This window comes from Nycticebus coucang, chromosome 8, assembly GCF_027406575.1.
Source record: "Nycticebus coucang isolate mNycCou1 chromosome 8, mNycCou1.pri, whole genome shotgun sequence".
Classification (NCBI taxonomy): Eukaryota; Metazoa; Chordata; class Mammalia; order Primates; family Lorisidae; genus Nycticebus; species Nycticebus coucang.
In genome coordinates this window covers 46462336-46534424 of record NC_069787.1, presented here as the reverse complement: position 1 = coordinate 46534424, position 72089 = coordinate 46462336, and the positions used below count along the sequence as shown (strand labels likewise).

At 37.0% G+C, this 72089-nt stretch overlaps 1 long non-coding RNA gene across 1 annotated transcript; it reads left to right on the top strand.

Moving 5' to 3' along the window:
* The first annotated feature begins 45800 nt into the window (after positions 1-45800).
* Positions 45801-68251, top strand: LOC128592706 (uncharacterized). Its single transcript, XR_008381980.1, has 3 exons — positions 45801-45933; positions 46549-46728; positions 68129-68251. It is a non-coding gene; the product is annotated as an uncharacterized LOC128592706 (long non-coding RNA).
* Positions 68252-72089: the final 3838 nt, after the last annotated feature.

The window sequence follows — 72089 nt, the reverse complement described above, 5'->3', positions numbered from 1 at the left end:
CTTGGCTACTCTGGTATGCACAGTACACTTCTCTGCCCCTTCCTTCCTAACTTCCCTCCAATATACGTTCTGAATGCCTAACTAGTATGTGTCAGGAATTGTTGTAAGTGCTGGGTACATACAATTAAAAGGGGAAAATAGCTTCTGCCTTATAGAACTTAAATTCTTATTTGAAAATACCCATCAAACATAATAAATACATATGTTATGCAGGGCAACAGTCTCCACCCTTTTTGGCACTAAGGGCTTGTTTCATAGAAGACAATTTTTTGACTAAGGGTGAGGTGGGCCCAGAGGGTGTGGGATAGGGTAGCAGGTGGAGCTCAGGGGCTGATGCGAGTGATGGAGGCAGAAGCTTCACTCACCAGCTGACTGCTCACCTCCTGCTGTGCAGATTGGTTACTAACACAATATGGACCAGAACATTTTTTGTTACTACAGACCCCTTTCATGGAAGATGATTTTCCTACAGTGGGTGGGATGGGGAGGCAGAGCTCAAGCAGCCCAGTTCCTAACAAGCCATGGACTGGTACTGGTCCACAGCCAGGGGGTTGGGAGCTACACCTGCGGGGTGCTAAGAAGTTACAGGCAGTATGGAATAAAAGTGGAATGAATAAGATGTGAGTGGATGTCAAGGCTGCTCAGCTTGGGCCTCACTGAGAAAGTGACATCTGAACAAAGACTTGGGGAGAGAGGGAGGAAGGCTCCAGGGCCTGCTTAAGCAGCAAGCAGAGTCATGCAGCTGCACACATGTATGCATGAATAATGTCAGACATCAATTAGAAAACTTACTTCACTCAGCCTCTTCTCCAAGGCGAACATTCCTCCCACTCCACCCTCCTCCGCCTTTTCTCCTGCTTGGTCAGTCTCCACAGCACACAAACCATTTGCTATACTATGTATTTCACTCATCTCCTTTTCTTTCTGTGTCATTGTAACACAGGTACAATGAAGGCAGGGCTTGCTCGCCATCCTGTTTGCACATATCTCCAGTACTGAAAAGATTGCCTCACACAGCCCCGAGCTTCAGTAAATACCGTGTGTAAGTGAATCACATACAAAACAGCTGACAGTTGCCTGTACTACTTGAACATCTCCTGTGAGGGGGAACTCACGGTTTCAAATGGCATGCCATTCCACTGAGGGGTTCTGCCTTTAAGGAAAAGACATTTGGTTTGTATGACCTCAAAGTGAGAAATGATATGACCAAGCCCATAGGAAAGGCAGCTGTCACTCTGTATCTGCACGTGCTGTCTACCTCACCAGGGAGCCGTCCCTTCCACCGTCGTATACATTCCTCATTGTCCACATATTGCTGTGCAGAAGCCTCAAGTAAGTCACTCAAGAAGCAAACTCCAAAGAGGTTAAGAGTCAGAGCATGAAGTCTCTAAGATCAAGATGTAGGGAGTATGTGCTGGCCCGATGACTGAAACTGAACGATGACTGACTGGGCAAACTGTCTAATTCCCCAGCGTAGAGATAAACCTTCACATCTCACCAGCTTAATAAAGTGAACATTTAACTTCTAATCACATAAGTGATAGCTCTGAAATATCTCTTTCTCATCTGCAAAATAATGGGGCTAATGATAAGATTTTGGGGGCCTCTTTCCAAGCATCCATTTCCCCCACTTCTTTTAGCAGCATGAATTTCCGTTAGCAGAGAAGCCACGTAATCTGGGTCTAGTGGGCCACCCCACCCAGCAAAGGAGTGGACTCTAAAGTAAATCAGTGCCTGTGGTCCCCTTGTGATGGGAGCCACAGAGAACCCTGAGAATAAAGCACATATGTGACCAGACCATGAGGTCCATCTGCCTGTCACCCAAGCCAATCAATGGAGAAGCAGATAAGAGATCAACAGTTTTACTTTTATTTACAGAAAAGCCAGCAATCCCAGAGAGGAACAGCGCTATCTCCCCAATGAACTGCTCTGCCTTCCTCTTTCCTCTGTTCCTTTTATTCTCACAGTAAAGGTAAATATTAGCAATGTTATTTCTCAGCATGGTATACAATAAACAGATTCCTCCTCCTTGGTTAGAAAGTTACACAGTTATCATCCTATCTTAAAGTGGCTATGTCTTCAAAGTATTTTACTCTAGACTAAATTTATAGTTAGTTAACTCTGCACTGGGAGCACAGAGTTTCCTGGGTCCTTGACAGGTACTGTGGAGTCCCGTTCTCCAACTTATCTATGACAGTACAACATGGAAGTGAAAAAACAATCTCTAGATGTCAGCACATAGGCCCATCCGCTCCTGTTAGGGCCTGACCGGCAGTGTCCTGCATGAAATGGCTGTTCAGGTGAACAGTGGCTGGTGACACATATTATGTAAACAAAAGAGTGGACAGATGAAAGGGACACTGTCTTTAATGACATTTTTTGGAATGGCTAGATCAAGACTCATCTGTATCTTGACATGTTGAATTATTAATATTCAGAGACCATCAATTCTTCTTGTGTTCTGAGCTGGGCAATGTTTTCTGTTGCTCGCAGAAGAAAGAATTGTGCTACATGTGATAGAACTGCTGTGGCTTCGTAAGTCTCCATCAGCTCTAAGATATGACCCTCCACTTACGTCTTCTGATTAAGGATTATTTAGAATTAAACACAAAATCAATGGAAAGTGGGCTGTCCTTAAAGAAATTTTTGAATGGCTAGACCAACCCTCATCTGAAGTTTAACACATATTTGGACTATTAATTTGCAGACCATCAACTCCTACTTTGCTTGAACTAGTCTAAGCAGTGTTTTCTGTTGCTTGCAGCAGACTGAATCCTGGTACAGAGGACAGGCCTAGTGTAACCTCTAAAGCCCCTTTCAGATCTAAATTTCTGAGCCTCACTTATGCCTTTTGATTAAGAATTATTCATAATTAAACCCAAAATAAATTTAGAAGGGTTGCCAAAGCCGGAACAAGAGTAGTCCAGAGATGTACAGACAAGGTGAGGGAACCTTGGCAAAAAGCCTCTTGGAAGGTGCATTCAGCCAGGGAAACTGATTTATGTTAGGTTCATGTCTGCAGTATTTTACAATTTTAATGGTCAGTAAATAAAAAGAAATTGTTTCTGTCAGCTTACCACCTCTCTTATCATGAATGGAAGAAGTCAAAGTGCCTGATCTTCTAGAAATTATATCAAAGTCAACCAGGACTCCCACTCTACCTTTTCCTTGGAGGAAAATGATTTTGCATTTTCAAAGCTCAAGGTAGCATCATGTTAAAATCTCATAATAGAACCAGTAATGCCCATGCCTTTAGTAAATTAAAATAAAAAGCACTTGAGCTCTATTTCACAATGACATTTGCATTTTACATACGAAAATACCAGTATGTCCTGGGTATGTGATTAGGTGGCATCACACAACTGGAGGGCAGTGGGCATGTTTCTCTATGTGTTTGGGTACTAACCACAAACAAGATGTATATATATAGAGAGATAGACTGGAGGTATTTCTTTTTCTTGTTTTAGTTGCAGACATTTTAAGTTTTAATTGAACCAATCTCTCTTCAAAGTTGATCAACAGCTAACTCCTTGTATTCAATTTATATTTTGTGACTTGAATAAAATTGAATTCTGGTTACAGAATGTTTTCTTTTAGTTCACAAAAAATTATCTGAGAACCCTGAAAAAAATAACACGTTTGGGACACTGTAATTCATAACCATTTTGTGTCGGGCTTCATAATACTTAATTCTGAAACCTGCTTTCAGTTTCTTCCTCTATTACGCACTGCTTGTATATCCAGAGACAAGTTATTTCTCTACTCTGTACCCCATTTCCCTTATTTGTAAAGCAGGAATGCTAACAATAGTAGCAAAAAGGGTTGTTTTGAGGACAAAATGTGTTAATGTGTGTACACACGCAAATCATAAATTGGAACAACTAGTGCTATTTTGGTTCCTAATACCACATTGCCATTTTAGTAGGTTTTTATAAAGTGACTTCAGTTAAATAAAATACAATCCTTGTGAGAAAAATGCTGAGTAGAGGCTGCCACAGTGGTATTTAGAAATGAAAAATTACCAAAAACATCAAGTACTATATTGTTTAAAAAAAAAACAGAAGGAATGAAGGGGAAATAGAATTCAAAGATCAAATATTAGAGAAAAACATGAAATCGGTGGAAGATATATATTCTGTGTCACAGGATGTATACTAAAAAGCAATTCAAATAAAGGCACATTACAAAGACACTTCAGAATACCTTGTGATCTTGAAAAAATCAGAGAAAAGTAGAGATGAATTTCAAAGGCAAGAAAATTAAATGCATCTCAGACTATATCACACTTCTGCCGCAGAAACCTTGTAAATCTGCAACATCCATTTGATGGTACCAGCCGTTTTCTTCAATGAAAATAAAGAGACAGATTTAGAAAAAAATTCACAGGTAAAATATTGGTATGTGGTGGCCTATTACATGGAAAGAGAAGAGATGAAAAGAATATGCAAACTTTTGAGCCAAGGTGCTTGGGAGTCTGTTCTCTAAGACAAAAGGAAGTGGTGTGGACATGGCAAGATTGTGAGTTTTTGTGGAAATCTATGACAAACCAAAAGTAGAAGTGTTTTACAATGAAGTAAAAATTGGAACTCGAATCTAAGTAGAGAAGACAAAACTTTAGTAAAGTGAAGTAGTTACCAAAACAGAGTTGATAAGTCAAGCTGTGAGGTGAGTGAAATCACCAAGAATACCAGCAGAAAAGAAGGGGAACAAGAAGAAAACCTGGGGGGATTTATAAACAAAACATTGGCTGTACAGAGGGAAGCTGCAGGTAAATCATGACAACAAGCAAGTTCAATGCCACGTAAGCCTGAAGATGGAAGAGATGAGAATATAAATCATGTAGACTGCAAGAAAGAGACAACTCAGTCTCAAATGGACTCAGGCATCAGGAATTTTGGAGCAATTATCGACAGGTCAGCTCTGTAGGTCACTACTTAGAGGACCGAAAGGTGCTACAGACTCGAGTCCCGCAGTGCTTCTTCTCTGCCTCCTGCGTCTACCGACTAAAACGGGACTCTGCCATAAAGCAAGTTGAGAACAAGGGAAGGTTTTAGGTGGAAAACAAGAATGTCTGCTAAATCGGTCAGTGGATTAATGATATGCAGCAGTCAAATAAGTAGAAAATGACAGGCGACCGCTGGGTTTGCTCTCCCGTCAGATGTTACTTAGGCCCGTTTTGGATTCCAGCCACTGTTACGTGTCTGGAATAAAGAGATGAGCAAGAACCTCTGCCGCCGAGAGGCCTATGGTTTAGAGAGAAAGGACTGCGGTAAAATTGGGGGACTAAAGATCAAATGCCAGAAGTACAACCTGCTTATTTTGTCAAGAGTATTAGACTGCAGCACATTTCCAAAAAATGAATTTCCTGAAAGATAATACAAAATTCTATTTGGGAACATTATCTTATGCATCAAACCAAACTTTGATGTATCTAACAGTCCAGTTCTAAAATATTTGGGAATGGGGCAGTGCCTGTGTCTCAAAGGGGTAGGGCGCCAGCCCCATATATCAGAGGTGGTGGGTTCAAACTCGGCCCCGGCCAAAAACTGCAAAAAAAAAAAAAAAATAAAATAAATAAATAAATATATATATATATATATATTTCGGGGAATGTATCTAGACACTTGTTATTTGGATGAAAGTAAAATTAGTGGGAAAGCCTCATTGATCGTATCACTTGCTAGGTATAGTATTTGACAATTACTAACAAGATTATTTCAATGCAACAAACGGCTTGTCTTAATGATATTGAGTCTAATCTATGTTAAGTTGGGGAGAGAAATACATTTTTGCAAGTGGATTTATAGATGAGAATAAAGAAAGGTTTTAGATAATTCGGCAACCCATTAAATTTCTCAGTCACTTTTACGTTTATGTTTGAATTTATAAGTATAGACCACTGTGACATTAAAATTAAAAAAAAAAAAGAAATCCAAATCTAACACTGTGACTGTTCTATGCTGTTTATGTTTTATTTAGTCTCATAAAATAAGTATTGTTTGGTCATTAGAATAGCACTTTGTTGACAAAAGTTACTTTTTAATATAGACTATTAATTTTAAACATTATACCAATTATCTCAAATCACAATACAGAAAATGGTCTATTTTCTTCTGAAAATTCTATCAACTTCCTTTACTTTAAGGCTTTTTAATACATTAGAATAGTTACCCAAATGTGTCCACATTTAAAGTGTGCCAAAGATAAAATATTAGGCAGATGACAAGTAATATGGAGCTCTTTCAGAAAAAGTAAATAGGAGAAATCCTGACCTCAACATCCACAAACTTTGTTTTCCTCTCTTGTTCTAATGAATTAAAATCTCTGTGAGTGGATATTTTATTCAGATACTTTTCTACTGGTCCATGTATAAGAAATTATACATTCTGTGGACTCAGAATCACAACCAACTTAACAAGGGGGAAAGAGAGCTGCAAGTCAGGTATAGGCAAATGGAAACAGTCATTTTCACCTGGTGAGTGAGATTGGTTCACGTTAGTAAGAAGAAAGTTCAAGTATGATTATCAGTTAGTTGTTTTAAATGGGTTCTGTGGTGGTAGCTGTCGTGTCATTGCCATTACCAAAATTCATGGCCAAATGGTTACTGGATTAAAGTGTATAAAATGAGTGAAGGTTAATCATAACTCAATAAAAAAAATTACAGTGTAATTTTAGAAATCCAGTGCCATCAATCCATTAATTCAGATAATACATATTCACATGAGACTTATTTGCAATTTAATTCTGCTTGATCCTATACAATGATACCCAACTATAAAGTGAGGTGGAAGAGCAATGCCGTGTACAAAATTCCTTCATCATTGCGTTTCTAGAAAGAACAGGTTATAGGTCATAGGAACTTGTGTGTCATCAGCAGTGTGGGAATAAAGTCCGTGGGCTTGCCTATTTCTCCAGTGTTGAGAGTCCACTGGATGGAAGGCACTGGACAAATAAAATAGTCAATACAAATGGACACTAACATAACAGAGAAAAACAGTCATCCAGGTAACTAACATATAAGGTAAATAATGATACTGTTTGTGATAGACAAGTGGTAGATTGAGTTATTGGCCCCCGAAATTCACCTGTTCCTGAATCCACAGCCTGCCATGTCATTAGGGCCATGTGACTTTGGGCTATTGACTTTGTGTCTGGTTATTACCTCCATTCATCAGAAGCATCTGGGCATAAATGGCAGCATGACTGTTCTGAGAATAGGCTTGAAAAGATCTGTTTTGTTTCTATGCACCCTTTGGTACCTCAAGCATCACCATGAGAAGTACATGCAATTAACTGACTTGTCCCAGAAGGAGCAGAGCCACAGCAGCCGACCTGTCTACTTGTACCAGGAAGAAGAGTGCCGTGAAGCCCAGACAACCTGTAGACATGTAGGCAATAATGAATTATTATTTCAATTAATTCAGTATTGAGGATATTTGTTATGAGCATTATTTTCACAAAATTTAACCAATAACAAGCACAAAAAATACACAGAAAAAAAAAGTTGTTTCCATCTAGGGAGGTGGTGGTAGATAGCTTTTCTTTGAATGATGGGCAGATAGAACTTAGCCATTTGAAAATATCAAAGACAGGTATTTTATGCTTAAAGAGAAGGGTGTGAAAAAATGTGTGGAAAATAGAAGCTCTATGTTTTGTGAACATAGGAAGAATTCTGGGAATAACAGTCTTCAGCATAATTCTCTGGCCAGGGATGTTGTGGTGGACTTCCTTGTTCAATTTTATGAAAGAGGCTGGATGAAGGAGAGAATTGAGAAGGAAATGGTGTAACTTGTCTCTCTCCTTCTTTCTACCATGTTGACCTGTTGTGGTGGTTTTCCCATTCAGAGATCATAGCTGGCTGGAAGGAAAGAAATTAATGGCGCTCCAACAGTTTAATATGATTAGATTTGTAATTTTTGTAATTTAAAAAACTGTGGATTTTTAATAGTGATAGTCTTTCATACATTAATATAGTATATAATACTAATACTAATTATACCATTAATATGTACAGCATAAAGATAGTGACAAAAATAAATTTATAAAGTATTTTGTACAAACTATGGAGTTGGATGTGATTCATAGTCTATTGCTTTGAGAATGAATCTTTTTCTACTGCTTTATAATACATATTGCTAAGAGCTTTCAGGATTCTCCCATCTATGTATAATCATGCTATTAAGGTAAATATGATGAAAATGGTTAACGTCACATTAGGGAAAATTAACACTAACTTTAAAAAAATAACTTTCAGGGGTGGCTCCTGTGGCTCAGTCGGTAAGGCGCCGGCCCCATATACTGAGGGTGGCAGGTTCAAACCCGGCCCCGGCCAAACTGCAACCAAAAAATAGCCGGGCGTTGTGGTGGGCGCCTGTAGTCCCAGCTACTTGGGAGGCTGAGGCAAGAGAATTGCTTAAGCTCGGGAGTTGGAGGTTGCTGTGAGCTGTGTGTGGCCACGGCACTCTACCGAGGGCCATAAAGTAAGACTCTGTCTCTACCAAAAAAAAAAAAAAAAGAAAAAAAAATAACTTTCAATTAACTAACATTGTATATGGTTTCATTTTCATTAGTTAATTTTATTGACAAAATGCATACACAAATTTAGTTGGCTTTAAGTTGCAGTGAATTTCACAATATCATTAATGCACCTTTTTATTTGTGTGATGTAACACATTTTATGAAAATGCTATTCAAACAAGGTCTTGGATCCTCCTAGGCAAAGACGATGCATTGAAAGTAAACTAGGCAGCTTACAAAATGATCTTTAACCTTTTGGGTTGCTAAAAGATTTGGGAAGGAAAAGTTTGCTTATCTGTAATTATGTTTCAAGAAAAATTGGTAGATAATTTCAAAAGTTATTTTGGCCACTATTGTCAATTTTCTACTTCTTTTCCTATGCTTCCTGTAAGTAGGCAGTGACTAGTTGATAGAACTGCATCCCGCTTCAGTCTCCCATAAGCCCAACCCTTGAGTAGGGAGGAAAAGTGGTTCTGGCTATGATCTCCAGAGTGTTCAGATTGCCTTCAACTTGTGATCAACATGGCAATGGCACATGGGTAGAAAAGACCGAGGGCCGGGTTTAAGCCTCAGATGTAAGAGGTATTTTGTTACTACACTGACTTAGCCCAATTTTACATTTTATATGTTTGTGTCCATGTCCTTTAGATAGTCTTACAAATGCTAAGGAAACAGCCTTTCCCTTAGTCATTCTGCTGTCTGACAGCAGGTGGTGAGCAGGGGGCAAGTGAGTGAAGCTTCCTCTTTGTTTACAGCCGCTCCCTATCACCCATCCCTCACTGCCTAAGCTCTGCCTCCTGTCACATCAGCAGTAGGAGTAGATTCCCACAGGAGCATGAAACGGGCTGTAAACTGCCCATGCAAAGGATCTAGGCTGCAGTGCTCCTTATGTGAACCGAATGCCTGATGATCTGAGTAGAGCTCAGACAGTGATGCCCATGCTGGGGAGTGGCTGCAAATACAGATTCTCATTAGCAGAGAGGTTTGGCTGCACAGACACCATGACATACTCCATACTAATACAAAATTAGATAAATGACTACATGCCCACATGAGAGAAAAAGAAAATTAATTTCAAGTGGGAGGAGAGTAGGAGGGAAAAGGGGAGATAGGCGGAGAGTGGGTATTGGTAAACTTTCTTCGAATAGGCACAATGTAAGGGTATATAGCACACCACCTGGGTGAAGGGCTCAACTATAACTTGAACTTTACCTAACAAATGCAAAAAATGTAACCTAATCATTTGTGCCCTCATATTAATCTGAAATAAACTTAAAAAAAGGCAGCAGAAATATTTTTTAAAATAAAAAAAATTAAGAAAAGAAATAAAAAAAAAGAAACTCTAGTAAATCAATTGCTTGCAGATGCATATCAAAACCCCCCTCCTACCCCCACAATCTCTGGAAATATCATCTTCCATGAAACTGGTCCCTGGTTCCAAAAATGTTGAGGACTTCTGCTCTACTGCACCAAGAAAACAACTGACTTTGCTATGGTCTGCTACTTGAATGCTGCCTTAAATAACATAAAAAGGAAGATCGTGTTATGTGTTCATTTCTGCATAACAAATTACTCTCAAAAGTAGTGACTTTAAAGCAATAATGTATGTTTTCCCACAGTTTGCATAGGTCAGGAATATAGGTGTGGTTCAGTGTGGGCCTTTCAACTTAGACTCTCTCACAAGGCTGCAGTCAGGGAGTCAGCCAGAGCTCTGGTTTTGTCTCAAGGTTCCAGCAGCAAACCAGGCATAATCCAGCTTTTTTCAGACTTAGATTGAAGACTTCAGGTGCTCACTGGCTTCTGCTTGTAGACTGCCCTAAGTTCCCTGCATCGTTTCCTCTAAAAAGCAGCTCAGACCATACTGGTGTGTTATATCAGAGCAAAATATAGATAACAGTAGGCAGGGTCACTGGGAACCATTAAAAGCTGTCTCCTGAAAGGATCACTGGGAACCATAAAGGCTGTCTCCTGCAGGGATCACTGGGAACCATAAAGGCTGTCTCCTGCAGGGATCACTGGGACCCATAAAGGCTGTCTCCTGCAGGGATCACTGGGAACCATAAAGCCTGTCCACTGCAGGAATCACTGGGAACCATAAAGGCTGTCCCCTGCAGGGATCACTGGGGAACCATAAAGGTTGTGTCCTACAGGGATCACTGGGACCCATAAAGGCTGTCCACTGCAGGGATCATTGGGAACCATAAAGGCTGTCTCCTGCAGGGATCACTGGCAACCATAAAGGCTGTCCACTGCAGGGATCACTGGGAACCATAAAGGCTGTCCCCTGCAGGGATCACTGGGAACCATAAAGGCTATCTCCTGCAGGGATCACTGGGAACCATAAAGGCTGTCTCCTGCAGGGATCACTGGGAACCATAAAGGCTGTCTCCTGCAGGGATCACTGGCAACCATAAAGGCTATCTCCTGCAGGGATCACTGGGAACCATAAAGGCTGTCCACTGCAGGGATCACTGGGAATCATAAAGGCTGTCCACCGCAGGGATCACGGGGACCCACTAAGGCTGTCCACTTCAGGGATCACTGGGAACTGTTAAAGGCTGTCGACTGCAGGGATCACTGAGAACCATAAAGGCTATCTCCTGCAGGGATCACTGGGAACCATAAAGGCTGTCCACTGCAGGGATCACGGGGACCCACTAAGGCTGTCCACTTCAGGGATCACTGGGAACTGTTAAAGGCTGTCTAATGCAGGGAAAAGTGAATTCTGGAGGATGAAGGCCCAGAGCATGAAGACTGGTTAAGGGGTCTGGGTGGAGAATTTAGGGAAATACTACAATCTAGGTACCAACATACTACAAACACATTCCCCTAAATAATTGTTTATATCTGCCCTTGGAAAATATTACTGTTATGATTTCCAATTCTGGAACAACCGTCCAATGTTTCAGAGCCCCTAGGAGTAATGCTGGAATATGGATCAAAGCACTTTGATGTGAGGGCCAACACTTCACCATTGCACTGTACTAGAAGGAGGGGAAGTAAGAAAAGTTGGAGAAAGCTGTACAAGTACCGACAGTAAATCATTCTGTTTACTAGATGTTACTATAAGTGTTATCGAACAGGAGAAATTTCTTATTTTTGACCTCCCTCTTCTTTAGCTTTCATGCTTCATGGCAACTTCAATTGGCATTCTTCATACTGGAGATCAGATTCCTATTGTTTTTCATTGAAAATATTACTCAGATAATTATCCATTTACAGGAAACTGTAAGGAATAATATAGGGAGATGCCACAGGTTATTTTAGTCTCCTGTTGCTGCTGATATACAAGACCACGTACTTGGTGGCTTAAATCATCAGAAATTTATTATCTGAAATTTCCAGAGAACATTGATCTAAGGTGGGTTTTGCTAGACTAAAATTAAAGGGATGGTGTGATTGCCTTCTTTCTGTGGACTTTAGGGGAAAATCCGTGTCCTTACTCTTTCTGGCTTTGAAGGCCGCCCACATTCCTGGGATTGTGGTCTCTGCCAGTCACTGGATCACTCCAGCCTCTACTTCATTCTCACATCCATTTCTCTTACTTTTCTACCTCCTTTCTTTCCCTTATAAAAACCTTGTGCTTACACTGGACACACCTGAATGATGCAGAATAATCTCCCCATTGAAAGATCCTTAACTTAATCACATCTGCCAACTCCCTTTTGCCATCCCAGGGAACATATTCACAGGTTCCAGGGATTAGAACATGGCACTTGGGGGGACCATTTTTCGGCTTGTCACACCTGGTCCCCCTCAATGATGATAACACTTTGCACGATTATAGTGCAATGTCTCAGTCTATTGAATTTGATGCAGTGCACCAATCTTTGATTTCTCCTACCAGGTGTACAGATGTGTCCTATCCACTCCCAAAGTCAGTACATTAAACACAATGCTACCTCACGTTGCTCATTTATAACCACACCACCCTCCTTCCTGATCTTTCCCTCATTTCTAACCCCTGAATCACTCACTTGTTATCTCTTCTAAACTTTTTTTCCATTTCAAAAATACTATATAGATAAAATCACATATGGTATAACCTTGCAACCTTTGGGTTTAACCTTTTTCATTAAGCATAATTCCTGAGAGAAGCATCCAAATAGTTATTTGTGTCAACACTTCTTTTCTTCTCACTGCTAAGCTTTGGTAACTAGCACATACCGCACACTTTTTAACCAGTCACACGGAGAAGGATATCTGAAGCTTTTACTCTGGGGTTATCATAAAGGAAACTGCTATGAATATCTGCGTCCAGGTTTCCTTGTAAATATACGTTTTCATTTTTCTAAGATAAATGCCAAGAGGAGAATTGTTACATTCTGAGGCTACATGTTTGGTGTACAAGAAACTGACAAACTGTCTTCTGTAACAGAATGGCTATACCATTCTGCATTCTCACCAACAATATGGGAGTGGCCCTGCTTCTCTGCATTCTTCGCAACGTTTTGTGTTGTCACTTTTTTTTTACTTTAGCCATTCTGATAGGTGAGATGGGTATGTAGTGATATCTCATTTGGTTTTAATTTGGATTTTTCTAAAGGCTAATAGCGTGGGCTGTATTTTTACATTCTTATTTGCTATCTGTATATCCTCTACAGTGAAAACTCTTTTGATGTTTTCATTTTTAACTGGATTGTTTATGGCTTTTGTCCTTGTGTTTTAATGTTGAGGCTTAGGGATTCTTTACCTGTTTTGGATACTAGTCTTTTAGGTATGTGTTTGCAAATATTTTCTCCCTATATTGTTAGTTTGTTTCTTCCTATATCCACATCTATATAAAGACTTTTATAGAGCAAAATATTTCAATTTTAATGAGGTCTGATTTACAAAAATTTCTTTTGATTCATTGTGCTTTTGTTGTCCAGACTAAAAACTCTTTGATTGGACCTAGATCCTAAAGATTTTCTCTTAGTGTTTCTTTTATAAACCTCTTAAAGGGTTTATATTTTGTGTTTTAAATGGAAGTGTCAATATATGACCCCTTCCATAGCATTTTATCATTTAACTCTTGCATAGAGTGTGACACTTGGGTGGGGCTTTATTATTCTGCCTATGGCTGTCCAATTACTTTGACTGCATTTGTATTAAAGTTTCTCTATTCTTCACTGATTTGCTTTGTACTGATGTCAAAAATCTGTTGGCCATATGGTTTGGGGCTATTTCTAAGTTCTCTCTTCTATTCCTTTGATCTATGCCTCAATCCCCCTCTCATACAGCACTGACTTTAATATTGTAAGCCTAAATATCGAGTAAAATAATCCCTCCCACTTTCAATTTTGTCAGAATGATTTTACTTATTCTAGAACCTATACTTTTTCATACACATTTTAGAAAAAGCCTATCCATGCTTACATTATAATAAAACTTGGGATTCAGATAGTTATTGCAACTAAATCTGTTTCCAAATTTGGGGAGAACTGACATCTTCACCATGTTGAGTCTTCCCAAGCATGAACACAATATGTCTCTCTGTTTGGATAAACACATTCCTTGAGTCTTTTTAATCAACATTTTGTAATAGTCAGCACACACACCCTGCACATTTTGTTTAATAGTGTACCTAAGAATTTTCTTATCTTTAGAGGGGTTGTAAATAGTACTATGTTTTTAATTTCAGTTTCCAATGTTTATTGCTAGTATATGGAAATGTGATGAATTTTTATGAGTTGACCATGTATCTTGAAATCTAGCTGAATTCATTTTTTAATTACAGAAGTTTTTCTATATTATTTTGATTTTTTTATTTCTCCCTTTCTCACCTGTGTGCATTACTACAGTAGCTAACACCTCCATACAACATGGAATAAAAGCGGTAAAGGTGAGTATCCTTGTCTACTCTTCAATCTCAAGGGAAAAGTGTTCAGTTTTCCCCAAACAAGAATGACGGTAGCTGTAGGTGTTTTATTGTTTCTCATTATTAAATTGAAATGTTCCCCCTGTATTGCTAATTTCCTGGGTATCTTTAATGTGAAAAAGTGTTTAATTTTCTTTATGCTTTTTTTCTGCATCAACCAATAGGATTATATAACTGTTCATTAACTTTTTATGTGGACTTTTCTCTTTCTTTTTTTGAAGAAGTATAATAAAATTTGTATCGTGATGAGAAGCTGTCAACTTAAACAGCAGCAAATGGAGAGAACAAGGACATTTCCTGTTATAATAAGTCTACATAACCTTCATAATATACTATGCAGTAGGCATTTTCAATATGTGACTGTCAGTCCAGAACTGCCAAATACTTTTTCATTTAACCTAATACAACTGCATACCTACTAAAAAGAAATGCATTAAGAAAGCATGAAAATTTTGTTTGTTGAAAAAGCAAAACCTGAAGGGAAGGAATATAGAAATTATGAAGTTATGCAGAACACTTAATGTAATTAAGTGTATGTTCATATCTTTATAGGAATATAAAACCCAATCATTTGCAGAATTGACTCAGATTGCTGAAATACTATATACACTTTAAACCTCTACATAAGCATTTTAGACCTACTTTTTGATCCACTATTCCCACTTCTAGGTATGTACTCAAAGGAAATGACTTCTATTTATACAAAATAAGTTATGTAAACTTTTCTGCAGTGGTAACTGCATACCAGTAAGACCAAAACAAACATAAATCAAGCAATGGAGCGTTCTCAAAGCTGTGGTGTTTGAAGACTACAAACTGCTAATTCTATTTAGAATGGGTTTTGTTATTGTTGTTGTTACATGAAATTCAACTTGACTCATAAATTGAGATATACAGAGATCAAATTAAATGGTTGCTCCACAGCCAAGGAATAAATAGACAACCTACCGAAAGAGGAAAAAATATGCACATGCTGTTCATCCGATACAGAGCAGATGACCAGAATCTACAAAGAACTCAAGCAAATAAGTAAGGAAGAAATCAAACAACTCCATCAAACAAAGGGCAAAAGACTTGAGCAGAAAGTTTTCAATCGAAGATAGTTTAATGGTCAAGAAAGACATGAAAAAAAGGCTCATTGTCTCTAATCATCAGGTAGTTGCAAATAAAAACCACAGGGAGATATCACCCAATTCTAGGGAGAATGGTTTATAATAAGCTTAATCAGAAATGAAAAGGGTAACATTGCAGAAATACAGACTGCAGAAATAAACACCATCCATGAATACTAGATCAATCACTATGCACATAATGTAGAAAACAGACATTTTCAGACATACAGTTGGATGATGGTTTGCCTTGCTAACATATTAATGTTGATATGTGGAATTTCTTTTCAAACATATTATTTTAAAAACTATAAGCATTTGTTGTTAAGTTCACAGAAACGAAATTATGTTCAAATTCTCAGGAATTTTGGACTAACCATAACATTGTCAGTTATATTTAAATTTAGATGGCAAGTTTGTTACCTCACTTTAGTGGGGCCTTCCCCTTCCCCTCAGTTCTGAGAGAATACAATATGTATAGAAAAACATTAACAATTTCAAAATTTTCATTAAAAAAATCATCCATGGGGCGGCGCCTGTGGCTCAAGGAGTAGGGCGCTGGTCCCATATGCCGGAGGTGGCGGGTTCAAACCCAGCCCCGGCCAAAAAAAAAAAAAAAAAAAAATCATCCATGAATACTAGATAAATCGCTATGCACATAATCTAGAGAACAGAGAGAAAATAGAAAAGTTCCTAGAAACACACAACCTCCAACACTGAACCAGAAAGAAAGAAAACTGAGCAGACCAAAAAAAAGAAAGAAAAGTGAGATTAAACCAGTAAGGAAAAATCTAGTCAAAAAAGAGAAGCCCTGCACAAGATATGTTCATAACTGAATTCTGTCAAACCTACAATGAATACCGGGCACATATAACGTAGACATTACTCCATAATATTGATAAAAAGGGAAACCTCCCCAACTCATTCTATGAAGCTAATGTTATAGTCATACAAAAGCCAGGGAAAGACACAATGATAACAAAAGAAAAATAGAAACCAATATCCCTTATGAATACAGGTGCAAAAACCCTCAAAAAAACAAAAACTAGCAGTCTGAATAAAACAGTATACTAAGGGTGGTGCCTGTGGCTCAACGGAGTAAGGAACCGGTCCCATATGCCGGAGGTGGAGGGTTCAAACCCAGCCCCAGCCAAAAAAAAAAAAAGTATACTAAAAAAAAAAAAAAATGAAGCGCCAAGATGACTTCATTCCATATGCAAGGATAGCAAACAAGGCATGACAAAAACCCTGAACAAACTAGGCATGGAAAGAAAATATCTCAGAATTATAAAAGTCATATTTGGAAAACACACAACTAACATATTCAACGGAGAAAAGTTGAAAGCATTGCCCATAAGAACTGGAGTAAGACAAGGATTCCCACTATCACCACTCTTTTTTGACATAGTGCTAGAAGTCCCAGGCAAGATAAAAAAGAGAAGAATATTAAGGGTATCCAAACTGGTAAAGTGGAGGTCAAACATCACTTTTTCCCAATGATATAATCTTGTACATAGAAACCCCAAAGGTTCTACCAAGAGTCTTCTGGAATTAATAAATAAATTAAGCAAAGTCTTAGGATAAGAAGCCAATATACATAAATTAATACCATTTCTATATAACAATGACAGTCAAGCCAGGAGTCAAATCAAAGACTAAGTAACATTCATAAAAACAAAAACAAAATAAAATAAGTAGGGATATACTTACACACAAGAGAGTAAAATTTCTCTAACATGGAAAACTATAAAACTCGGAACAAAAAAGTTGAGAGGATATAAACAAATTCTGACTTAGTAGAAACAATAATGTTAAAATATCAATACTACCTAAAGTGATTAATAAATGCAATGCAATCTCCATCAATTTGCCAAAGTCATAATTCACAGATAAAGAAAAAAATATATTTTATACTTTGTTTGGAGCCATAAAAGAGCCTGAATCTTAACCAAAAGAACAAATCTGTAGGACTCCCAGTGCCACACTTGCAGCCATACTATGAAACTATAGCCTTGTAGTTTAACAAAAACAGCATGGTATTTCTACAAAAATATGGAAATACACCAATGGAACAGAGGACCCAGATATAAAACCACCTACCTTCAACAAAGTTATCTTTGACAAAGCAGGCAGTAACATACACTGGGGAAAAGAAGCCTTATTTAATAAATGGCTCTGGGAAAATTGGATTGTTACATGCACCAGAATGAAGTAGGACCACTAGTCCTCATCACTCAAACTCAGGATATACAAAAGATTTATGGCACTTTCCTCTAAGTATTCTAGAGCAAAATGTAGAAAAAGCTCTTCTAAATATGATTCTAGGCAAAGAATTTAAGAAAAAGACCCCAAGGGCAATCATTACAAAACCAAAACTGGGATTTGTTTCAGCTAAAAAGTGTCTGCACTGCTACAGACACAATTAACAGATCAAAATAGACAACCAACAGAATGGAAGAAATATTCACAAATTACACTTCCAATAAAGGACTAGTAACTAGAATTTACAAATAACTCAAGCAACCAACAGGAAAACACAAACCATCTTATAAACAAGTGGGCAAAAAACATGAAAAGACAATTCTCAAAATAAGAAAAAATGGTCATTAAACATGTGAAAAAATATTCAATTTCATGACCTATTAGGGTAATGCAAATTAAATTCACAATGACATTATCACCTTACTCCAGTTACAATGGAATTTATTAAAATTCCCAAATCAATAGGTGCTGACATGGACACAGAGAGAAAGGCATTTTTGTATGCTGTTGGTTAGAGTGCAAATTTGTAAAACTTCTATGACAATGAGAATGAAGTTTTCTCAAAGAACTAAAAGTAGACCTACAATTTGACCCAGCAGTCCCACTACTGGTTATTTTCCCCAAAAGAAGAGAAATGATTTTACCAAAAAGATACCTGCATTTGAACGATTATTGCAGCACAATTCATTATTGCCAATATGTGGAAACAAACCAAGTGCTGACAAATTCATGAGTGGACTAATTAAATGTTGTATATGTATTCCATGGAGTACTAATCAACCACAAAAAATGATAAATTAATACCTTTTACAACAATCTGTATGGCACCAGAGACCATCCTTCTAAGTGAAATATCTCAAGAATGAAAAACACCACATACAGTCACTATTAAATTGGAGCTAACTGATGAGCTCACATATGCATAGAAGGAAGTAAAAGTCTGTGGAAATCAACCAAGGGAAAGGGGTAGAGGGAAGGAGGCAAATGGACTAAGCCAACCTAGTGGGTACTGTGAATACCTTATGAGTGATGGGCATACCTATAGTCAGGACTGTAGCATCACAAAAATGATCCATGTAACGTGAAATATTTTTACACCAGTAATACGTTGAAACAAAATAATCCATTCATTTTTGTGAAAATATAAAAAATCTTCTAATCTATTTTCAGTCCATAAATACCCAGATGGGTTTTAAAAAGAATGAAGAAAGGGAGGCTCCATGATGACAGACTAGAGACATTTCTTCATCAGCTGATCTCAGTCAAATTGATGAGCGGAGTCCCTAGGTGCCTCCATCTGGATTGTCCTGTCCAGAAACAACATTGCAAAGGCACAGTGAGACAGAATGGAGCACCAGGAGCAAAACGTTAAGAAGGGTGAGAGGCACGCATGAAAAGCAGATGCAAAGGACTGCAGCAACCCAGGGAGAGAGCCTGCATGTGGAATCCCTGGGGGATCAATTTTGCAGGTGATTTCCCCACACCGCACCATAGCATTCTGTAGGAGTGGACAGGGGATTGAACTGAACTCTGAGAGGGCCTGTCCATCCATGCCTGAAGACTGATACGAAACAAGCAGGAATATAGGTTCCACAGGACGTTCAGGTGCACAGAAGCTGGCCTTTTGTTGAAGGGTTGGAGAGAGTATATTCTGCCTCTTAGGGACAAAGCCAGAGGCCTGAACCCAGGCTATCATTTTAGTGCCACTGGCTGGGCAGATCTGGTCCTGAAGCCTGTTCAGTGGGAGGCATGGCAGCCTGGTCCCCATTGCCTAGGGAGACTGACAGGGCAGGTGTGGATAATGCTAAAACCTTGAGCTGGCTGACACCCGAGGGAGCCAAGCTTGGAGCAGCCTCACAGTATCCCATTATGTTAATGCTTCTGACTCCAGCAGTTGGAGGTACCCCAGGGCTGACTTCCTTGAACACATGGGCAGAGGTGAGCAGATTATGCCTACGACACTGCTCCATCTGTGGCTGCAGGGAACGGTTTGGATGGCAGAGTCTTCCCCGCCTCCCCACCTCATAGTCTGGCATAAGCTTCAGGAATTTGCCTCTACCACCCCCATGGGGATTCACCTCTCATACAGTTAGCTATCAAGCCCAGAATAACATCAATGAATCAGGAAAACAAGACTGGATCTCTTTGGCAACTAGCTGATAACATCCCACCTCTACCACAAGCAGAATACAGAGTACTGGGTTTTTTTCCCCCCTCTTAACCAAGAAGTGCCACCTGTTGTCATTAGAAAGAAAAGGTTTATTCTTTTTCTTTCACTTTTCCTAATATTGCAGCATTACTTACGGACCAAGCAATACATGTATTTTTAATTTTTTTCCTTTTTTTTTAACTTTATTGTTTTTTTCTTTTTTTAACTTTATACTTTATCTATTCTCCATTTCTTTTTCCTTTTTTTTTGTTTCTTTTTCTACTTTTCTCATCTTTCTCTCATAAATCCCTTAAGTAACAATCAAGATAATCTCTCTCTTTTGAGTGTGTTTTGTGTTTGGTTTTTTGGAACACCATTTCTCTAAGGCCTCCATGGCAGTGTTGCAGCAATGGTCTGGCTCATGGTGGCCTTCAACACCTGGATTTGGAAATCCCTGGTCCTGCTTTGACCTCCTGAGGGTTGCAACAGCTGTTCCTCACTAAAGTTCATGTTTTTGTTTGTTTTTTTTTTTTTTCCATATTTGATGGAAGTAGGGTCTCACTCTGGATAAAGCTGGTCAGAATCATCTAACTTTGGGTAATACACCTGCCCTAGAGCCCCCAGATCACTGATAATTGCTGGTATGCTTCACTATGCATGGCCTGTTCCAATTATCATCATTAGCTTTCTTCTTTTTATCTCTCATTTTCTCATTCTTTTACTCTCCTTCCTTTTCATTTTTTAATCCTGGTACCAAAAGGCAACTTTAATCTCAAAGCACAGAAACAAAGAGGCTTAAGGAGAACTAGGAAGTGTGAAAAGTTAAGTAGGGGAAGGAAGTAACAAGAAGTAACGACACATGCAGAGGATCCAACAAATAAAAGTTATATCAACTTGAAAAACTAGAATAGACCAATCAGGCAAGGGATTACCAAACTGCTGTCAAAGATGAAAAGACAAAAATAATTTAGATTATAGATGTCCAAAGTGATGAAGAGAATTAAAGGGCAAGTGGAAAGTCACCAAACAGAAATAAAAAAACTGACCCAACAAACAATCAAAAGACATGATGAAATTAGAAAAGAGTTCAAAGTATTGAAGGAGTCATTCAAGGAGTTCAAAAATGCAATAGAAAATTGCAATAACAGCATAAACCTTGAAGAAGAAAGAATCTTAGAACTTGAAGACAAGGCTCTTCAGCTAACTCAGTTATTTAATGAGGCAGAAAAGAGGAGAGTAAAGGTCAGGTGTGATGGCACACACCTGTAATCCTAGCACTCTGTGAGGCCAAGGAGGGTGGATTGCTTGAGCTCACAGGTTTGAGACCAGCCTGAGCCACAGTGAGACCTCATCTCTAAAAATAGGCATTGTGGCGGGCGCCTGTAGTTCCAGCTACTTGGGAGGCTGAGGCAAGAGGATTGCATGAGCCCGAGAGTTTGAGGTTCCTATTAGGTATGACACCACGGCACTCTACCTCAGGTGACAAAGTGACAGTCTATCTCAAAAAACAAAACAAACAAATCCAAGAGAGTAAAAGAATAGCAATCTGAGAGAATTATGGGATTTTATAAAGTTTATAAACATACAAATTATAGGCACAGAAGACCTATTGGAGGATATCATAAATGAAAAATGTTTAAGTATTACCAAAGATTCAGAGATACTCCGTTGATAAATATCAAATCCCAGTTTATCTCAATTCAAACAGACCATCTTCTAGACACATTGTAAAAAACTTGGCTAAAATGAAATAGAAAATTTTAAAGGCCACCAGGAATAAGCACGAGTTGACCGACCTACAAGGCCAATTCCATCACAGTGACAGCAGATTTCTCAGCTGAAAAGCAACAAGCTAGAATAGACAGGACTCTCATTTTCAATATACTCAAACACAACAACTTCCTGCCTAGGATTCTGTATTCTACAAAACTAAGTTTCATATTCAATGGATACATGAAATGTTTTCCCTGCAAGCAAACGTTGAAGAAATTTGCCACTATAAGACCACATTGAAGAAATTTGCCACTATGAGACCACCTTGTCCAGGAAGTATTCCAAAGTAATATTACACATCGAACATAACAATGTACCACAAGCAAAGACACACAGAAATTAAAGGTCATAGCCTAACTTCCTCAATGTTACAAGTGATCAATGTAGGTGGCAACCTTCACAAAAGACAAACACAAATCCATCATAGTCAAGCCATAGTGAATGGCTTGAATTACCCACTGATGAGACACAGACCAGATGACTGGATCAAAAGCACAAGCCAAATATATGCTGTCCTCAGGTAACATATTTAACAGCTAAGGACAAAACGAGACTCAGGTGGAGGGATTAGAAATCAATATTTCAGGCAGATGGAAATCAAAAGAAAGCAGGGGTCACAATTTCAAGATACATTGGGATTCAAACCACAAAAGATAAGGAATGATAAAAATAAAGTACTCTATTTTCTTGTCAAGGGAACAATACCAGAAGACATCTCAAGCCTAAGTCTTTACGCACCCAAATTAATTAAATGTTTCCAGATTTACAAAATGAACTCTAACAAGTCTGAACAATATAATATCCTATAACAGCATAATTTCTGGGGACTTCACACCCTATTGACAGAACTGGACAGACCCTCCAAACACAAACTGAGCAAAGAAACGATCGACTTTAACACGACTCTACAAAACATACCACTCCAATATTACCAAATACACATTCTTCTCATTAGCTCATGAATAATTTCCCAAAACTGACCACATCCTAAGACACAAATCAAACCTCGCCTAATTTCAAAGAATAGAAATTATACCTTGTAGCTTACAGATAACTATGGAATCAAGGTCGAACTCATTTCCAACAAAAACTTTCATTCCCAAAATCATAAAAAACTAAACGATCTTACGCGAAACACAACTATTTCAAGGAGAAGACAAAGGAGAAAAATCATCAGATTTGTCTAACAAAATGATGATGAAAAACCTCTGGGATACTGAGAAAGCAGTCATAAGAGGGAAATGTATTGCATTACATGCCCACAGCCAATAATTTAAAAAGCACAAATCAACAATCTAATGCATCATTTCTAGGAACTGGAAAAGGAAGAGCTATCCAATCCCAAACCTAGCAGAAGGAAAGAACCAAAATCGGAGCAGAAGAAAATGAAATTGAGAACAAAAGAACCATTCAGGAGATTAAGAAAACAAAAAGTTGGTTCCTTAAAATAAATAAAATTGATAAAAATAAAAAAATTGATGAAACTTTGGCTAGTCTAACTAGAAACAGAAAAGTAAGATCTCTAATAACCTCACTGAGAAATGAAAGAGGGAAAATAAGAATAGATGTCACAGAAATACAAGAGATTATCTCCGATTGCTACAAAAATTGCTATGCCCAGAAATTTAACATTGTGGAGGAAATGGACTAATACCTGGAATCATACTACCTACCTAGACTTAACCAGGAAGAATTAGAACTCTTGAACAGACCGATATCAAGCACAGTAATTGCAAAAATAAAATAGCTTCTAACAACGGCAACAAAAAGTCCTGGACCAGATGATTTTACACCAGAATTTAAACAAACATTCAAAGAAGAGCTCATACCTATGCTGTAGAATCCATTCAAAAACACTGAGAAAGAAAGAACACTCCCAATTCATCCTCTGGAGCAAATATCTTCCTGATACCAAAACCATAAAAAGGACCCATAAAGAAAAACACACACACACACCCCAATTTCACGAATGAATACAATCCAACAATACTCAAAATCCTAGCAAATAGAATACAGGTGTGGGACCGCGCTGCGGCGGGTGACAACGGTCCCCACGTCATTCTCACCTCACGGGCTGCCGTGGTGACAACCGCTGCGGCTTCCCCGTTCTTCGGCTCCCCGGTTCTTCGCCGCCTTTGCCTCCAGCAGCCCCGCGTCCCGGCAAAGTCTCCGCGTCCGTCATCCGCTGCCTGCCCGACTGCGCGCCACGAGACCGGGCGCTGGAAGACCGCGTCTCCGCGCACGTCGGAGGCCGAGGCGCCTCAGGCCTGCGCGGGCTCCACAGTGGCCCTGGGCTAGGAGGCGGTGCTCGCCACAGCCCTAGTGCCGGCCCTTCCCGGGGACCCACGCCGATGCGGTCCTCCAGAGCCTGCGCGACCGGCAGAAGCTGGAGGCGGTGTTAGGGACCCCGGGACGAGCCTGCCGGGTGCCGCAGCGCACTCACACCAGGCCCAGCTTAGGCGAAGTGCGCGCGCGGGTGCGCGAGGTACTGCGCCTGGTGCGGCGGCTGCGCGGCCTGAGCCAGGCCCTGCGGGAGGCCGAGGCGGACGGCTCCGCCTGGACCCTACTGCACGACCAAGCCGCGCCGTTGCGTGCCCAGCAGGCCTACCGGTTGCAACCGCTGACCCAGGCCGTCTATCTGGACGAGGCGCGGCGGAGGCTGGAGAGGGTCCGGCACCGCCAGCTGAGTCTTCACGAGAGGGCTCGGGAACGGAAGACAGAGCTGGAGGAGGAGGCCAAACTATCCGGCCCCGGCAGCGCACGGCGCGGGGGATGGATGCTGTGCCAGGAACGGTCGTCACGCGCGGTCAGGCCGGCCAGACAGGTCCCGGATGCACAGCTCACAGCGCTGGGTCACGTGACGCGGTCACGTGGCGTGCAGTCGGGCATGCGGCGGCTGACGGACGCGGAGACTTTGCCGGGACGCTGGGCTGCTGGAGGCCAAGGCGGTGAGGCGGCGAGGCACCGGGGAGCAGCAACGGCTCAAGTGACCCAGCGCTGTGACCTGTGCGTCCGGGACCTGTCTGGCCGGCTTGACAGCGTGCGACGACCGTTCCTGGCACAGCATCCATCCCCCGCGCCGCGCGCTGCCGGGGCCGGATAGTTGTCCTCCCCCTCCAGCTCCGTCTTCCGTTCCCGAGCCCTCTCGCGAAGACTCAGCTGGCGGTGCCGGACCCTCTCCAGCCTCCGCCGCGCCTCGTCCAGATAGACGGCCTGGGTCAGCGGTTGCAACCGGTAGTCCTGCTGGGCACGCAACGGCGCGGCTTGGTCGTGCAGTAGGGTCCAGGCGGAGCCGTCCGCCTCGGCCTCCCGCAGGGCCTGGCTCAGGCCGCGCAGCCGCCGCACCAGGCGCAGTACCTCGCGCACCCGCGCGCGCACTTCGCCTAAGCTGGGCCTGGTGTGAGTGCGCTGCGGCACCCGGCAGGCTCGTCCCGGGGTCCCTAACACCGCCTCCAGCTTCTGCCGGTCGCGCAGGCTCTGGAGGACCGCGTCGGCGTGGGTCCCCGGGAAGGGCCGGCACTAGGGCTGTGGCGAGCACCGCCTCCTAGCCCAGGGCCACTGTGGAGCCCGCGCTGGCCTGAGGCGCCTTGGCCGTCCGACGTGCGCGGGGACGCGGTCTTCCAGCGCCGGGTCACGTGGCGCGCAGTCGGGCAGGCAGCGGCTGACGGACGCAGAGACTTTGCCGGGACGCGGGGCTGCTGGAGGCAAAGGCGGCGAAGAACCGGGGAGCCGAAGAACGGGGAAGCCGCAGCGGTTGTCACCACGGCAGCCCGTGAGGTGAGACTGACGTGGGGACCGTTGTCACCCGCCGCAGCGCGGTCCCACACCTGTATTCTATTTGCTAGGATTTTGAGTATTGTTGGATTGTATTCGTTCGTGAAATTGGGGTGTGTGTGTGTGTTTTTCTTTATGGGTCCTTTTTATGGTTTTGGTATCAGGAAGATATTTGCTCCAGAGGATGAATTGGGAGTGTTCTTTCCTTCTCAGTGTTTTTGAATGGATTCTACAGCATAGGTATGAGCTCTTCTTTGAATGTTTGTTTATATTCTGGTGTAAAATCATCTGGTCTAGGACTTTTTGTTGTCGTTGTTAGAAGCTATTTTATTTTTGCAATTACTGTGCTTGATATCGGTCTGTTCAAGAGTTCTAATTCTTCCTGGTTAAGTCTAGGTAGGTAGTATGATTCCAGGTATTAGTCCATTTCCTCCACAATGTTAAATTTCTGGGCATAGCAATTTTTGTAGCAATCAGAGATAATCTCTTGTATTTCTGTGACATCTATTCTTATTTTCCCTCTTTCATTTCTCAGTGAGGTTATTAGAGATCTTACTTTTCTGTTTCTAGTTAGACTAGCCAAAGTTTCATCAATTTTTTTTTATTTTTATCAATTTTATTTATTTTAAGGAACCAACTTTTTGTTTTCTTAATCTCCTGAATGGTTCTTTTGTTCTCAATTTCATTTCCTTCTGCTCCGATTTTGGTTCTTTCCTTCTGCTAGGTTTGGGATTGGATAGCTCTTCCTTTTCCAGTTCCTAGAAATGATGCATTAGATTGTTGATTTGTGCTTTTTAAATTATTGGCTGTGGGCATGTAATGCAATACATTTCGCTCTTATGACTGCTTTCTCAGTATCCCAGAGGTTTTTCATCATCATTTTGTTAGACAAATCTGATGATTTTTCTCCTTTGTCTTCTCCTTGAAATAGTTGTGTTTCGCGTAAGATCGTTTAGTTTTTTATGATTTTGGGAATATAATTTCTATTCTTTTAAATTAGGTGAGGTTTTATTTGTGTCTTAGGATGTGGTCAGTTTTGGAAAATTATTCATGAGCTAATGAGAAGAATGTGTATTTGGTAATATTGGGGTGGTATGTTTTGTAGAGTCATGTTAAATTCGATCGTTTCTTTGCTCAGTTTGTGTTTGGAGGGTCTGTCCAGTTCTGTCAATAGGGTGTGAAGTCCCCAGAAATTATGCTGTTATAGGATATTATATTGTTCAGACTTGTTAGAGTTCATTTTGTAAATCTGGAAACATTTAATTAATTTGGGTGCATAAAGACTTAGGCTTGAGATGTCTTCTGGTATTGTTCCCTTGACAAGAAAATAGAGTACTTTATTTTTATCATTCCTTATCTTTTGTGGTTTGAAGCCCAATGTATCTTGAAATTGTGACCCCTGCTTTCTTTTGATTTCCATCTGCCTGAAATATTGATTTCTAATCCCTCCACCTGAGTCTCGTTTTGTCCTTAGCTGTTAAATATGTTACCTGAGGACAGCATATAGTTGGCTTGTGCTTTTGATCCAGTCATCTGGTCTGTGTCTCATCAGTGGGTAATTCAAGCCATTCACTATGGCTTGACTATGATGGATTTGTGTTTGTCTTTTGTGAAGGTTGCCACCTACATTGATCACTTGTAACATTGAGGAAGTTAGGCTATGACCTTTAATTTCTGTGTGTCTTTGCTTGTGGTACATTTTTATGTTCCATGTGTGATATTACTCTGGAGTACTTCCTGGACAGGTGGTCTTATAGTGGCAAATTTCTTCAACGTGGTCTTATAGTGGCAAATTTCTTCAACGTTTGCTTGCAGGGAAAACATTTCATGTATCCATTGAATATGAAACTTAGTTTTGTAGAATACAGAATCCTAGGCAGGAAGTTGTTGTGTTTGAGTATATTGAAAATGAGAGTCCTGTCTATTCTTTTTTTTTTTATTAAATCATAACTGTATACAATGATATGATTATGGGGCATCATACACTCACTTCATAAACCATTTGACACATTTTTATCACAGTGGTTAACATAGCCTTTCTGGTGTTATCTCAGTTACTGTGCCAAAACATTTACATTCTACATTTACCAAGTTTCGCAAATACCCCTGTAATATGCACCACAGGTGTGATCCCACAGATTGTTTTTCAGCTGAGAAATCTGCTGTCACTCTGATGGAATTGCCCTTGTAGGTCGGTCAACTGGTGCTTATTCCTGGTGGCCTTCAAAATTTTCTATTTCATTTTGGCCAAGTTTTTTACAATGTGTCTAGAAGATGGTCTGTTTGAATTGAGATAAACTGGGATTTGATATTTATCAACGGAGTATCTCTGAATCTTTGGTAATACTTAAACATTTTTCATTTATGATATCCTCCAATAGGTCTTCTGTGCCTATAATTTGTATGTTTATAAACTTTATAAAATCCCATAATTCTCTCAGATTGCTATTCTTTTACTCTCTTGGATTTGTTTGTTTTGTTTTTTGAGATAGACTGTCACTTTGTCACCTGAGGTAGAGTGCCTGAGACAGAGCTTCAAGCTGTCGCCCTGGGTAGAGAACTGTGGCTTCACAGCTCACAGCAATCTCCCACTCCTGGGCTCAAATGATTCTCCTGCCTCTGCCTCCGAAGTAGCTGGGAGCACCTGGCACAATGCACAGCTATTTTGGGGTTGCAGCCGTCATTGGTGGGTCTGGGGCTGGATTTGAACCTGCCAGATCCAGGTGTATGTGGCTGCCGCCCTAGCTGCTTGAGCCACATGCGCCGAGACTGTGGGTCACATCTTGAGGTAGAAGGTTGCTGTTACTGTTTTCTTCTGCCTCTTTCCTCTACCTCCCCTTATTTAACTCCCATTTCTTTGTACAGATTTTATGGTTGCTTCAAAATTGTCAACCTCACTTCTGCTCCCTTCCTGAAATAGGTTTTATTTTGATTGTTTGGGGCTCTTATAGCTAGTACCAGCACAAGTTTAGCCTCAGTGGCAGAATGCTTTGACTCAACTCCTGATTGCGTTGCTGTATCTATAAACTTTTGCCATACTTTACTTTCATATAAGTTTTAGTTTTAGGTAAGGACGGAAAGTTGTTTTATCCAGCTTCCATTCATGAGTTAGCTTTCCCACCCCAGTCTTTGGTTGCAAGCAGTGAGCCTGGCTATGCTTCTACATATTGAGAAAATCACTTTTTATCTCTATTACCATGGGAAGTCAAGCTCCTTTCCGCCTCAGCCTGTGTCTAGATCTGGAGGACAGCAAAGAACAGCTTCATCCTCATTCAAATCTGTATATTTCTGTTTAGTTCATGATCCTCAGGGATGTTGTTGTGTCACTTTAATTTTTTATATAATTTTTTTCTTTTAATAAAATATATTTAGAGAAGAGAGGGTGGGTGAAGTATGAACTTAATGATGCTAACCTATTGAAAGTCTATTGTAATTTTTTTTAATTTTTATTTATTTTTTATTAAGTATTTTGTATATAGATCATAAATATATTTATGCCCATTTCAGTGTGTTGATTATTTGTACAAATTGGAGTGCTTACATCATACTAAGTTTTTTAATGAACTATTCTACCTTCAGCTTATCTCTCATAACCGGTGGTATGTTCTTTTGACTGGTGCTCCTTCTCATATACCTTTGTGCTTATAAGACTTTCAGTAAAATACAGTAAGAGGTGAAGGTACTTTCCTTTTTTCTTATCTGTACATTCTTTGATTCTTGGGTCATTTAGGTACATACACATACATATTTGTTACATCTATTTTTAAAAATTTTTAAAAATATAAATCAGTGTCTAATAAATTTCTCCTTATTTATGATGTAAATTGACCAGTGACAGCCTGATTATGTAATATCTTGAGCCCTGTTTTTTCCTTTCCTTTCCCTTCATTTTCATTTCTAAAGTTGTATTTGTTTATTTTTAGAAGATAGTCATTATTTGAAAGTAGTATGATTTTATGTTTTCCGGAAAGATATGTAAAGTCTCCATGTTTTTATGGCTGAATAGTTTTCCATGGTATACATACACCACCGTTTATTAATTCATTCATGGGTTGTTGGGCACTTGGGTTGCTTCCACATCTTGGCAATTGTGAATTGAGCTGCAATGAACATTCTAGTGCAGATGTCCTTATGATAAAACGATTTATTTTCTTCTGGGTAGATTGATTATTTAACTACCATTTAGTATATTTCGTGGTATTCTCAGAGACTAGAAACGTATAAAAGGTGTCAGAAATCCAGATATTCCAGTGTTATGGAATCTTGATTATTAGTAAATCTGTGCCTCTCTCTGTTTTGGAACTCTCCCTTAAAAATGGTAACAGTTTATCCCTAATACAACTTTGTATATAAAATCTTTAACTTAACTAATATTTACTAATCTGTTTACTGTATTTAAATTATTTTTGAATTGATGATATTATGGTTATTACAGTGAAAGTTAAACCATGTTTTATGTGTTTTTAAATCATATATCTAAATATGGAAACTAAACTTTTTTATAGCATGAAGTTGTCAACAGTTGTAAGTTACTGTTGCTTGCCATATGGTTTTTGATTAATTCTGAAAGAGCTGTCAACACAAGATGATTTAATTTTCTATATTTTAAAGGGATATTTATTAGGATGTAAAAATTTAAACTATTAGCTATGAATTATGACCAATAATCTCTTGGTGTGTATATATTTTTGTATCTAGAGAAAAACAGAAATCTGAAGCAAAAGACAGAAAAGTTCTAGAAATCCTGCAAGTCAAGGATGCTAAAATACAAAATTGGAACAGGTTGGTGTTATAATAAATATTAAAAATTATTATATTTGCCTTGGTTAGTAGATTGTTAAAATTATTTTCAAATTTCTGAGGTAATGTTCATTAATAATGTCAGGGTGATTATGTGTAAAGCATTACTATTTTGAAATCACTTTAGTCAGATCATTCTTCATTATTGTATTTGCTTGTAGCCTGTTATATGTTTTCTGAATTATTAGGTCATGATATTTATATATTAAAACTCTTCAGGTAATGTTACAGTTCTATAACAGTATCTAGCTCTTATTGTTCTGTGGAATTTTACCTTTATAAATTAGGAGTTATTCACTTCTGAAGGTTGAAAACTTTTGCATGGATTTATTTATAGAAAATATCAACAATAATGGAGGTTATTCTGTTTACTCTTTTATTTATTTATTTATTTATTTATTTTGGTTTTTGGCAGGGGCTCGGTCTGAACCCGCCACCTCTGGCATATGGGACCGGCGCCCCACTCCTTGAGCCACAGGCGCCGCCTCTAAAACGTCTGCTTTTTTTAAAATTTCAGATTAATATATTGGTATAAACAATTAGGTTATGTTGTTTGCATTAGGTAAAGTCCAAATTGCAGTTGAGCCCTTCACCCACAGTATACCCCTATATTGCGCTTGCTAGGTGAGAGCTTACCAACCTCCTCCCCTCTCCTCCCTTCCCCCCACTTGAATTTAATAGTTTTTTCTTGTGTGAGCATGTCATTGTTTAAACACCTGTTTTTTTTTAATCAGTACAATACTGTCTTTTACATATAATAGTAAATTATATAATTAGAAATAATTATGTACATAATTATATAAATATGTATAATATGTAAAATTGTGATTGTATAATCAGTATATTATCATTACAAAAGTACATGTGGTCAGTCTAAAAACCATTTTCAAGATAGAAACATCACAATGGCTCACGCCTGTAATCTTAGCACTCTGGGAGGCAGGGGTAGGGAGGATCCCTTGAGCTGAGTCGATTGAGACTAGACTGAGCAACAGCTAGACTCACGTCTACTAAAAACAGAAAAATTAGTCAGGATGCCTATAGTCCCAGGTATTTGGGAGGCCAAGGCAGGAGGATACCTTGAGCCCAGAAGTTTAAGGTTGCTGTGAGCTAGGCTGACACCCATGGCATTCCAAGCTGGGGAGACAGAGTCAGACTCTGTCTCAAAAACAAACAAACAACTCAAAAACAGAAGTAAAAGAAATGTATTGTAAGAATGGCCTATATCATTATATAATACCTTAGTTCATTTTCTACTCAAGTGTTCATTATGGACTCTATTAACTATAATTTGTCTGGTTTTAATGGAGGTACCCCTATGCTACTATACTCTTCTGACTTCTGAATCTGCTTTCCTTACTAAACAATGAAAGGGTCATAAGAACGTGGATCTATGATCAGTTATTATTTTAAAGTTGTTTTATTAAAGGACTAAGAGTTTCATCCTGCATTCACATAAATTCTTTCTAAGTGGAATGAAGATTCCAATGTGACTTATCAATTTGAAATTTATAACTTCTCCAAAGTTGTGTTTTTCTTGCAGACAATGTCATAATTGGTACAGACAGTGTCATAATTGGTAGTATAATGATAAAATTTTAAGAATAACATTTTAATCAGCTTATTCTAGAAAGAAACAATTGTATTTGCCACCTGAGTATCAAACAGTATCAAAATGCTTTATAAAATAGGTAAAAATTGCCACGTGCATGGTGTATTAATTGGGCCAAACTAAGCTGACTAATGTATACAATCTTATGAGACAGAAGTAGCAGACATCATTTTTATTAACATTTCATTGGGAAAAGTACTTGGTCACTCCACGATTTAGGGGGTTTGAGAAAATTTAGATTGAGGCCGAATAGTCTTGTTTCTCAGTTAATAACTCTGTTCTATGGAGGAGAATGGATTTTGGTACTCATTTTAACATCCTTTGGAGTTAATTTTGTACTCCTTTTAATATCCTTTGGAGTTAATTTTGCACTCCTTTTGGTGAATGCTCTTCAGTTTACCAGTTGTGGATGGCTATAACATACCATTAAAAAAAGATGTTGGCTTTTGTAATTGACTGTGTTTCCCCCCCTTTCTTTACTAAATTCTTTTTCTGCTCTGCTTCCTTGGTAGAGATTTCATTATTTCATTATTTATCTTTTTGAGTAGACTCACATAGCTTATATACACATGTATAAAATAATAAATTACCTTAAGATAAATTATTTGCTTTTTAGGGCCCCAAATTTCTTAGCTTAAATTTTACACATTTTTTTTGCAATAATGGTCATAACTTTCTATGAGATATATTTTTAGTTACGCTCAATAGAATATTTTGTTAAATGTATATATTGTCTTGTGATGGTGTCATGGAAAATTCAAAGTTACATACCTTGCCTTTAGTGATTTTTGAATCCTTTTGAGGATTAGGGTGAGGATATAAGTAAGATGTAAATAACCTTACCTTCAATACTAGTTTATAGGCTCAATGAGGGTGGTATCCATTTCTCTCTTACTGACTTTCTATACCCAGCACCTAATATTTATATTGCCTGGCTTATAACAGATGCTCTTTGAATATTGTTGAAAGTATGATTGAAATAGAATAAAAGGAATGTATTATGGTGCAAGATGTTGCAAAGATTCAAAGGAAGGAGAGATTAAATTCAGTGAAAAGATCTTACTTCCAAATAGGTTTCAGGAGGAAGAGATTTTTGGAGGATTTATAAGCTTTCATAAAGGTATCATAAATAGTAGGAAAAAGGCGTGAAAACAGCAGTGTAGGGTAGTATGTTTGGGTAATATTGAAATTTATATAGTTTACTTCATAGGTAATATATAAGACTATAGGCCAAAATAAGACTTATTTTATGTTGGATGATCTATTAGGAGGTTATTTCATAGTCTTAAGTAGTGACTTAAACCTGAATTATTACGTTTACAAGAATTAAAAGGTATGTAAATGGAACAGTGGTAAATACATGACAGTAATTTGAAAATGATTCTCAGGTTTTCTGTCTTGAGAAACCAGGAGAACAGTGGCATTATTATCAGGAGGAAGGTTATTTTCAGGAAGTACAACTTGTTTTGAGGCTAAAGTTTTGAGATTTTTAGTTTGTATTTTAGTTAGTAATAGGAATTCCATTTAGAGATTTTTACCAAACTGGTAGAAGCATAGATCTGACACTTGGGAGACAAGTTTTGACCTTGAGATATGAATATTTAATGTAACAGAGGGAAAACTTTAAATGATGATAATTTTGAAAAAGGATTATTTTCTGATACTAATGGGCATGAGTGAGAGGAAGACAAATTTTAGTAAAAGAGGGAAAGACTTTAAATAAGGACAGAGAAGTTACAGTATATTGATCCCTGTGGAGTGTTTTGCTCCTGGGCTTCTGATCCAGTAAGTTGTTATTCTCTGTATCCACCTGTCTCTTTATTTGGGGAGCATTGGTTTGTATGATTATCTCAGTTCTCTGATGATCTAAGAAGAGTTGTTGATTCTCAGTCTTTTCAGCTTTTTTCTTACTGTGTGAGTGTATGGGACAGCTTTCATGTTTCTTTTTTTTTTTTTTTATTGTTGGGGATTCATTGAGGGTACAATAAGCCAGGTTACACTGATTGCAATTGTTCGTGCTGGACTGGGAACTGGAAGTCTCCCCATTGAATTTTTTTTTTTTTCATTTTCACTGAATAAAAAGCTCTTAATTTTCAAGATTTATAACTATGGAATAGAGTAACAACTGTAAAGTATCACACACATATACACTGTTCTTTTTAGCGGCTGCAGAAAAACTTATACAAGTGTAATCTCTCAATAATAAGTAGCTTAAACAATAATAACTAGTTTAAAGAATTTCCATGAAACTTTTTGGGATAAGATTATGCTTTAGCCTTGCCATTGTTAGTTATAAAATAATATAATGCCATTTTTCTTCTAGTATTGCTATTAAAAACATGAGTTCTGATAACCTACTATATTGCATTTTAATTATATGATGATTGCTCTTTTTTTTTTTTAATTGTTGGGGCTTTATTGAGGGTACAGAGAACCAGGTTACACTGATTTCATTTGTTAGGTAAAGTTCCTTTATAATTGTGACCCATCCCCAAGAGGTGTGTCACACCCCATAACCCCCTACCCCACCACTTCCCTCTCCCTGCACCCCCTTCCCTCCACTCCCCACCATATACTAGGTCATCAGTTGTCCTCATATCGGAATGGAGTACACAGGATTCTTGCTTCTCCATTCTTGTGATGCTTTACTGAGAATAATGTGTTCCATTCCATCCAGTTTAATACAAAAGATGTAAACTCTCCATCTTTTTAAATGGCTGAATAGTATTCCATGGTTTCATATCCACAACTTGTTAATCCATTTCTGGGTTGGTGGGCATTTAGGCCATTTCCATATTTTGGCAATTGTAAATTGAGCTGTGATAAACAGTCTAGTGCAGATATCCTTATAATAAAATGATTTTTTTTTTCCTTCTGGCTAGATGCCAGGTAATGGGATTGTAGGATCAAATGGGAGGTCTAGTTTGAGTTGTTGGAGGATTCTCCATATTTCCTTCCAAAAAGGTTGTATTAGTTTGCAGTCCCACCAGCAGTGTAAAAGTGTTCCCTTCTTTTCATATCCACACCAGCATCTGCAGTTTTGAGATTTTGTGACGTGGGCCATTCTCACTGGGATTAGGTGATATTTTGGGGTGGTTTTGATTTACCTTTCTCTGGTGTTTGGAGACAATGAGCATTTTTTCTTATGTTTGTTAGCCATTCATGTATCTTCTTTAGAGAAAGTTCTGTTTATCTCTCTTGCCCATTGATAAGAGGGGTTGTTGGCTTTTTTCATGTTGATTACTTTGGGTTCTATGTAGATCCTAGTTATCAAGCTTTTGTCTGATTCATAATATGCAAATATATTTTCCTATTCTGAAGGTTGTCTGCTTTGGTTGTTTTGTCCTTAGCTGTACAGAAGCTATTCAGATTAATTAAGTCCTATTTGTTTATTTTTGTTGCTGTTGCAATTGCCATGGAAGTCTTCTTCATAAAGTCTTTCCCCAGGCTAGTATCTTTAAGTGTTTACCCCACACTTTCTCTGAGGACTTTTGTTGTTTTATATCTCAGATTTAGATCTTTTATCCGTCTTGAATCAATTTTTGTGAGTGGAGAAAGGTTCAGGTCCAGTTTTAGTTCTTTACATGTCGTTATCCAGTTCTCCCACAACCATTTTGAATAGGGATTCTTTCTCCTAGCATGTAATCTTGTTTGGTTTATCAAAGATTAGGTGGCTATAAGATGTTAGTTTCATCTCACAGTTTTCTATGTGGTTTCAGATGTCTAGGTCTCTATTTCTGTGCCGATACCATGCTGTTATAATCATTATGGCCTTGTAGTATGGCCTAAAGTCTGATAGGCTGATGCCCCTGGCTTTATTTTTATTGCTAAGAATTGCCTTAGCTATTCAGGTTTTTTTCTGGTTCCATACAAAATGAAGAATTATTTTTTCCAAGTCTTGAAAGTATGATGTTGGTATTTTAATGGGATGGCATTGAACCTGTAGATTGCTTTGGGAAGTATAGACATTTTAACAATGTTGATTCTTCTCAGCCATGAGCATGGTATGTTCTTCCATTAGTTAATATTTTCTGTTTTTTCTTTTCTTAGGGTTTTGTAATTTTCTTTATAGAGTTCCCTCACCTCTTTTGTTAGGTATATTCCTAGGTATTTCATTTTCTTTAAAGCTACTGTGAAGGGGATTGTGTCCTTAATTACCTTCTCATCTTGGCTCTTGTGTATACAAAGGCTACTGATTTGTGGACCAGATTTTATAGCCTTGGTGTATACAAAGGCTACTGATTTGTGGACATTGATTTTATATCCTGAGATATTACTGTATTTTTTGGTTTCTTCCCGGAATCTAGTGGGTGAGTCTTTGGGGTTCTCTAAGTATAAGATCATAGCGTTAGCGAAGTGGAAGAGATTGACTTCCTCTTCTCCCATTGGATGCCCTTTATTTCCTTCTCTGTCCTGATTTAATGGCTAGACCTTCAGCACTGTGTTGAATAGTAGTGGTGATAGAGGATAACCCTGGCTGGTTCTATTTCTAAATGGAAAAGCTTTCAGTTTTACTCCATTCAGTAAAATATTAGCTGTGGATTTTTGTAGATAACTTCAATCAGTTTAAGAAATGTGCCACCTATGCCTATATTCTTCAGGGTTTTAATTTAAAAAGGATGTTGAATTTTATCAAATGCTTTTTCTTCATCTATTCAGAGGATCATATGGTCTTTGTTTTTGCTTCTGCTGATGTAGTGAATTACGTTTATGGATTTGTGTATGTTAAACCAGCCTTGCATCCCTGAGATGAAAGCTACTTGGTCATGATGTGACTGTTTATAATGAGAAGCTGTAATCTGTTGGCTAGAATTTTGTTGAGGATTTTTGTGTATTTATTCATTAGTGAAATTGGTCTGAAGTTCTCTTTTTTAGTTGGGCCTTTTCCTGGTTTTCATATCAGGGTAATGTTTGCTTTGTAGACATGTTGGGGAAGATTCCTTCCTTCTCAGTTTTTTGGAATAATTTCTGCAGTATAGGTATAAGCTCTTTGTTGAAGGTTTGATAGAATTCTGGTGTGAAGACATCCAGACCAGGGCATTTTTTTGTTGGGAGAATTTTTAATTGTTTCTTTGATCTCAGTGCTTGAAATAGGTCTATTCAGGATGTCTCTTTCTTCTTGGTTAAGTCTAGGGAGAGGATGTGATTCTAGATATCGATCCATTTCCTTCACTTTACAAATTTCTGGGCATAGAATTTGTTGTAGTATTCAGAGATGATCTCCTGTATCTCTGTAGCATTGTTGTTACTTCCCCTTTATCATTTCTGATTGAAGTTACTACAGATTTACTTTTCTGTGTCCAGTTAGTCTGGCTAAAGGTTTATCTATTTTTTTTTATTAAAAAAAAAAAGACTTTTTTTTAATTAATTTTCTGAATGACTCTTTTGTTTTCAATGTTGTTAATCTCTGATTTAATTTTGGATATTTCATTTCTTCTGCTGGGTTTAGGATTGTATTCTTCTTTTTCCAATTCCATAAGATGGTTTGTGAGTTTGTTGATGTACTTTTTAGATGTAGGCATCTAATACAATAAATTTTCCTCTTAGGACTGCTTTTGCTGTATCCCACAGGTTTTGGTAACTTGTGTCTTCATTGTTGTTATGCTCAAGGAAGTTAAGTGATTTCCTCTTTTATCTCTTCCTACACCCAACTGTCATTTAGCATTAGGTTGTTTGATTTCCATGCCTTTGTGTGGGGTTGAGCATTTTTGTTGAATTCCACTTTCAATGCCTTGTGGTCTGAGAAGATATCAGGTAAAATTTCAGTTCTTTTGATTTAGTTGAAGTTTGTTTTGTGTCCTAAGATATGATCAATTTTGGAGAATGTTCCATGGGCTGATGAAAAGAATGTATATTCTTTAGCTTTTGGATGGAGTATCCCATATACGTCTATCAAGGACAGTTATTCTAGGGTCACATTTAAGTCCCTTGTATCTTTGTTTAGTTTCTGTTTAAAGGATCTGTGCAGCTCTGTTACAGGAGTATTAAAGACCTCTGCTATTATGGTGTTACAGGATATCATATTGCTGAGACATAATTCTAAGATTTGTTTCAGGAATCTGGGAGCATTTAAGTTGGGTGCCTAAATATTTAGAATTGAAATGTCTTCTCATTGTATTTTTCCCTTGACCAATATGAAGTGTCTATCTTTGTCTTTTTTGACTTCAGTTTCTTTAAATTCACTTGTATCCAAAAATAAGATTGCAATCCCTCTTTTCTTCTGAATTTTATTTGTCTGAAAAATTGTTTTCCATCCCTCAACCCTGAGTTTTAATTTATGCTTTGAGGCTAGGTATGTTTCCTGCAGACAGTAAATGGATGGCTTGTGTTTTTTAATCCAATCAGCAAATCTATGTCCCTTTAGTAGGGAATTCGAGCCATTAACATTTATTAATGTGATAGCGTTCTATTCATGTTATTTTGTGAAAGTCCAGTTGCCTAGTTTTATCTTTCACATCATTGTGGAAGCTGGTTTTGTCCTTTATTTTCTGGGTGCTTTGCTGATGGTCCATTGTGACGTCAGCATGTAGAGTAGATCTGTGTCTTTCCTGGAGAGATGGTCTTGTGGCAAACTTCCTTAATGTTTGCAGATCAGTAAAGGATTTGATTTCTTTGTCAATTTTGAAGCTTAGCTTAGCAGAATATAGAATTCTGGTCTGGAAATTGTTTTGTTTAAGTAAATTAAAGGTAGATGAGCATTGTCCTCTGGCTTGAAAAGTTTCATTGGAGAAGTCTGCTGTCACCCTGATGGATTTTCCCAAGTCGATCAATTGGTTCTTACTCCTTGGGGCTTGCAGAATCTTTTCTTTTGTCTTGACTTTGGACATGTTCATCACAGTGTGTCCTGGAGAAGCTCTATTTGAGTTCAGGCAACCTAGGGTCTGATATCCCTTTGAAAAGAGTTTGTCTGAATCTTTGGTGATGTTTGGGAATTTTTCATTCATAATATTCTCTAGTATGGCTTCCATTCTGCTGGGGTGTTCTTCCTTTTCTGGGACACCTATAACTCACATGTTTGAATGCTTCATGAAGTCCCATAATTCTGTCAGTGAGCATTCCGCTTTCTCTCTCTCTCTTCTTCTTTTTTATTTTTTTCTGACTCTTTAACTGAGTTAGTTCAAAAGCTTTGTCCTCTACCCCTGAGATTCTTCTGCATGGTCTAATCTGTTATTGTTACTTTCTGCTACATCTTTAAGTTTCCTAATTGACTGCTTCAATTCCTTCAGCTCTGCTATGTCCTTTCTGTATTCTTCATATCATTCATCTCTTATTTAATTTCTGTTTTTTGATTTCCTTTTGGAAATTTTCCACTTTCTCAGCAATTTCCTTCATTGTTTTTATCATCGGTATTTTAAATTCCCCTTCTGTCATTTCTTACATTTCTTCATAAGTAGAATCCTTTGCAATAGCTACCTTATGGTCCCTTGTGGGGATTGCTCTGGTCTGGTTTTTTATGTTGCCAGATTTTTCTGCTGTGTCTTCCTCATGAGTGTTTTCTTCTTGCCTGTTTTCATCCTTTCACTTCCTCTTGCTCTTTAAGTAACCATGACTCTTACCTAAGGTGTTGATTTGTCCTTTTAGTACAGGACTAAAAGGATGAAAATATTGAAGACCAAGAAGGGATAAAATATAAAAAAAAAAAAGAAAGAAAAAAGAGAAAGGAAAGGGGGTGAGTAAAAGGGAAGACTGACGAAAAGAAGAGTGGCTCAAAAAGAGAGAAACAGGAGTAATAGAGGTGTATAGTAGGGTACTTCGACACACAGCTAAAAACCCCCAACCTATGGGGGTGCTGGGTTGGGTGTCCTTGACATCTGCAGCTCATTGCCAGCCTAAGCAGACACAGGACCCCACCTCCACCAAACAGAGAAGAAAAACAAAAATACTATATATCAAACCAAAATTAACAAACATAAAATCTTACAGGGTAAAATTGGGAGGAAAAACAAATAATAGGGGCAGAAAAACTAGGAAAAATGAAGTTCTTATTATTAAAGAAGGCAATAATGAAATGTTATATACACAAGAAAAATGAAGAAAAAATGTAGGGGGAAATGTTGAAAGAAAAAAATAAAGGTCTCTGTATATATATGATATGGTATGGTATATACGTATAGACAGACAGAGAGAGAGAGAAAATATATATATAGTAGGAGATGCTAATAACAACATTGATACAGCTGTATAAGATGGAGACTGGAGGCTTCTGCTGACTGCTTTGCCCTTAAATCCTGGAGGCTTGAGAGCCTGAATCTCTCAGCCTGCCTTGACCTTTCCAAGAAAAACTATGACCCTAGGCTAAGCAGAGGGTTTCCCAGGAAAGCAGGTGTCATTGGGATCTCTCCCGAAGGGGCTGCCTGCTTGTCAGGCGCACTAAAGCTGGCCTTTCTCTACACCCCTGAGTGCAGAGGCTGCAAGGAAGCTCTCCATTCCTGAGCAATGAAAGCTCCACTCTTCTCTTGGTCTCAGTACTGGCCTCTGGGCACTGTTCAAAGTCACTTGCTCATTCACTGAAGGTCTCCCAAGGTAACTCAACTGAGTGCCCAAGTCCAAAAAAAAAAAAAAACAAAAAAACAACCCACAGGGAAGGCCTTCTCTCTCTGTAAACTTGCTGCTGTTGTAGCTGCAGCTGCCACACCCACCATGGCCTCATACAGAATGCAACCATGTGCCACCTCTCCACTGCTTTCGTCCTCTTCCTCGGGTCTAGAAGTCTCCCACTGCCTCCCTGCCTCCCCAAAGGGATTTTTCTGGAGTCTTCTCTCCCAGTCTCACCATTCCCAGTTGCAAAGAAGCTGTTTCTCAGCCACCAGCTTGCTCTGCCCTGATGATTGCTCTTTAACATTATAATTCCCTTTTGCCTTACCTTCTAGGAAGCTCATGAGTAATTTGGTTCTCAGTTTGAAATAATTCTCTTAGTCCTTCTCCTTTCTCCATTTATCATTGTTTTAATTGTTGTGACTTCATTACTGCTTTTTGTTGTTGTTGTTGTTAAAGCTTTCATGTCTATTTTCAAAGTAGGTCACTATAGATAATAAATTAACTATGTTCAAGTATTGCCTGGTAGTGTTTAGGTCTTATACTGTCACCCTTGTTTTTTCCCTTGCTTCATACTTACTGTTATTCTCTTCTTAGTTTATAGAATTCTCTTGACCATGATTTGAATTATTCATTTTATGGCTTATCCATAATAAATTATTTGTTCCAGACATACTTTCTCTTGTCACCCTTATGCTTTATGGTTCCTCTGAGTTCTCTTTGCTATTTTAATATCAACTAAAGCCAGATCATTAAGGATGTACCCCACTCTATTCAAAAGGTTTATTGAAAAAGATTCATAAAGCTAAATTTTAAAGTGAACTTTAACTGTATATACCTGTGCTTTTATTTTTTAATGTAGATTTTTGAGGACATAAGGAAAATATGTTGAATTATATAGACTTTTATAAATTTTTGAGAATTTAATTTCTCAATTCTCTTGGGAGTATATCTTTATCTTATTACTTTACTGCAAAATATAATATCAGACTATATTACGCAATGTAATAAACTGATTTGATAATCATAGTTTTGTTTAACCAACTTATTGTTGTTATTATTTTTTTTTGAGACAGAGTCTCACTATATTGCCCTCAGTAGAGTGCTGTGATGTCACAGCTCACAGCAACCTCAAACTCTTGGGCTGAAGAGATTCTCTTGCCTCAGCCTCCCGAGTAGCTGGGACTACAGGCACCCACCACAACTCCCAGCTATTTTTTTGGTTGCAGTTGTCATTGTTACTTAGCAGGCCCAGGCCAGGCTTGAGCCCACCAGCCTTGGTGTGTGTGGCTGGCGCCCTACTCACTGAGCTACGGGCGCTGAGCCCCAACTTATTTTCTTATTATGCTTGTTTATTTACAAATTATATGTGTTTTTTTTCATTGTGAATTACTAAGTTCACTGAAATGCCAAATTTAAAATACTAAATATATCTCATAAAAGGTCTTGCTATTGATATCATTTATGTTATCTGTGCCTGTTAAGTTTACCATACTATTTTTAATGGGAAAACCTTTCTAAAACTTAAGTTAATATGATCCCCATACTGAAAGAAGTACATTTTATTTCATAACCCAACATACACACACACAAAATAAAAGTTTCATATACTAATAGCTATCCCTACTATGTATAATTAAGGTAAACATACATCAGTGTTTATATCAAATGTGAGTGTAATAATATTAAAGTAAAAACCCCAAGTTAAGCATGAAAATATTTAGGAAATACTTTATGAAGTATGTCTGCTTATTTCTTAAGTTTATTCTTATAGGCATTGTTCATGCTAAGTATTTATACATATCACTTTTATATTTTCTATTTTGTTTTACTCCATTAAAAATGCTGATAGTGGTCACTAAATTGATTTAATGACCCATCACTTTATTGCAGACTGTAGCTTAAAAAATACTGCTTGGGAGAAATTCTTTCTTTTTTTTTTTTCTTTTTTTTTTGTAGAGACAGAGTCTCACTTTATGGCCTTCGGTAGAGTGCCGTGGTGTCACACGGCTCACAGCAACCTCCAACTCCTGAGCTTAAGTGATTCTCTTGCCTCAGCCTCCCGAGTAGCTGGGACTACAGGTGCCCGCCACAACACCCAGCTATTTTTTTGATTGCAGTTCAGCCGGGGCCGGGTTTTTACCCACCACCCTCGGTATATGGGGCCGGCGCCTTACCGACTGAGCCACAGGCGCCGCCCGCTTGGGAGAAATTCTTGCACATGTATATCTGGAGGCATGCTTGAGAGTGTTCACAGCAGCATTGTTTGTATACCCCTTTCCCTTAATTGAGAATAACTGAAATATTTACTGATGAGCGATGGATAAACATGCAGATGATAGCATTACTTGTATAATGGAGTATTACTTTACATCAAGATAATTGAATTGCAGCTATGTTCATTCTTTTTTGTTTTCCCAAATTTTAATTTATTATTATTATTTTTATTACTAAATCATAGCTGTGTACATTAATGTGATCATGGGGCACCATTCACTGGTTTTATAGACCATTTGACACATTTTCATCACACTGGTTAACATAGCCTTCCTGGCATTTTCTTAGTTACTGTGTTAAGACATTTACATTCCACATTTACTAAGTTTCACATATACCCTTGTAAGATGCACCGCTGGTGTAATCCCACCAATCACCCTCCTTCTGCCCAACTCCCCCCCCCTCCTTTTCCCCTTTTCCCCTATTCTTAGGTTATAACTGGGTTATAGCTTTCATGTGAAAGCCATAAATTAGTTTCATAATAAGGCTGAGTACATTGGATACTTTTTCTTCCATTCTTGAGATACTTTACTAAGAAGAATATGTTCCAGCTCCATCCATGTAAGCATGAAAGAGGTAAAGTCTCCATCTTTCTTTAAGGCTGCATAATATTCCACGGTGTACATATACCACAATTTATTAATCCATTCGTGGATTGATGGGCACTTGGGTTTTTTCCATGACTTAGCAATTATGAATTGGGCTGCAATAAACATTCTGGTACAAATATCTTTGTTATGTTGTGATTTTTGGTCTTCTGGGTATTTGCCTAGTAGAGGAATTATAGGATTGGATGATAGATCTATTTTCAGATCTCTAAGTGTTCTCCAAACATCTTTCCAAAAGGAATGTATTAATTTGCATTCCCACCAGCAGTGTAGAAGTATTCCCTTTTCTCCACATCTACGCCAACATCTCTGGTCTTGGGATTTTGTGATATGGGCTAATCTCTATAGATCTATTGGGGAACACATATTGAGCAAAAATAGCAAGCCACATAATTCATATGTATGGTTTGATTTGATGTATTAATATAAGTTCCAAAAAATAAGTCATGCTGTATAGTATGTCAGATGTGTGTGTGTATAGGTGTTTGTGTATCTGTCTTCAAACTATAAAGAAAAGTGAGAGAAAAGAAAGAATTATAGTTTCAGGATAGTGGATACCCATGAAGGGAGTAGGAGGTAAGCGGATATTCAGGGGACTATCAAGTTAAAGGTGAAATTATGTTTCTTGGCTGAGTGATAGTGGGTACAGAGTCTGCTCCTTTTATTCTTTATTCTTTACATACTTATCACAAATGACTTCTGTATATATTCAGTGTCTAAAGTATTTTTAAATAGGAGTAGTATTAAATCAACAATTAACATTACAACTTAAAAAAATTAGAGTATAGGAATATTTTCACTTTATTCCTAAAACTCAAATCTACTTTTCATTTTATCCTGAATCATACCCTCATATTCACTTTAACCTGAAGTCCTTTGGAGATGGCTTGGTAGAGAGTAAATATGGAAATAGTACAAAGTAAATTGATATTTAGAGATCAGCCTCAATGATAGATACGAGTGGAATAGAAGTCTGCTGAACTATTACTTTTAAAAGATTATGTTTCTATTGTAACTGGAATTTCTCTGCTGGGTTCTTGGTCTTAGAAATTTGAAAAATGAATTCACAGGCCACCACGACTAAGTGAAAGCATAGATTTTATTAGCAGTAAGAGAAAGGAAATAACCTGTAGTCCCAGGTACTCGGGAGGCTGGGGCAAGAGAATCACCTAAACCCAATAGCTAGAGGTTGCTGTGAGCTGTGACGCCACAGTACTCTACTGAGGGCAACAGAGTGAGACTCTGTCTCTTAAAAAAACAGGAAAGAGAGAAAGGAAATAGCAAAGCCCTCTGGTACAGTGGAGGGAGATCTTGATTGGGTAGCCCAGGTTTCAGATATCTAAGGATATATATGCAGCTTTTCCTACCCTGCAGGCAGAGGAGTCTGGGGAGATCAAATGTATGTCTAAAATATGTTTGGTGCCAGAGGCTTGTGGGCAGAGAAATTAGTATTAAAACTGCCATCATATAGGAATGTGGTCTATTTTTAGGCATTTACCCCTTCCCTGGGAGTGGTGGTTTACATGGTGATCCAACTGGTTTATGGGCCTGCTCATGCCCAGAAAATGGGGTCTCTGTTCAGCTCTAAGTGAAGGGCACTTGCATCACTATCTTGATGCTTTTTTTTTTGGTTGAGAGACAAATGGTGCTGTTGAATCTGACTTGTAGGCTTCAAATAATTTGATAGGATACACTTAATAAATATTCATTGAGAGAATTGACTGAGTTGACCAAAGTTGAAGTTTGAGAAAGAGATAGTATCAGTATATGGATTTCAATTTTAGCAAGTTAGTTTGAGGTAGCAGATGTTATATAGAAAGTTGGAAGGATGAGATTTGTTATTGAGAAAATGAGGGCTGCATTATGGATTGGATAGTTTTCAGACAGGGGAAGACTAGAAGCTGAGAAAAGGTGAATTTTCTGAGAGAAAAAGCTATGAAGAGAAAAGAGGGAAGTTTAAGGATGAGTCATGAGTATGTTTACCAAATAGGTTTCATTTAGTTATCTATGGCCGTTGAACATTCATTTAAAAATTATGGCAGTCATAATATTGTTAATATTCTGTTTACAGAGCAAGATCTTTTTAGTACCAAAAATCTTGCCATTTTTTTTAAAGATTTATGCTTCAAAAGTCATTGTTGCTTTTCAAAAATTTTTTCTTCCAAATATTATATATCCAAATATAATATTATTTAAAGCTATAAATGCATTTTTTAATTAGAATATTTTGTAAAATCTTGGTTTTTTTTCCTTTATATATGTCAATTCTGAAAGTTTGATTTCTGAGTATAGCTTAATTTTTGGTGTCCAGTTTTTGTGTGTTCATCATAAATAGGCATTATACTTATATATTTCGGTTGGAAATCCATAAGTATGTCATATAAAAATGAAAATTATGGTTATAGACATTATATGAAAGCTAGTTAATCCTAATATTAGTAACCATAATCTAAAACCTTTCAAATAAAATATTTTTTTCTTAAAAATAAAAGCTTACCAATAAGTAAATTTTTTTTCCACAGAGAGAATCATTACTAAAACAGTAAATAAATGACCTTGTAAAACGGAAGATTGCAGTAGATGAAGAAAATGCTTTTTTAAGGAAAGAATTCAGTGACTTGGAGAAGAAATTTAAAGATAAAAGTCAAGAAGTTAAGGTATGTTGACTTGTACATAGTTTTGTAGGACTGTTGCTTTGAAGTCCTGCTTTAAGCTTTGTGAGCCTTTGTGGCCCAGGAAGTGACAGGCTTGGAGGAAAAATTGCCTTAGGCCCTGCTATACATTACAGTTTTTTCACATGCAGAAACTCTGATAAAGATGCTTTAAAGCTAGAACTCCAAGCTTTATAACTGTCAGATAAATAGTTAATGATGGAAATGGAGCTAAGAAAGTAGGAGTGTGAATATGTGGCTTCTTGTAATTAGATTCTGATGGGACTGTCATTATTAATTGATAATACCCAGGTCTGGGAGGATATGTCTGTGTGGGTCTCAAAAATAGCTGGGGACAGCATCAAAGGCAGCTTGATCAATTAATGGGCTCTGCAAATGTGTACTCATCAAAGCTGTCATCCAGTGAAAAAATATGACCCATCCACCTGCACGAAAAGAGGCCAATAAAAGTACACAGGTGACCTTGGCTATCAAATATAGAAGAAGCTGCTATGAGGGTAAAACTGCACAGTTTATATTTGCTGATTAGTTCTCACATTTTTTTCATGTTTTGGTGGGTTTTTTTGTTTGTTTATTGGCCCTTCTGGTACTGTTCTACAGGACACAAAGGAGTGTGTACAGAATAAAGAAGAGCAAAACAGACTAGTTATAAAAAATCTGAAGGAGGAAAATGAGAAATTAAGTACCCGCTGCACTGACTTGCTAAATGACCTGGAGAAACTGAGGAAGCAAGAAGCACACTGGAGAAAAGAAAAATACAGCATTGATGCAAAAATAAAGGTATACAACAAGAATGGAATCCACGCTGCTTGTTTGGATCTAACTTCTTGTAGGAAACTTAAAACATGTTATTTTCTTTAAATAACAACTTATATATTCAAATCCACCAGTGGGGACTAGCATTAATTTATATTCTTTCACTTAAGACCCACAGCTTTTTAAAAATTGATGTTGCAAAGCAGGAAACTGACTTCAAATAGTTATCCTAAAATGTAATCATTAAAAAATAAAGGCTATTGCATTTTGAAATAAAATGTGTTTTGAAAAAACATATTTAGAGTCCTGGGTTTTGACTTTTTTAAATTTATAATTATAGCTAGAATTCATTGCAATATAGTATTGACTTTAATCCCAGGTCCTTTAAAAAAATAAAGTATAAAAAAAATTGAAAAAAAAAATCGTAGTTCTCAGATGATGCTTTCTTTGGCTTTAAAGGGCCTTATTCAAATAAAAATTTGAATAATAAATTTTATTTTTATAGAAGATAAAAGTTATAATAAATCATCATAATATTCCTACATCTTTTTTTAAAGGCTAATCAAATGAAACCATGGGTTTTTCTATCCTTTTTGATCAGCATTTTTCCAAAATAATACTTTTTTGCGGCATTCTCTTTGTCTTATGAGGAGTTTTGCTCATTTCTTTTCCCACCAAATTTCGGGTTTCTTTCTTACCATAAATTTTGTTGAAAAGGTCAGAAACAAATGGTAGTGGTGGTAAATATACGCATGTACTTTTAAAAATATATAAATACATGTGTATGTACAGCTATTCAACACATAGAGATAGTTGGCTCTTAGTGTCCGTGGGTTCTGCTTTGGTGAATTCAGCCAAAATGGGTTGAAAGTATTTGGAAAAAAATAATAAAAAATAACTATGTAATAATTCAAATTAATACAAATAAAAATATAGTATTACAACTACTTACATTGTATTAGATATTATAAATCATCTAGAGGTGGTTTAAAGTATATGGGAGGATATGGGTAGGTTCTACACAGGTACTCTGGCATTTCCATAAAGGACTTGAGTGTCTGAATTTTGGTATCTGCAAAGGGTCCTAGAACCAATCCTCCTTGGATACTGAGGGACACCTCAGTGGATGTGTGTGCGTATGTGTATGTGTGTAAATATTTAAGATAGGGGAGAAGGATATGTCTTTTTGATTGTGTAAATCAATCCATTGCAGATATTTCAGGCAGTATCTTAAATCTGTTAGTGCACGATTAGAGAATGACTGAGCCTGAGCCAGAGCCATTGAGATAAATGAATTTTGGTGCATTTGTTTTCTTAATTTTATATCAGTTTCTACTTCTCTACATCCTTCAAACAGTTTGGTATGTGATAAGGGTAAGTGGTACTTGCTTTTGTTAATTTACAGCTATATGAGTATTTGATGATAATTTTTATTTCCTTATATTCATTCAAATAATCAGTTCTGTGATATCCAATGACTTTTTACTTATGTGACATTTTTTTCTATTGAGGTGTTTGTCTTTTTCTTATTTATTCATAAGCATTTTTTATTTTGGATACTGATGCTTTATTTTATATATTACAAATATGCCTCCTGTTTTTTGAACCTTATGTAAGGTGAATTGAACTTTCAAAAGTTTGTGAGTTTGTATAAAATCAAATTTATTATTTTCTTCTCTAATGTTTTTACTTTAGGAGCTATATATAACTAAGTGTTCTTTACTTCAGAGTCTTAATTAAGAATTCATTTTTGAGTGTGATGTTCCATGTCACTTACTCAATAGTTTACTGATTTGTGATGCAGTCTCACAGATCCAAATTTCCTTGCGTATGTGAGAAATTCCTCATGCGTGTTCCACATCATTTACTCAATAATTTACTGATTTGTGATTCAATCTCACATCTCTGTATTTCCTATTATTTTCATGGTTTTAGGTATTTTGGTTATATAATTTGACTCACTGTTTGGCAGGGAAGTCTATTTTTTCTTTTGTTCCTTTTTTTTTTAAGAGATAGGATTTCTCTGTTTTGCTCAGGCTGGAGTACAATGGTGCAGTCATAGCTCACTGCAGCCTCAACCCCCTGAAATCAAGTGGTCTTCCCATCTCCACCCCTTGAGTAGCTAGAACTATAGGTATATACTACTATGACTTTAGTTTTAAATTTTTATTTTTGGGGGGAAGACAGGTTCTCACATTGATAGAGCTGGTCTTAAATTCCTGGCCTCAAGTGATCCTCCTACCTTGGCCTCCCAAAGTGCTCGGCTTATAGGCAATGGCTACTGTGCCTAAGTGGAAGCCTACGTTTTTATTCATTTCTTTGTAAGTCAAAAGCCCTGTATTTCTTCATTAGGTTAGAATACTAAGAATCATTTTTATTAGTTTTAGTGAAAAGTTAGAAAGCAGATGGGAGGTATACTGAATTATGAATTAATTTTGAGGGAATTGTTAGAAAGCAGATGGGAGGTATACTGAGGTATACTGAATTATGAATTAATTTTGATTAATTAATTAATCAATGCCCAGCTATTTTTTGTTATAGTTGTCATTGTTGTTTAGCTGGCCTGGGCAGGGTTTGAACCCGCCACTCTTGGTGTTTGTGGCTGGCACCGTAACCACTGTGCTATGGGTGCCAAGGCTGTACGTACTTTTTCATTTTTCTAAGTTGTACAATTACATTGTCTTGTCAGTAAGAAAACTTTGCATCCTTTCTTTGCAGTAAGAAAGCTTTTTTAGAAGAAATAGAACTCACATGCTATATACTTAATCTATTTGAAATACAAAATTCAGTAGTTTTTAAATTATGCACAAAATTGTAAAATCATCACTACTTTTTCTCCCTACATCTACATATATTTTAAGTATATACCTAGGAATGAAATTATTAGCTCATATAGTAACTCTGTTTTTAAGCTTTGGTGGAACTGTAAACCTGTACGTAGATACAACATAACCATTTTATGTTCTGAACAGCCATGTACAGGGATTCGATTTCTTCATTCCTAGTCAACACTTATTATTATCTCCTTTTTTTTTCTTATAGCTGCCCTCATGGATATGAAGTGATAGCATATTGTAGTTTTCATTTGCATTTTCTTTCTTTCTTTTTTTTTTTTTTTTGAGACAGAGTCTCAAGCTGTCTCCCTGGATAGAGTCCTGTAGCATCAATGCTCACAGAAACCACAAACTCCTGGGCTCAAGCGATTCTCTTGCCTCAGCCTCACAAGTAGCTGGGACTACAGGCACCTTCCACAACGCCCGGCTATTTGTTGTTGTTGTTGTTGTTGCAGTAGTTGTCGTCGTTTTAGCTGGCCTGGGCTGGGTTCAAACCCGCCAGCCTTGGTTGTATGTGGCTGGCACCCTACTGACTGAGCTACGGGTACCACCTGATTTGTATTTTCTTTATGGCTAATGATGTTGAGCATCTTTTCATGTATTATTGGCTATTTATATACCTCTCAGCAATGTCTATCCAAATCCTTTTCATCTATGTATACTGGATACAAGTTCCTTATCAGATCTATAAATTAAAAATATTTTCTCCAGGGGTGGTGCCTGTGGCTCAAAGTGGTAGGGCGCCAGCCCCAAATGCCGGAGGTGGCGGTTTCAAACCCAGCCCTGGTCAAAAAACTGCAAAAAAAAAAAGAAAAAAATATTTTCTCCAATTTTGTGTGTTATTTTTTTCTTTCTTGATTCTTCTCACTTGCTCCATCACCCAGGCTGGAGTGCTATGGCCCAGTCATAATTCACTGTAACACTGACTGCTGAGCTTAACTGATCCTCTTGCCTCAGCCACCTAAGTAGCCAGCACTGTAGGCAGTTGCTACTCATTGCACCAGACCTTGATGGTGTTCTTTAAAACAAAAAAGTTTTTCTTTTTTACTTTCTTTTTTTTTGAGACAGAGAGTCTCACTTTGTCACTTGTGGTAGAGTGCCATGGCATCATAGCTCATAGAAACCTCAAACTCTTGGGCTCAAGTGATTCTCTTGGCTCAGCCTCCCAAGTAGCTGGGACTATAGGCGCCCACCACAACGCCTGGCTATTTTTAGAGATGGAGGTCTCGCTCTTTCTCAGGCTGGTCTCAAACCCATGAGCTTAGGCAATCCACCTATCTCAGAGTGCTAGGATTACAGGTATGAGCCACTGTGCCTGGCCCAAAAGTTTTTCATTTTGATGACATTTTATTTATCAGGGTTTTTATTTATTTATTTATTTATTTGGCATTGCTTGTGCTTTTGGTGTCAGATTTAAGAAATCATTGCCTAACCAAAGGTTGTGAATATTGACAACTATGTTTCCTTCTAAAGTTTATTGTTTTGTGTCTTAGGTTCTTTGATTTATTTTGAGTTAGCTTTTTAATATGGCATGAAATATGAATCTAACTTAATTCTTTTGTGTTATTCTGTTGTTACAGTACCATATCTTGAAAAGATGATTCTTTTCCCCCAAAGAAAATGCAAAGACATTTTTATTGAGTATCAATAAAAATAGGGTTTAGACCAAAGTTCTGTTCCTTCATCTACGTAGATCTATCCTTGTGTCTTTGTCTTTATTGCTGCAGATTTGTAGCAAGTTTTCAAATTAGAATGTGTAAGAAATCGGGCTGGGCGAGTATTTTATGAGGAGGAACCCCCAGGCAATTGAAGCAGCTTCAAAAATACACTACTGGGACTTGATCAAACTAAAAAACTTCTGCACAGCCAAGAACACAGTAAGTAAAGCAAGCAAACAGCCCTTAGAATGGGAGAAGATATTTGCATGTTATGTCTCTGACAAAGGTTTAATAACCAGAATCTACAGAGAACTCAAACGCATTAGCAAGAATAGAACAAGGGATCCCATCGCAGGCTGGGCAAGGGATTTGAAGAGAAACTTCTCTGAAGAAGACAGGCACGTGGCCTTCAGACATATGAAAAAATGCTCATCATCTTTAATCATCAGACAAATGCAAATCAAACTACTTTGAGATACCATCTAACTCCAGTGAGACTAGCCTATATCACAAAATCCCGAGACCAGAGATGTTGGCGTGGATGTGGAGAAAAGGGAACACTTTTGCACTGCTGGTGGGAATGCAAATTAACACATTCCTTTTGGAAAGAGATATGGAGAACACTTAGAGATCTAAAAATAGATCTGCCATTCAATCCTGTAATCCCTCTACTGGGCATATACCCAGAAGACCAAAAAGCACATCATAACAAAGATATTTGTACCAGAATGTTTATTGCAGCTCAATTCATAATTGCTAAGTCATGGAAGAAGCCCAAGTGCCCATCGATCCATGAATGGATTAATAAATTGTGGTACATGTACACCATGGAATATTATGCAGCCTTAAAGAAAGATGGAGACTTTACCGCTTTTATGTTTACATGGATGGAGCTGGAACATATTCTTCTTAGTAAAGTATCTCAAGAATGGAAGAAAAAGTACCCAATGTACTCAGCCCTACTATGAAACTAATTTAGGGTTTGCACATGAAAGCTATAACCCAGTTACAACCTAAGAATAGGGGGAAGGGGAAAGGGAGGGGAGGGAGGGGGGAGGTGGGTAGAGGGAAGGGGTAGATACACCAGCGGTGCATCTTACAAGGGTATATGTGAAACTTGGTAAACGGTCTGTAAAGCTAGTGAATGATGCCCCATGATCATATCAATGTACACAGCTATGATTTAATAAAAAAAGAAAAAAAAAAACAAATTGGAATGTGTGTCCTCCAAATTTATTTTTCTTTTTCAAGATTGGTTATTCTGAATCTCTTGAATTTTAGTAAGAATTATAGAATCAGACTTTCTGTTTTTGCAAAAAAAAAAAATCCAGCTGAGAAAAGAATTTTTTTGAGACAAAAATCTCACTTTGTTTCCCTCAGTAGAATGCCGTGCACATCATAGTGCACAGCAACCTCACACTCCTAGGCTCAAGTGATTCTCTTGCCTCAGCCTCCTGAGTAGCTAGGACTATAGGTACCTGCCACAACACCTGGCTATTTTTTTTTTTTTTTTTTTTTTTTGTATTTTAGAGACGGGGTCTAGCTCTTGCTCAGGCTGGTCTCAAACCCGTGAGCTCAGGCAGTTCACCTGCCTTGGCCTCTGAGAGTGCTAGGATTATAGGCATGAGCCTCCGCACTCAGCCCCCAGCTGAAATTTTGATAGAGATTACATTGAATCACTAGATCAATCTGGGGAGTATTGCCATCTGAGTAAGTGTTCTGATCCGTCAACGTTATTTCTTTTATTTATTTAGGTTGTCTTTATTTTTTTTTTTTTCAGTTTCATAGTTTTCAGAGTTTAAGTTTGCACTTCTTTGGGTAAATGTATTCATGAAATTTTATTTTTCAATCAATTGTTTCTTAAATTTTATTTCAGATCTTCCATTCCTAGTGTATAGATACACAATTAATCTTTGTATATTGATCATGTATACTACAAGTTTTTTGAAGAGGTTTAGTATAATTCTGATAGTTTTTTAGTAAATTGCTTAGGATTTTCTGCATATTTTATGCATCTGCAAGTAGAAATAGTTTTACTTGTTCCTCTCCAATCTATATGCTTTTTATTTAATTAGTTTATGTTACCCTGGCTAGAACCACTGGTACAATGTTGAATAGAAAAGGAAAGGGAAGACATTGTGTCTTGTTTCTGATTTCTCTGATTTCATTCGCTCTTTCATCCTCAAGTATGATACTAGCTATGAGTTTGTTTTGTTGATGTTACTATATTAAATTGAAGTTTCCTTCTATATTCCTATTTTGGTGAGTTTTTTAATTAGGAAGGGCATATTGAGTTTTGCTATGCTTTTTCTTGCACCTATTGAAACGATCATGAAGTTTCTGTCTTTCATTTTATTGGTATGGTGTATTACATTGATTTTTGAATGTTAAATCATACTTACATTATTGGGATATCTTTATCTTTTTTCTAGCTTTGGTATTAGAATAAGGCTGTTCTTACAAAAAGAGGGAGTTTTCCACCTCTTCTAGCTTTTAGGAGATTTTGAGAGGGACTGGCATAAATTCTTTAAATGTTTGGTAGATTTCTGTGTAGGGAGGTTTCAATAGCTGATTCAGTCTCTTTTTGTTTCTTCTTGAGTCAGTTTAGGTAATCTGTATATTTGTCCATAGATGCTATTTGTGCAGTTCAAAGATTATCTGATCTGTTGATATACAATAGATTATAGCATTTTCTAATAATACTTTTTATTTTTGATGGTTGATATTAGTGCTCTAACTTTGTTCATGATTTCAGTTATTTGCATCTTTGTCTCTATTGTCAATCTAGCTAAGGGTTGCCAATTGTGTTGGTCTTGTCAAAGAATCAACTTTAGTTTTAATTGATTTCCTTTATTGTTTTTATTTTTCACCTTTTTTTTTTACAATTTCTATTCTGATCTTTGAGTAAGTGTTCTGATCCATCAACGTGTTATTTCTTTCATTTATTTAGGTTGTCTTTTTCAGTTTCGTAACTGAAAAATAATGTGTCTTTATTTTTTTTTTTAGTTTTATTATTTTCTTGTATCTTTGGGTTTAATTTGCTATTCTGTTTTTGACCTCAAAGTACAAAGTTGGGTTATTAATTTGAGATACTTTTTTTTTTTTTTAATGCAGACAATAATAGCTGTAAACTTCCTTCTGAACAGCTGCCTTGCTGTTTTTGTATGTTGTGTTTTTGTTTTTACTCATCTGGAAACATTTTATAAATCCCTTGGATTACCTTTAATTCATTGGTTGTTTGAGTGTGGGTTAATTTCCACATATTTGTGAATTTTCCTTTATTACTTCTGCTGTTAGTTTCTAGTTCCATTCCATGTGTTCAGAAAAGACTTTATGTTCTGGCGTATGTTCCATATGTACTTGAGAATAATGGGTATTCTGCTGTTTGGGGATAGAGTAGGCCTCTTAAGTGTACTTGGTTTATAGTGTTCTTTAAGACGTCCATATCCTTATTGACCTTCTGTGCAGATGCTTTATCCGTCATTTAAAGCGGGGTATTGAATCTCCAACTATTGTTATATAATTTCCTGTTTCTCCCTTTAATTGTTACATGTCCTTGATGAATTGAATTTTTGACAAGTATACATGTATTTTGCTCTCCTTACTATCTTGTGACCATTTTTGACTTAAAGTCTGTTTGTCTGATATTGTATCTACCGTTATTTTGGTTTCTATTTGCATGGAGTATCTTTTTTTATTCTTGTACCTTTAACCTGTTTGTGTCTTTGAATTTGTATGGTTGTATAATGTTTTCTTTATTGATTCTGCCAATCTTTTGTTTTCAAGTGGAGAGATGAATCATTTACATTTGAAATAATTACCCCATTTCCCCAAAAATAAGACATCCTCCGAAAATAAGACCTACTTACAGGAAAGATAAGACGTCCCCTGAAAAGAAGACCTAACGCATCTTTGGGAGCACACCTTAAAATAAGACACTTTCTTATTTTGGGGGAAACAGGGTACTAATATGGAATAACAAACTCATGCCATTTTCTTATTTTTTCTCTGTATATATTACATCTTTTTTGTAGATCATTTCTTCTGTTATTACTTTTATTTGTGTTGATGGTTTGTAGTGACACATTGTAATTCTTTTTTAATATTTTTGTATATATTCTATTGATAATTTCTTTGTGGTTACCATGGTGGCTACAGATACCGTCCTGAATTTATAGCAGTCTAATTTTTATTTGATACTGAATATCTTTAATGGGATATAAAATAATTTGATTCTATATAGCTCTGCCCCTCCACTTTATGTTATTGTCACAAATTACATTTTTATATGTTCTTTGCCCAGTGACACAGATTGATACATGTTTTATGTATGTCTTTGAAATCACGTAGGAAATAAAAAGTAGAGTTAGAAGTCAAGAAGCCAAATATATAACAACATTGGCTTTTATATTTGCCCACATATTGATATTTATCTTTACTGGAAATCTTTTCTAAAAAAATATATTTATTTATTTTTTGAGAGCAAGTCTTTCTCTCTTACTTGGGCTAGAGAGCAGTGGCATCCCCATAGCTCACTGAAACTTCAAACTCCTAGGCTCAAGTGATTATCCCGCTTCAGTTTCCTATGTAGCTGAGGGTACAGGCACATGCCACTAGGTCCAGCTAATTTTTCTATTTTTTGTAGAGGTGGGGTCTTTCTCTTGCCCAGCCTGATCTTGAATTTCGTGGCCTTAGTCAATCCTCACACTGCTGCCTATTAGAGTCCTGGGATTACAGGCATGGGGTCACGGTGCCTGGACAGAAATCTTTATTTCTTCATATGGTTTGGAGTAACTGTCCTGCATTTTTTTGTTTCAGTCTGAAGGACTCCTTTTAACATGTCAGGTAGGGCAGCTCTAGTGATAATGAATTCCCTCAGCTTTGTTTATACATGGCTAGCTACAATTCTGGATGGGTGTCTTAGTTATAGATATCCTTAGTGTGGTTGTTTTCCCAATTGTTAGTTGTTCGTAGGCTTTACTGGTGTACTATATGCATTGGGCAGATACCCTGTCTCTTGTTGACAAGGGAAGATTGAGATCTTGAAATCCTTTCTCTTTCCTAGCCTTGTGGTCTTCTTAACAGTGTGAATTTTATTGGCATGCCCAGTTACAACTCTGAAATAGTAGTAGCTCATTCTTATGGGTAAAAGTCAGCTATGCCCTGTGTGACTGAGTCATAAATGCTGTTATGGGCTGTACAGATTGTCCTCCCTGCCAGTAGGTGGCAAATTCAGAAAGATCCACCTTTAGTATTGTTTTGGGGACCTATAACTAATTCTAGTCCATCAGAAGAAGTAATAAAAGCTAGCTTGGCTGGGGGTCTAGGATCTGTTCTCAAGTTGCTGCAGAAAGCCACTGGGGAAGGACTAAAGTGGCCCTGCCAAGCCAGAAAATCTACTTGTCAGGTAGAGGCCATCTGGGGTTCACAGACTGGCTGCTGGGATTGGGTTTCACTCTTCTTCCTCCTCCTGTATCTCAAGGTCTTCTTCTGGCTTCTGATTTCAAGCTGCAGTCCAAAGTAGCTGAGCTTACCAGCAGTGGTGCCACAGGTTAGGAGCTTCCCTGCCTAGGATCCTATCCTGGACTGAAAGTGTAGCTTTTTCTGAACCTGGGAAGGGTTCTCTACTATGGTGTTGCAGCTTAGACCCTCATTGCACTGTCCTTTCAGTTTTGCTTGTGTGGGCTCTTTTGCCTCCCAAGATTAGTTCACAAATTTCTCCTCCATGCCCCCAAGCAACACTATTGACTCCTGGTAGAGAGGATCTGGCTTGCAGGCCTGTTTCCTGGTCCTCTAAGTTCAGTCCTTGATCATGCCAGGGAAAAGCATGCTGGTTCTGAGTTGCCCATGGAGTGTTCAAGCAGGTTTAATATCCCCTTGCTTTGAAGTATGCCCTGCTCTTCTGGAGCAGCTGGGCAAGTGGTACCTGGGAAGGCTGGCAGGCAGGGGGCTTGGAGTCAGTTCTAGGACCCATGGGTCCACTGCTGGTTTTTAAGGTGAAAGGTGTGAGCCCTACTCTTGGAGCCTCAGTGTTTAGTGGACACACCAACACAGGAGAAGCAGTTGCTCCTGGGAACCCTGGGTCAGTTGTCCCTTGGGGTACCTGTGCTGCTCAGCAGCAGTGGGCAGGGTATGAGGTGAGGAAGGAGTCTTGAGAGCTGGCAGCCTGCCTGGAATGTTCAAACTCTGAGATCACACATCCCCCCAGACCCAGTGGCCCATATGGCTACTGCAGTCTAGGCCAGAATCAGGAAATGTTTATGTGGGGAAGGGATACAAAATCACAAGGACTAGACCTCCCTTGGGAGAACAGAGGCAGACAACGGTGGAGAAGCAGTATGGCACCTGGCATCCCAGCTCAGGTCTGTGGTAACAGGGAGTGACCTTGATTGGGCTGGTATCCCACTGCTCTGTCTTTAAGAAGCTCCCACTTCATTGGTAGCAGCAAGCTTTGGGGTTTATAATGGTAGAAAAGCTCTTTAGCAGCTCTGGGGGGCTGCTTATTAGTTACTAGTGTGTTGCCCTAACTCCATCTATTTTGGGCAAGTGAACCAGACTTACTCCATTTTGTTAAGAGCTTGCCCTGCCCCCCCCTTTTATAACCAAAATAGCCCCTTGAACAAGCAGCAACCCTGCAAAAACAGGAAGGAAATTTAGCTGAGAGCTGCCGAATCCTGTGACAACTGAAAAAATCTTGTGGAAACCACAGTACTGTCACAAGTCTGGTCTGTCTGTGTGTAGTTTTTGACCCTCTGTAAGATCCCTCCCCATAGCTCTAACCTTGCAGACATTAGATTCTATAAAATTCTGCTTACGCTAGGACTTTCCATCCCCTGCTTGAAATGCCATATAAAAACTTTGCACCCCTACTTCAAGGAGGTCAAGAGACTTTGTGGTGTGAGCCTGCTCTTCACTGGCTGGCCTAATAAAGGACTCTTGCTTAATTTGAAATCAGTGTGCTGGCATTTGTCTATAATTCCACTGCTGGCCGGTACAACATTAGAAGCATGAAGAGGAGAGAAACAAAATCTCCACTTACCCTCGCTACAGGACTCTAAATTTCTTGCATTTGTTCTCTGTTGATATCTTGCTCTTTGGTCTGCTCTGCAGCTTCTTCCCATGGAATCTCTAGTAGTTCCTGGCAAATTTCTTTCAGAATTATACTTGAGATGTGTTTTTGTCAGGTAAAACTTTTCCTTCTTTCTGAGATGGTCTGGCAATCACTTGTCTCTGGTCAGCTATCTTGTACATGAAGTCCTTGATGTCTGTGCAATAACATTATGTCTAAAAAACAATGTATATATCATAATTAAAAAATACAGTATTTCTGACGAATGCTAACCATTATCTGTGTCTTCATCAAGTTGTCATCTTTTTGCTATGGATAATCTTGCCTTATTTTTGATGGCTGCTAACTGCTTAGGGTGGTGTTTGGTGAAGGTGAGGTGGCTGTGGTAATTCTTTTTTTTTTTTTACCCTTTAATCCCTTTTTATTTTCAACTTAATTATTGAATTTAATTTGTTATGGATTTGATAGTTAATTTTAGAAGCATAATGAATTATTCACATTTAAATGAATAAGAAGAAGTAATATCCAGGAATGAGGGTTTAAATATGTATAGTATTTCATGAAAACACATTATCTATCATTTCTCAAAAACAAAATAGAAACATTCTCTTTGCCTTTGAAACACTTTACATCTTGCCAATCTTATCATCTCTTTTAAAATCACAATCTAAATGCACTGTTCTTTTATTTGTAACAAACATGTCGATAAGTATTTAAAAGAAAAAAAAAAAACAGGTTCTGGAGTATAATTTGGACATATGTAATTCTGGAGAATGAGTTGTGGAAAGGTAGAACAAAGTATTCCCTGCCAAAATTCTGAGAATTTATAATTTCCTCCCCCATTTAGTGAATCTTTTCTTATCCTTTCAATACCTCTCTATAAAAATTGAAAAATCGATTTACTTCACATTTCAGTTTTTCTGTTTCGTTTCTTTCTTTCTTTCTTTCTTTTTTTTTTATTAAATCATATCGGTGTACATTGATATGATCATGGGGCATCATACACTAGCTTCACAGACCGTTTAACACACTTTCATCACACTGGTTAACATAGCCTTCCTGGCATTCTCTCAGTTACTGTGTCAAGACACATTCCACATTTACCAAGTTTCACATATACCCTTGTAAGATGCACCGGAGGTGTAATCCCACCAATCCTCCTCCCTCTACCTATCTCCCCCCCTCCCTCCCCTCTCTTTCCCTCCTCCTCCTATTCTTAGGTTGTAACTGGGTTATAGCTTTCATGTGAAAACCCTAAATTAGTTTCATAGTAGGGCTGAGTACATTGGGTACTTTTTCTTCCATTAAGCTTTTCACACTAATTGACTTTTCTTTATGAAGGATTTTTCATGGCATGCTGTTGATAGCATTTTATCTGCAGTAGAACTTCAAAAATTAGAATCAATCCTGCCAAAACTTCAGCTGTCTTGTAAATTAAAGTTACGGAATATTCTCAGTTTTTTGTTACCATTTGAACAGTGTTCACAGTATCTTCACCGGAATATATGCCATCTCAAGAAAATGGTTTTGTTTTTTATGTCATAAAAAGCAATTCTCATTTATTGACTGTTAACATGATACTGGAGCAATTCAGTGACATCTCAGACTCTACTTTTAATTCTCTTGATTTCCTACAACATCTATAATTATTTATTCCATGGTAATCTTGAACCCCTCAAAGTCATCCTTGAGGGTTGGCATCAAATTCTTTCAAACTCCTGTTAATGTTACTATTTTGACCTTCTCTCATGAATTACAAATGTTCTTAATAACAGATCAGATCCTTCAAACATTTGGTTTCATATTCTAGAATGTGAATCTTTCTTAATCCATGGGCTGTAAACTGATACTGTGTTACCTGGCATAAAAAAGCATTAATCTTTTTATAAATGACAATCAGAGCTCTTGGGTTAACTAAGATATTGTCAATGGCAGTAGTATTTTTAAAGTAATCTTTTTTGTGAGCAATAGGTAATAACAATCTGTTTTAAATACTGTATTCAGCAAAGCATGCTGTATACAGAGGTACTGATATATAGGCATTATTCTTCTATTTGTAGAGCCAGGAAGTGTTATTTAGCATAATTCTTAAAGGTCCTATGCGTTTTGGAATAGGAAATATTGCATGGTCTTCGACTTAAGTCACCAACTGCCTTAGCCCATAACAAGAGAGTTAGAAAGTTAACAAGTTAACTTATTTTACAACAAGTTAAATCTTGTTAAGCTTAGAAGGCAGGGATTTACTTCTCTCCAGCTGTGAAAGTCATAGATGGCATCTTCTTTTAATAGAAGGTTGTTTTGTCTGCATTGAAAATCTTAGTTACATCTTCTAGACAACTTGCTGTAGCTTCAACATCAGCACTTGCTGCTCAACCTTGTACTGGTTTTTTTTTGTTTGTTTGTTTTTTGAGACAGTCTCACTTTGTCGCCGTGGGTAGAGTGCTGTGGTGTCACAGCTCACAGCAATCTCCAACTCTTGGGCTTAAGTGATTCTCTTGCCTCAGCCTCCCAAGTAGCTGGGACTATTTTTTTAGCCTGCCACAATGTCCGGCTATTTTGGGGATGCAGTTGGTATTGTTGTTTACCTGGCCTGGGCCTGAACCCAGCAGCTTTGGTGTATGTGGCTGGTGCCCTAATCACTGTGCTGTGGCCGCCGAGCCTCAGCCTTGTACTTTTATGTTTTATACATGGTATCTTGCCTTAAATCTCGTGAATGAACTCCTCCAAACAATTAGAACAGTAACAGCAAAGATTACAGATTACCATAAAAGATACAATAATATTGGAAAAATTTGAAATATTCCTAGAATTACCAAAATGTAATACAAATAAACAAAGTCCACACGTGCTGTTAGAAAAAAATGCCTCTTGATAGACTTGCTTATTGCAGGATTGCCTCAACCCTTTAATTTATAAGAAGTGCAATGTCTTGTGAAGCACAATAAAGAACTATGGTAAAACTAAGTATACCCGTATATGATACAAGATTTTTTTTAGTATAATTATTTAAATGTGGATATCCAGTTTTCCCAACACCATTTGTTGAAAAGATTGTCTTTTCTTCATCCAACGGTCTTGGTATCCTTTTTTAAAATTTATTTTGCTACATATATGAGAGTTTCTTTCTAGGCTTTCTATTGTATATATTAGTCTCTTATCTGGATTTTTCTCTCCCAGTACCACACTGTTTGGATTACTGTAGCTTTTTAATAATTACAGAATCAGGGAATGTAAGACCTTCAACTTTATTGTTCTTTTTAAAATTTGTCTTAGCTGTTTAGGTTTTCTTGAGATTCTGTATGATTTTTAGAATTGATTTTTCCATTTTTAAAAAAATGGTAATGGGGATTTTTGGTAAGGATTGTATTGAATCTACAGATCACTGTGGGTAGTATTGACATCTTAACAGTATTAAGTCTTCCATTTTAGTAACACTCTATTTCTTCCCATTTTTCATGTCACCTTTAATTTCTTTCTGTAGTGTTTTGTAGTTTTCGGTATATATGCCCTTTACCTCTTTGGCTAAGTTTTCTCTTAGGTATTTTATTCTCTTTTATGCTGTTGTAAGTGCGTTTTTTTCTTAGTGATTTGTTTTAGTTTTTGTTTCTTGGATTGATCATTGTTAGTGCATGGAAACACAACTGATTTTTGTATTTTAATTTTGTGTCCTGTATCTTTGCTGCGTTTGTTTATTAGTTCCAACAGTTTTTTCCATGGAATCATGATTAGCATTTTCTACATATAAGATCATTTTGTCTCTGGACAGAGATAGTTTTACTTCTTTCATTCTTGTTTTGATGCCATTTATTTCTTTTTCTTGCCTTATTGCTCTGGCTTGCAGAGATGGTTTTTGATACAGCCAGTCTTTAAAAGTTTATAGCCTTCGAGGGCTCTACTAGCAGTGTTTTTTCCAGTTATCTGGTTGGCCTGCAGTTTATCTTGTTACTCTCATGAAGATCCCAGGTTTTCCTTAGTTTGCTAACAAATTCAGTTTTTCATAATATATAACATATAAAAAATATAAATATATTTATAAAATGTAAATATATTTCTCCACTGTCTGCTTCAAACAGAGTTAGTTTAATAGGGAAGAAATATCTTAGTTCTTTGTTCTTATTGCCTGCCTCTACTCTTAGGCACAATGTCTGAAGCACTGTTTTTAAGCTTGGGGTAGGAAAAATGAACCGCTTATTTCAAGTGACATTCATGCTTTACGAGTAGGGTGCTTGGTGAAATGATAGCTTTTTGTCTTCTAGTCTTGCCTCTTTCCATATTGAACCTCATGATTATGAATGATGTGGGATGAGTGTGATCATGATTAGTACCCAGATACTATTGACCTCTGATACCCAGAGTAGAGCCTCTTCCCTGCGAATGATCACTGAATGGTCAGGAGGTCAGGAACTAGGGAGAGAGGATTGTGATCGCCAGTGTCCTGCCCCTCCTATGGAAGATGTCTGTGTTGTTGGCTGTGTTTCTGTGAAGCTAAACTTGTAGTGGGCTGGTATCTTTAAATACTAGAGATTCTCACTGTTCCTAATGGACCTTTGTAGGTGTTATTAAATAAATGTTTCTTCATTTACTGTATGCCTTTGGGACAATTTTCAGATCCTTCAAACATTTGTTGTTTTTTTTTGTATATTTCATCAATTATGCTTTTTCTCTGGAGGTGTTATCTCCCTGAAGCTTCTCATGCTGCCATTTTGGTTGTGGAAACTTCATATATTGTTTCAAGTGAAATAAATACAATTTGATCCTTAGATATTTTTTGGTTGCAGTCTAAAATATATGTATTCTGATTTGTATATGTTGCAAACTATACAAATAATGACAGACTGACTTTTTCAGACCAATTTACTTAATGTTTTCTCAGTGATGGGAAAAGAGAGACAAGGACAGAAAAAAGATGAGAAGGAGCTGCTTTAAAGAAATGGGGAAATATTGTTGAAAAATCAAATTATTTCTTCCTTGAGAAGGCAAAGATTTAACTGTTGAAAAACTAAATATGCAGAGGTGATGGCTTCCTATTATGTTAATTCAAATGATATGAATAGAATAATATATGCTGTTTTGTGAAAAAAACCCAAATTACAATCAAATATGTGGTGGGGAAGGCATTTTTAAGAGATATTAGACATTTTCTACCATCCCTGTGTTCTTTTGACTCAAAAAGATAAAGGAATGATACATATGATAGTATTTATAGTCAATAGAGTAGCAACTGTATCCAGTAAAAATGTTTGTTTTTTTGTATAATTGCAGTTAATTTAAGGAAATCACTGAATATTGGGTGCTGTTTTCTCCTTTAGAGGCTTTCATATTTCTAATTCCTAGAGGACTGTGTTTTAAGATGCTGCATACCGAATAGTTTAAACATGTATCAGGAAACCAAAAGGGCCATTTTATTTCTAAATTATGTCTAGTGAAAAAGTACCATTTGGTGAAAAGGGTTTTGAGAATGAAAGAGAAAGGATATTCTCAGATGGAAAGCTTCCAAAAGGAAAATAAAAGTCAAAGATTTACTGGAACAGAAGATGTATCCTAAACAATCTAATTACCCATTTTTGGTTAAGAAAAATTTGAGAGCACAGGACCTGGAACAAAGTTTATGTATCTTAGACCTTTGATCTCCACAAACAGGTTAGATACGAGTCTTCCAGTGCTCACTCTACCATGGTAATGATGAGACATCCTTAATTCTGTCCACACACTGAGTCAGAACATCAAAATGTCAAATTTTAAAAACTTTCTGAAACCCAAGAAATAGGTGGTTTTTGAGGTTGTTAATACAGGGAGAACTGTAGTGGGAGTGTCTTACCAAAGTTGTGAAATGAGTGGGGCTTTATAGAGAGAGAAACAAAAGCGGCCAGGTGCCTGCTGCCAAGTTTAGTGGGCTTTGGTTAAGCATGTGTTGCAGAAAGAAGTTGTGTCCTTTGTGATTTGGTGTATTTTATCGAATTTTTAACTTGAAGAAGTTGGATGAAGTGGGTTAGTCTCCTGACACTAAAGAGTAAGGGTTGGTGACAGGGTGTGGTTAGTGTAAGTTTGGAGAAAAGAATTTTACAGTTCTCCATATTCAACAAAAGTTTATTGGGTATAAAGTATGTGACTGGCACTACACAGTAACTCAGAAGCAACAGTTTAAAAATGCCTGTTTTTATAGAATTTATATTGTAGTGGTAAGAGGTATAAAACACATTAGCAATGAAAAAGTAAGCTGTGTTACATGGTGACAAATGGAATGAATGAAGACAAGTTTGGGAAGAAGGGTAGATAGATGTTTTTGGTCCTGGTTGGGTGGGTTTCTATTTAATCATAGTAGTACCGCTGGCATTTATTGGGCAGTTCAGCCTTTTCCCAAAGATGTAGAAGGATATTTTCATCTTTTATCAAATTTCAATATATATTATTTGGTCTGCTTCTGGATTATGTTTAATGTGTCTTTGGCCTATTAGTTTATCCCTCTTTGAGAATTGCATTTTAAATTTGCAAAGCTTATTAAAATTTTTTCTTCAGTAGGAACATTTTCTATTCTTTGTCCTATTTGAAAATTGTCTTAGTTTTGGCTTATTAGTAATAGGAATTTTAGCACTAGTAGCTAAGTTCAATAGCAAACCATTAGAATTTTTGTTAAAATTGCATTGTATTTTTAGATAAATTTGGAAAGAACTGATATGTTTATAGTAAGGATTCTTTCCATTCATGTACCTGGTATATCTTCCCGTCTATTTAGGTTATATTTCATATTTTTCAGTAAGATTTTATAACTATTGTACCTTGGTTTATAAGATTTATTTCTTGTTATTTTGTATTTCTTGTTGGTATTGTAAATGTTGTATTATATAGAAAAGCAATTAAGTTTTGTAGTCATCTTTTACTCTAATGTTGCTCAACTCTAGTTCTAAGTGTGTATTCTTTCTTTTATTTTTTTTTATGTGTGTGTAAGATCTTATGGATAGCTAATAAGAGTATACTATTTCTGGGCGGCGCCTGTGGCTCAACGGAGTTAGGGTGCCGGCCCCATATGCTGGAGGTGGCGAATTCAAACCCAGCCCCTGCCAAAAACTGCAAAAAAAAAAAAAAAAAGAGTATACTATTTCGCTTAACAATATATATTTAATATCCTTTCTCCCCCTCTTATTATGTTAGTTAAAACCTGTAGGACATTTTAAAATGTAAAGCAAGTTTTTCTTGATTTTTAATTAAAAATTGCACCATTAGTTATAATATTTGTAGATGTTTTTGGCATTCTTATTACCAAATTCAGAATTTTCTCTATATTCCTATTTTGTTGGCAATTAAAAAAAAACATTCTGTAAAGGTGTTGTATTGTTTTAAAACTTTTTTTGGGAATCTATTGATTTGTTTATACTTTTTTCCTTTAATTTATTAATATGATAAATTATATTAATAGATTTTCTTATGTTAAATCATCCTTGCATTTCTGGAATGATATAACTCTATAAATAAACACAAATTTTCTTTAGTATGGTATAACTTATTTTGGATTTTTGTGTCTATGTTCCTAAGTGATACTGCTCTGAAATGTTCCTTTTTTTGCACTGCCTTTTTCTGACTTTGATAAATAATTATGCAAATTGGATAAACAATTATGCAAATTTCATAAAATAAGCTTGTAATTTCCATTTTAAATCCCGTATAACATTTCCCATAAAACTGGAGTTGAAATTTAAGAAGCTTTCAGGACCAGGCAAAGTGTTTTTGTGAGTAGATTTCATATATTTGGTTAAATGTATTGATATTTATTAAATTTTTAATTATCCTTTTGAAATTTTCTTTCTACTTTTGAATTTTTAAATTTATAGTCAAATGGCTCAAAAATTGTACACTATACAGTGGAAGCAATGAAAAATTTACTTTGACACTGTATTGTTATCAAGAAGCCTTCTTTCAGAGAGTTGTATTTTTGTTTTTTGCTGTGATGTCCCAACAGTGGAAACCCAAGATAGAATTCTGTGTGCCTTTAAGACTACCTGTACTTATGGGTCCACTTTCCTCCTTTGATTTCTCCCCTTCTGTGGTTATTGGTACAGTGAAGTTCTGCTATTTGTTTTATTCTAGCAATTTAAGTTTTTTATGAAAAGTTTTGTAGGTTTTAAGCTTATTGGGAACTTGTTCTAGTATTTTCTAATGACTTAAAAATATATATTCATATGAAGCACACAACTGATGATTGTCTTCAAACCAATCCCTTTCCTAATCTGCCCTATCACATTCATGGTAAATGGAATCCCTATTCACCTATATCACAGTTTTTCAACCTTTTTTAATCCCAAAGCACATTTGAACCAATAGTTAAACTTCCATGGCACACTTCAATTATGTAGATCAAAAACAGTAAAAATAAGAACATACTTGCTGGGCTTTGAACTTTTTTCAAAAATAATTTAATTAATGATCTTTAAAAAATTTCTAGGCACACCTAAGATCCTCTCATGCCATACCAGCGTGATGCAGCATACCCATTAAAAATCACTGACCTATTTGTTCAAGCCAACTCCCTGTGAGAAATCTTTGATTCCTATCTTTGTCTTGCTACCCCACAGCAACTTATCAACAGGTCCTATCCTTTCTACCTTCAGAATATATCTGAAATATGACTCCTTGCCACCTGTTTTATGACTTGTCAGGCTACCAACAGCTTTGGTTGGATTATTTCATTAATTTTTTATTGATCCCTTTGCTTCTACTTTTGATACCAACTGTCACTTTTTTCACTTTGGGTGCCTGGTTGTTGCATTTTTGTTTCGTAATGTTTATTTCATAAAATTTTAGTATGTTAAGTTTATTTATAGTTCTTTTGAAATGGTTTTGATATTTGCTAGGATAGTGTTTATTTTCTTTTGTTCACTTTGTTGACTGTCTTTTTGAATGTTAGACTTTCTAAGGGTTTATCTTGAGTGGGAATGTTTCAGTGTCCTCTATTTGTCCACATTAAGCACTTTTGAGGTTTCTGACATTGTTGGATACCCCAGTCTGGAACTACATGTTTTTCTTTGAGCCTGGGGGTTCTTGCCTCATTCTAATACTTGGCATAAGTAACATTGTATTTTGACATGAACAGCTTTAGATAGGTCCTACGTGTGCTGCTTTTAAAATTTCTTCTACATATGTAGGCCATAGTCTCAAATTTATTTTTTAATCTCTTTTTAAGAGATTGAGAACTCTTTTTTTACAAGTCTGTAGTTTCATTTTCTGAGTTTGGATTCTTCTACTAAGTATGTCAGTGCATTTAGTCTTAACTATTTCTCATTTGAAAATCTAGCCATCTCTCTATATAGTATGGCACAGAGATACAAAGGTATTTGCTTAGCTCTGACTTAGTATGTGTTTCAGATTCATCAGCATAGTTATTTTTGGTTTTGAGTATTTTAGGTTTTTTAAAAAGTCTTTCCTTCCTCTCTCCTCCTTTGCTCTCCTTCCTCTATCTGCCCACTTATGTGTATATCAATGCTTTTTTTGTGAATATATAGGAATATCTAGTGTTTTACCTAAACCTTTATGTTCATTTTTAGAAATAATGATTATATGGTGTTTATGTGGATATACTTTATTTAGATATAATACTTACTTAATTCTTCACAAAAGTAGTTAAAATTAATTCTATAATATATTATTTGAAAATATAACATCAAATTTTGCCACAAAGCCATGGTATTTTTTTGTTTCTGAAAAAAAATCCATGACTGATATAAAAATTATAGTTTGTGTCAAATTTTTTAAGTGAAAAATAAATCATTGAGTTTTTTCTCTGTCATTTTGTGAGATAGGTAACATAACAGAATTTTTATTTTATTTTATATTTATTATGTTTGCGTGTGACACAAGTTCTCTAATTTTAGGCCTTTGAAGACAGTTTATTTGAAGCAAAGAAAGAAATTGAAATATCACAGACTAAATATAATGCCTTATCATTACAATTGAATAATAAACAGACTGAACTTATTCAAAAGGATATGGATATTACCCTGGTCAGGCAAGTATATTCAACTTTTAATTTACATTACAGAAATGTCAGTAAGTATTTAGATTTATTATCAGTACCTCCAAAAGTAAATAATATGTTTTCTATGGGTATATGTGTTTATGAATTGAAAATCTGGAATTATAAACATGAAATTGGGAATAGTTAACTGGAAGAATCAGGTTGTCCACAGAATTGGAACAGCGTAGTCAAAGAGTACCTTTGTTTCAGTGTTTAATAAGGACAATACATTAATTGATTGTTTTCTTTTAACATTTCTAGCTGTGTGTTATGTGATAATTGTTATAATGTACAATAATAACTGGGAAACAATTTTGACTTTTAATTTTGTTATGTCGTGTACTTTAACTTAAGAAATACTCTTTCTATATCAACATAAATGATTTTATAATACTAATCATAAAGTGGTATTACTTGAAAAAATAAGCACAAGGCTGGGCGGGTGGCTCACTCTTGTAGTTGTAGTTGTATTCACTCTTGGAGCCCAGAGTGAATACCAGCTGGAGCAATGGAGCAAGAGTGAGACTGTGTTTCTACTAAAAATAGAAAAACTAGCAAGGTGTAGTTTTCCTAGGCCTGTAGTTCCAGCTACTTCAGAGGCTGAAGCAAGAAGATTGCTTGAGTCCAAGTTTGAGGTTGTTATGATGCCACAGTTAAAAGATCACACCTGTGGTGCATATTACAGGGGTATTTGCGAAACTTGGTAAATGTAGAATGTAAATGTTTTGGCACAGTAACTGAGATAATGCCGGAAAGGCTATGTTAACCACTGTGATAAAAATGTGTCAAATGGTTTATGAAGTGAGTGTATGATGCCCCATAATCATATCATTGTATACAGTTATGATTTAATAAAAAAATTTAAAAAAAATAAATAAATAAACACATAAAGAAAGAAAGAAAGAAAAAAAAGTAAACACAATATACATGTTTTTAAGTTTTATGACAGGGTTAAAACTGACTATTAATTTTCTTCATAATTACCTTTTTCAGAAAATAGTTTTAGAATACATCAAGACAAGATTTTTGCTTGGTTCACAGATTAATACATATTCTCATACACATATGTATGTATATATGTATTTTAGTAGCACAAGAGAATGAATTTAAGGTATGCTGCTAGGGATATATTATAAGCTTTGATTGTATATTTAAATAAAAAAACCTTAGTGCATATGAGGAAGGGGAAATCATTGCCATTCTAGTACACATTGGAGTGGAGTTCTTTTGGTAATACTTGGCTGAGAGCTTTTCTTTCATGTTAGTGGGCATTGGTTGAGTTGTTGTATATCAAGTGTTTTTATAAAAATTTCATTGGGTAAAATAAGATTTTGTATATTTAAATATGCCATTGTGAATTTAGTTTGGATGGGAGACTATCTTTATTGAAGTCAATAAAATTAAAATGAATTAGAATTTTAAAAAGTGCCCTGGCCAGGCGTGGTGGCTTACACCTGTAACCCTAGCACTCTGGGAGGCCAACACTGGTGGACTGCTTGAACTCATGAGTTCCAGACCAGCTGAGCTAGAGCAAGATCCTGGTCTCTAAAAATAGCCAACCTTGTGGCAGGTGCCTATAGTCTCTGATACTCTGGGGCTGAGGCAAGAGAATCACTTACGCCCAAGAGTTTGAGGTTGCTGTGAGCAATGACACTCTACCAAGGGTAATAAAGTAAGACTGTCTCAAAAAACAAAAACATGTCTTACGTCACATTTTAAAAGCTTTCTCATCATAATTGTAAGGAAAAGTATAAACTTCATAGATGATAGACTGGCTAACGTTTCTACTCATGGTGTCAACATTTTTTAAGCCAATTACTTAATAAAGTCTGAAAAGTAATTCTAAATGGGAATAGAATCTTAGATTTGGAAAGAGTTTAAAAAGTATCATTTATTCTAATCCTCTTTCCAATAAGATAGGGTAGTATTTATATGTTGCTTGACACTTTCAGTTTAAAAGTTTCTCATATTTTTCAAAATTACCATCTTCATTTTATATTATTTAATTTTTTGAACATTGTTTTTCATATAGCGAAGTGAAAATTTTCTTTTTTACATTGCCACCCATTGACCTTAGTTTTATTTTCTGGAGAATCTCAGAAAAAAATTAATCTCTGTTCTATGACATACTTCACTGGCAGAAGACAGTTATTGATGACATTTTGTTCATTAATTGATTAACTACTTATATTTCTCACATAAATTCTCCATATGTAAGTTTCACTTATGTTATATTAATAGTGATTTGAGTTGCCATTCTGGCCATATTTTACATTGTCAATATGCTTCTTAAAATACGACATCGAGAACTGCGCAAAATATTTCAACAAGAACAGTTGCATTTTAGAGCAGAATGGTGCTAGGATATTACCTGGAACGTGGGATCCATTCTAGGATATGGCGCAAAGTGAAGGGTGTGGGATTATAATAGTTGTGTTTTTTCCTCTAAATTTTGGTAAGGTTTATATACTTAAATTTAGTATATTGAGAGAGCTATAAGTTATAGTAAATAGGGAAATAATATTCATAGATGCATGTTTTCTTTACACAACAGTGAAAAAAAACATTTTCTTACACAACCAGTAAAACAGTAATGGCTAATGGACCATGTGTAATTATATGAGTTTGATTATCAGGAAATCATAAAGGAGGAGAATAATAGCACATAGTTGGTAGTGTGGAGCAGAGAACTTTGACTTGAGCCCTCATTACAGGGTAGTAGTTGGGATGTCTGCAGTATTTCTCCTGGGTTATCTGCATAAGGATTACCTGTTGGATGTACTATGTGTCTTATTTTTCTCATCCTTTTTATTTTATGAAGGAGTGGTGGTTGTGATATCCCACTTTATTGAAGCTCTATGTTGTGCTGAAAACACACAAAGACCATGTCCAGGCACTTTCTTATTTGGATATGCTTTTCTTTGTTGATAAATGATGTATTTGACTTAGCTTTGTTTCTGCATGGATTTGTTTCTTTGACATTCATAATCATTTATATTTTATTGAATATTAGGGCGGTGCCTGTGGCTCAAGGAGTAGGGCGCCGGTCCCATATGCCAGAGGTGGCGGGTTCAAACCCAGCCCCGGCCAAAAAAAAAAGTGTTAAAGTATATAAAATATCATTTTGATCTTCAACACTAATTAAAATTTGGGAAGTTAGAGTACTTAAATCAAAGCCCCTGAAAATTAAAGGATTTGGAGCTTGAGGTCCTGTTTCCAGAGGTAATTTGCTTTCTGTCCCCTGGAGGTTGTTTTAACCTTTTTTCACTTTAATTTCTTTAACAGGAAATAGCATGAATATAGTAAGCGTAATAAATTACTTATGAATTATAATGATTGATACTTATAAAGTATATTAAGGAATATATGACTACATTTTTTATAATCCTAGAATATTGCAAAAAATTGTGATCCATTCCAGAATTTTGGATTAGAGGAAAGATTGTACAGAGAAGAGCCCCATTGAAAATTGCCATAAGGAATCCTGATTGCTGAAAGAAGTTACTAACTCATGATAACTAAAGCAATGCAGATTAATGAGTTTATTATATTACCTACTTGAGAATTTCCCCCCCACTCTTTTATTAATGGGATGAGAATAAGATAGTATCTACCCAGGGTACTGGAACATCGTAAACATTTACCTCCTTGCAAGATAAAGCAATAAACATTTTATTATCCTGAGCTTTTGTCAACAAAAAATACTTTAGAAATAAGGATAGGTTTAAATCTCACTGAAGATAGTTATAACCAAGTTTCCCAACCAAAAAATACTTTAGAAATAAGGATAGGTTTAAATCTCACTGAAGATAGTTATA